We start from the raw sequence: 72089 nt of genomic DNA, 5'->3' as shown, positions 1-72089 counted from the left end.
TGAAAGGGTAATTTGCAATTACTTGATTATTGTGTTTAGAGTTGTTGAACTTAATTAATCAGAAGTGTTGGAATGAGAAAATATTTAACTTATTGTTTTTTTTTTTTAAGAAATTTCAAGTTGCTTGTTGAATCTAGGATTTATATTCGTTAATTGAACTCAAAATTATTATTGTTGGATTTCTATTTAAAGTTAATGAAAATAAATTTATACAATTGTTTATGCGAATTTACATTTCTATTTTTCAACCATAAAGACTGTTTTATGCTTGAATTGTTAAGTATTAATGCAATAGTTTCTGTTACGTTATCAGTTGAATTGATATCAATTGAGATAAAGGTAAGAAGTATAATTGCTAATTCTTTGGTACGTTTGACCCCTCAGAAAGCCGCCCGCTGTGTTGGATCTGAAATACTTCAGTTTAAATTGTCCCATTATAGATTGGTAAACAGTCGTAATATTGCGGATTCCAAATAGGTGTGGTAGCGTTGCTACAAACTGAAAAGATGTCTGCTATATATGTTTTTGGAATGTCGGAGACAGTTTATAAGAATAGATTTAAGAATATATGTAATAATGAAAATATATAAAGAACACCGTAAAAAAGCATTGCATTTCTTCGTCTGTCCGCTTTGGGTGATTTTTGGATATATTGTAGCTGAGGACCATCCGGTTAATTGTTTATATGGGGCCAACTCCCTATCGCAAACTCTGTGACCTCCAGAGATCACCAAAAGTCACACCGTTATGTGGACTATCCTTATTTGCCGTAGCCCAGTATAACACATAACTATTTGTATGCCAAGTTTGAACTAGTGTGACCTTTGGTGATTTCTGGGAGGCACAGGGTTTGTCATAGGGAGTTGACCCCATATAAACAATTTCCCGGGAGCTCCTCAACTACAACATATCTAAAAATCTCTCAATTTGGACAGACGAGGAAATACAATGTTGTTTGTATGGTGTGACCTTTGGTGACCTCTGAAGATCACAAGGTTGGTCATAGGGAGTTGGTCTCATATTAACAATTGACCGGGAAAGGGGGTTCTCAGCTACAACATATCCAAAAATCACCCAAATCGGACAGACGATTAGATGCAATACTTTTTCTACGGTGTGACCTTTGGTGACCTCTGGAGGTCACAGAGTTTGTCATAGGAAGTTGACCCAATATAAACAATTTCCCGGGAGGTCCTCAGCTACAACATATCCAAAAATCACTCAAATCGGACAGTCGAGGAAATGCAATACTTTTTGTAGTGTCCTTGTTAAAAATATGACTATGGGTAAATGTATTTAAAAGAACACTACTGCAACTGTACCTAGTGCCTGCTGTGTTGAATAAATAAGTAAATAATTAAGAGTGAACAGTTGTGAAATTAAATTTTATGAGTTCTTTCACCGTGAACCAAACCCAGGACCACCTGCACCAAAAGCGCACGCACTGGCTACTAGACCGGCGGGGAGTGTTGGTATTTTCAAGAGAAATAGTATTGATCAATAAAAAAGGGACGCAAACTAAGACGAAAGTGTTCATGAGTTTTAAACTTTATTGCAACATGAGGGGTGGCAGAGCGTGATAAGAATTTATGGAAGAGTGTAACATTTTCCCAAGAAGAGAAAAAAGAAGCACTTTCTGTTATCACGAGCCTCAGACTTGCAAAGAAGATAAGAATGAAAAGCTGTTAAATCCATATTTGGTGCACAAAGATAACACCAACCATTAATGTTGTACTTTCGACACTAACTCTATCTACAGACTCTCATTAGTGCTCTATCCTTTCTTAAAAACTGCTAAGAGTTCTTTTCGCTGGTCTAGTAGGTAACGAGCGTATCATTCATCCATGGAGGTCCAGGTTTCATTTCCGATCGAATAGCCTTGAAATTTAAACTCAATATAGTATTTCTGATAAATGTTGGGATATATGACATATTTTTAAAGCTATTTTAGCTTAAAATAATTAAGTATCTCAAGTAACCCGATTTGACGGTATCTGTTTAATAACGTTGAAGATTTCCAAAGGACTATAACATTGAGTCGTCGGCCATGGCATACCATAAGCAACTTGTAAGTGTCATTCCCGTGTTTGTTGGATGGCACCACTCACTATCGATGTATTTTAATAATAAACAGTTAAAATTCTAGATATTTATTTTTGGTTTTATAATGTAGTCATTTTCGGCGTAGTATACTTTGAGGAGAAAACTGTTTGGCACCCTGGCATAAATCATTAACATTTAGCTGATATAATCTAAGTTTTGCTTTCATTCAGCAAGCAACAACAAAAACATTGCGTATTATGCATTACCTGCTGCATATTAATATCAATAATTACATACAAATGTTAGTTTATCTTTTGTTTTATTTGGAGATGAAAGAAAAAAAGGAGTACTTTTCTTTTAGGTTCCTTGCATAGTTATATTTTGTCGTTTGTAGAATACTCATTATGAACATTCTTACAAAAATACTCAAAAACAAATTAGTAAAATCTAAAGGCCCTAATGCTACTTCATGTTATTTTATTGGTAACCAAATGGTAGCCTTGGTGTGAAGATGACACAAAAGTGCAATCACCTTTTTCTAATTGTATCCCCTTTAAAGCGGAGGATGTGATTCCCTTTAAGATAGACAAAGGGGTGATAAAACTGAGAGAAATGTCATTGCCTGATATAACCTTTCAAGTTCACTTTTCAGAATCGTTTAAGAGTGTTTATTTATTAACGAAAATCTTCAACAGTTATACCGAACGGATTTTGCTCTTTAGGTTAGAGATCAAGAAAGAAAATCAATGAAAATAATGAAACGATTTATTAAATGACAAAAGTGCTTAGAACACATGTCCGGATAAACGTATCTGTTGCAAGAAAACTCCTGCTATCGCCAACCAAATGGTTTGGACCATTCTTTCCTAATTGATGATCCACAAATCCCTATGGATACGTCGAACAAATTTATGAGGTCCATGGAATTATTTACAGCTCTTAATTTATATAAGATATAAATAATGTTAAATAAGGTCGGTGCAGGTAAATACGCTATGTTAAGGGCGTTGTATTTTTTATGGCCTTAATTTTCATGAAACGCAAAAAAAGATATGGACGTTGCAGAGTAGCCTTTTGCGCGTGTAGGAAAAAATGACAATGATGCGACTCACTTCTATTTTGTACTCAAGGTAAAAGAAAAAAAGTGTTACAAAGTGGTGTATTTACCAACACGTGCAAGTAACTACGCCAAGTCTAGAATACTACTAGAAACCTGTAATAAATCTTGCAACTGCATCGTCTGTATTATACCAACTCAAATATTACTACACAACATAGCTGAAGCAAAAAATAGAATAACCAAAGTGCAAGATGAAGATAAAAAGACAAAATGTAAAAGCGATACTCTCCAAAGTTGAAATGAAGTTCCAAACTGAAAAGGTTTAGTCAATAAGAAGATAAGCAAACAGTGTACTGTGACTTTAAAAAAATACACCGATATTACATGGAACATGTGGGACAAATGAAAACATCTTTGCCTTCTGCAATCAGTCCTGACAAGCCCTGGCGTATTTTGCTGCACCATGCTTGGTATTGATTTAGTAGCCATGGAATCTTGGTTGAAATTACATTTACTAACCAAAGTGTTCCTAGACGGACACGATGTAAGGCGTGCATTGCTTTAAACAATTGGCAGTATTCTGAGTTAGTACGGTACTATTAACGGATTCTTACCTCTATTGAAATAATGACGTCCTTCCACGGAACCTTCTCGAAGCAAACAACACTGCATGGCTTGGCGGTCTCAGCGCTGTCTCCCGGAGTATTCGTCAAATGGACTTGTCCAAGACCGTGGCACATGTTGGAGGCGCATTTTATCGGATTTCGTCCGAAACGTCCCACCACTGAACACTTGGCGTATTTAGCTGCACTGGCGTATATACGCGCAGTCACCTTATATATATACAGATGGTGATCAGAAAAATGGAAACACCTGTAGTTGGCATCACGTCACATATATGGGTTGGCAGTGGTGTCATGGCGCCCGCAGCGCCGGACCGCTGGTGGTGGTGTGTTAGGTCGGTCTCCATATTACGTCGGGCGCAGTGCAACAGCAGTGTCCAGTGGCTGCAGCAGACGGAGGTAGTGTAAAATGGGAGACCTCTCAGATTTTCAAAGAGGGCAAATTGTTGGTGCGCGGTTATGTGGAGTTAATGTGACGGCAGTGGCTACTATGTTAGGTGTGTCGCGTGGAACAGTGTCGAAGGTTATGACGGCCTACACAACACACGGGAAAGCCACATCGGGGAAGCGGAACAGTGGGCGGAAGAAAATCATGAGTGACAGATCACGCCGGGTATTAAAGCGCATTGTCACGCAGAACCGTCGTGCCACTGCGGAGCAAGTGACGGAGGAACTCAATCAGCACCTCTCCCACCATGTTTCGACAATCACAGTCCGCCGCGAATCACATGGCATGAACTTACGGGGTCGTGTTGCACGGGCCAAACCGCTCATCAGGTACCATAACGCTTTCGCACGCCGCAAATGGTGCCGCGACCATGGAACTTGGACCGTTGAGGACTGGAAACGTGTGATATGGTCGGATGAGTCATCCTTCACCCTATTCCAACCACGGGCCGTGTTTATGTGTGGAGAACGCCCAAAGAAGCTTATGATCTGCAGTGTCTCCGCCCAACTGTGAAACATGGCGGCGGCTCGTTGATGCTGTGGGCGCCATATCATGGTTTTCATTGGATCCTGGTTTCACACTTAGCGGATGAATCACTGCCAACGATTATGTCGCAATTTTAGGAGACCACTTGCATCCTATGGTCCGGATGTTGTTCCCGGACAATGACGCCATCTTCCAGGATGATAATGCACCCATTCACACAGCTGGTGTTGTTGCAGCGTGGTTTGAGGAACATCGGGATGAAGTTCAACACCTCCCCTGGCCCACCCAATCCCCAGATCTCAACATAATTGAACTCTGTGGTCCGTCTTGGAAACACGACTCCGTCGACGATTTCCACCTCCATCCTCTCTCACAGAACTGGCCGATGCCCTGCACGAAGAATGGTGTAAAATTCCACTTGCTACCATTCAAGGCCTCTATGCCTCCATCCCACGTCGCATCAAGACTGTTCTGAAGGCGAAAGGTGGCCGAACACCATATTAATCTGGTAAGTTGCAATTTCGTTCAGGTGTTTCCATTTTTCTGATCACATCTGTATATATATATATATATATATATATATATATATATATATATATATATATATATATATACTCTACATTATAAAATAAATAAAGGTTTGTAATTTAATTGTTAATTTTGTTACCTACTCTCAACTAGCCACTACAACTATGCAGATGCTAAAATTAAAGGTGTGGGGTCTGTCTCTTACATTAAAAATATAAAGAGAGTCAACTACTCTGAAGTAATTGGAAACAACTGGCTTGGACAGCCCGAGCACATCAACTAGATAACTATAGCACCATACTAACTTTAATGTCTACTTAGACAGTTTTTAACATAAGGTGTAAACACTTACAGTTTCCAACATATGAAGTACTGTACTATGTGATATTGCTTCTCAATGGCTTGCAATTGTTAGTATTCGTCTGATCAGTCTTTTAATTTTGGCATTTTATAGTTAAATCTATCCATTTATACTTGCTGGTTAACTAGAAAAGATATGGTTTATCTATTACCTACAATTTTGCTCAGCTCTTTGTTTATGGTTGTAAATTTCTAGCTACTTGTTCTTAGTATAGTTGAATTTTTTTCCACCAGAATTTCCATTTGAATAATATGAATTGAAATGAACTGTAGGTTAGCTATCTCCATAGATTTAGGGTCATGTTATCGCAGCGGTGAAAAGCAGCCTTGCGGAGTATGCTGTGGCCTGTTTTACGACATATCACATCTCTAAAAGTTATATTTTCTTCGTCAGTTTAATGGTAGTGAATCGAGTTAATAGATTAAGTGTGAAGTAATGTACACTCATGTCCAAAGTGATTGTCACATATCTATAAATATTCTGTTGTAGGAACATAATTTGATAATAATTTCTCCCGCTATTTCTTATAATGGTAGTATATATATAATAGACAAAGACATGTGTGCGGTAAATTTCATGTCCAAAGCGCAATAAATAAGAACAGTATAATGAAAAAATCATTTCTTGTTCATTTAGCAACATTTTGTTTTACTTATTCTAATTTTCGTATTTATAATTCTTTTCCCATGAAATTTACCACAAATATACGTGTCCTGACTATACACATACTAACAGTGTTAGAAGTACCGTGTAAAATCACTATCAAATTATATTTCCACAACAAGGCAGTTATAGATCATTTTGGACAATCATTTTGGACAATCATTTTGGACATGAGTGTACCTAATCGTCCAATTACTTATCCATTACATTATATTCAACAATTGGAAATTAACAAATGACTAAGTTGTGAGTAATGAACTCGATCACCGACGTTGTGTGTTTATTACGTTAATATCCCAGGTATTATGTGAACAGATCATTCGGGATACTATTTGCGATATACTGAGCAAAGAGGAGTAAATGTGAAACTTGAAAATGAACATCTTATATCAGCCGAATTGTACCTAGTGTCTAGCGAAATGGATGATGAAAAACTTAAATGTGCAAAAATATAAAGGTTAAATTTTGTAACACGAGTCATCGATACCGAGTACATATGGGCCGAAAACTCGTTTACATACACTCAGATAAAGCATTTTTTTCCTTTCATTGATTAAGAAAGTAAGATATATGTTCTCTTATTTTGTGAAGAATATGCATTATTTGTAATAGCCCTGAACATTGATATGATATATGTGATCGACGTAATATAAATATCAAACCTTTAGTGCAAACTGCATTCAAAGTTGGAAATGAATCCACACTTAATCAGACTAAAAATTTTCCTCCTCTTGTTTCATTCCTCAATTTATTCAGTGGATCAAATTCATTTATTAAGACGCTGTGAGAAATATTAATGGTCATCTCATCATTCCAGTGCAGTTTGTAGTAATCGTCAAGGAGATCTTATGAGTTTAAAATTAATTGGGTTAGATATTGCTCCATTATTTTAAGATTGGGATAGTAAGATTCAAGGTATTGATGTTAGTAAACAGTATTTACATATCCGTCAGCATGCTAATGATGTCATTGTGATTCTATATTCTATTCATAATTGTTACAAAGTGATACAGAGTTTTTTTTAAACTATCACAAGTATCTAGAGCTGTTCTTAATAAAAATAAATTCAAACGTCTCTCTGTATATAATTCTGTTGTGTTAGGTATAGTGTTAGGTATTAATGTAAATGTTCCTATCAGAGCGCAATAAAATTATGATCTTGTCATTAATAAAATAAGACATTTATGCCTTCTGCATAAATGTACGTTTACTAGTTGTTGTCTCGAGCGCGCCTTCTTAATGTTTATATTTCGAGCAGATTGTGACTTGCAGCTAACGTTTTTCTCATCCTCCTTAGCAGGTAAATGGCTACAGTATTTGAGGTTGTTTTCTGTAGAACAATGGTGTGTTCACATTTTGATATAACTATCTTTGTGTGAAAGTATCTAGTAGTGTTGTTAACATGACTGATATGCAGTACAAAGCTGAGAGTTTGTTTATACGCTTACCTTGTCTGCTCCTGCTGATGGCTTATCATCTCCTACCTAATATATGTAATCTGTAGTATGTACTTAGTTGTACAGGCTTAACCTACCTAATGAGCACCTTGATAAGGTAACAACATTGTGCCTGCGAAGTTTTATCAACTTTTTATCAGGTCTTCGTATCCTGACATGTAAATGAATTCAAGAAAGTTCTGTCGCTTTCTGTCGAGGTCTGTGTTCAACTGGCCCTCACACCGTGAGTTGAATGTGAATGGAGATACGGCGAAGATCAGTTGTTTGTGTGGGTATATCCAAAATACGACATGGTTGTGGCAGTTCAGTTACACCGTGTAAGGACAGAGTGAACATGGAACCTCCACAGAGCGTCATAAAGGCTTCTATGCTGCACGAGTTTAAACTGGCGTCAAACGCAGCTGCAGCGGGACGGAAGATAGGAGAGGCCTTTGGTGAAGATGTCGTGGCTACGCGGACAGTGCAACGGTGGTTTAACAAGTTTAAGGACGGTGGTGAAACACTAGAAGACGCACCACGTGCCAGAAGACTAACACATATACAAAATGAAGATCTTCAGGCAGCAATTGAGGCGAACAGTGGCAAGACATGTGAGAAACTGGGACTACAATTCAGTGTGAGTGGAGAAACCATTCGTCAGCACCTCCATCAACTTGAGAAGCACTACAAATTGGATCGGTGGATCCCACATAATTTGACTCCGGACCAGAAGGCAATGCGAGCAAACACCTGTGTTTCTTTGCTGTCTCGTCGGAGGAAGGAGTCATTTCTGGACAGAATATTGCCATGTGATGAGAAGTAGATCCTGTAGAAAGCTTCACAGCGCCGTTGTCATTGGTTAACATTCCATGAACCGGTTCCAAAACAGCCGATACCAGCACTTCACCATGACATGGTTCTCCTGTGTATTTGGTGGACTGCTCGCGGTATCGTGAATTAGTAAATGTTACCAGCTGGTAAGAGCATCAATGGAACTGTGTACTGTTAGCAGTTGAGTTGTGTTCCAGAAAAACTCAAAACTCTGGAGGACAATGCTAAGCCTCGATTGGCTAGGATGATCCGGGACACCATTCTACACCTTAGATAGGAAACACTATTTCATCCACCATACTCCCCGGATATTGCACCGTCCGAGAATCACCTATTCCATTCCTTGGATAATCACATTAGAGGACGCCAATTCAAATGGAAGCTAGTAGAGGTGCGAAATGCACTTGAAACCTTCTTCGCTTCACGGCCCAACAAGTTCTACCGCGATGGTATCCATGGCTTTCCAGAACGATGACAGAAGGTAGTCGATGCTGATGGTAACTAATTTTGATCTTTCTGGGTGACATATCGATATTCGGAAGTGGTTTGTGAAAAAGTGACACAACTTTCTTGGTTACCTTTATAACTAATGCGTATAACGAAAGATATGCAGGTTTCATTTGAGTTTTATCTTGAATATATTAAAGTAATATAAAATTTTTTGTATTGATATTTGTAAGTGGTGAGTCTTCCATTTCAAAAGTGATGGGAAAATTGAGGTAGGAGTTCCACCAGAAGCAAAATATTGGTGCTACTTTGCTTCTTTGTGTTTTTTTTTTCTTTTCATGTAAGCAATAGAGCGTTTGTTTGAGTTAATAGTGTAACAATAGCACCCGAAAATACCAATAAATGTTGTATTTATCTTGAAACAGAGTAGGCGTTGCAAGATTTATTTTCAGTGCATTTTGCGTGCTTGATATACATCTTTAAAAAAATACACGAAACTGACTGAAAACTTAAATTTGCGTAGTAATATGTATAAGACCACGAGCAAAAGTATTAAGCTAAGAGAAGGATGAAGTTTGTACGTATTTACAAAAAAGTAAAATGAAAGAAAGTATAAGTGAACTAAAACGAAGTAAAATAAAAAGAAGACTCTTATTGGCTGTCAGACGGATAAGAAAAATGAAAAGAAGACTCTTATTGGTTGTTCTTATATTGTTGTTTGATAAACAAGATTCACCAATTGCATAAGATTCGGAGTATTCATTATTTTCTGCATATACTCTTTGTGTGTAGACGTATAGTATCATAAATTACCTAACGATATTAAACAAAAACTTTGCGAACTCTTGTTGATTCAAACTATAATAAGAGAAGGAGAATTCAGTTTAATATTATCAGGAAGAACACACATAAATTGCTCTTAAGATACATTAATTACAAGTTGGTCGTCTATGTTTGTTTTAATAACGTTATATTCGCTAAAGTTTGTGAGGACGAGGTTTATAATTAAAAGAATGATTGCTTAAAGGAAGCTCATTATTAGCGAAGATAGCAGGTAGAAAGGTTATTTATACAGCTTCCTGCCATAAATTAATAGCGAAACAATGCTTTCTTAATATGACATTGAAAATATTAAATGAAGAACTAATACCTGCCATTATAAAACTCAGGATAATTATACAAACAGGTGCAAACGTTTTGATGGATAAAAAAAGTAGTTTCTTATAATTATAATCTTCCTCGCTGTTAGTAATATTAACTTATACAGTAATTTTTCTTTTTTGTTGAGAATTATAATGCCACAAAACCAACCGTTATAGCAGTCTGAGGTATTTTTAAGTTGAAAGGTTAACTGTTTTTGGCAAATAATGACTTGTGTAATACTATATTAAACAGATGAAGAAGCAATGTTATTTCTTATTTATTATATTATGGATTTGTAAGAAAGAAACTGTTGTAGGAAAAGTAATTCTTATTCAAGAATAGAGGTTCATTCACCATCCTTCATCATCATCCATCAATTTTATCAAAGGGATGCAGCAGGATTATTCTTCCAAGTGAGAGGGTAAAGACTGACACAATCGTAGTGGCAAATATACATACAATGTGATGACCGTAATATAAAGTAACAACTATTTACGCACATATCCTTATTAACTACATCAAGAAAACCACAGTATTATAGTATGGAATATGAATATATGAAGTATTATACTATGTGAGTGCAAATTAGTATGTCTTGGCATGTATTTCCAAGAACTGAGCAACCATGAAATTTTAAGGAGGAGGTAACTTCCCTGTTTCCTTCCTCCAAAGTTCTACTAATTTCGTTTTAATCATAACACTCATTGTTAAAACAAGTTTAACCATAACGCAACTTAATATTAGGAACAATATTTACATATAATGAACATTACTTACTTCCTCTATTTCTTTCTCAAGGAGGATTAATTTATCAATTATACCGAATACTAGAACAATCTCATCTAGAAAAAAAATCGAGTTTATGACTAGTATCATTTTTAAAGCGATCATCAGTAAAAGATTTGAATAACTATTAAGTTACGGCATATTATTGATAAAAAATGTATTAATAACAACTATAAGTAACTAGGTGACATAAGTGACTAATATAGCCTTCTAAGAAATCTATAAAACCTCGATTGAAGCAGTAACAAGAATTTATGTTAAGATAAGTGATGATATTAAAATGAGAGTACCAGATTGTTTTAATTATAATATGGTTGATGATTCCGATATTACCTTGAAGTAAAAAAAATGAATGATTACTAGTGAAGCTACAATAATTGAAAAATATTAGTGGTTTTGCAGTAGTTTGAATGTGACAATATTAGTAATAAAACTTTTCTATGATAATCCGCTCTCTAATACAATTTATGAATTCTAGCAAGCAGATAAAGGAGATAGGAGTAATCTAGGACAGTAGCCTAGCGCAGAATTCCAACTAGAGGGTTCAAGCCGTTCATTTCTGTAATACTTTTATTTTGTGCCTTGTATTTCTTTCTGTAATGTAAATACGCAACAGGAAATGATCGAACCCGAGGGAATACGAGCCATCTCATGAAAGCGTTACTAATAAGAATCTGGTTTGTTAATGAATTCCTTAGTCATTGCAGAATGCATTCAGTAATTTCAATGGACATAAGAATAAAACAGAAAAATGTTTGAAAGCAAGTTCATAAAGTAAAAGCATGTGATTTAGAGCAAAAAGTCAAAACCTGAGCACTTATTTCGATCTGTATGGATAAGTGATCTATCTTTTACTTCGTGCTTGTACTTTGTGTTATCGAAGCAAAGGCTTTAATTTCTGTTACATGGCTACATACTGCAAGCCTCTCAGTTAGTATTGAAGATGAAAGGGCTTGGATAAAATATTGCTTTTTTTTTTGGAAAAATGTTTTTTTTTCATCGCTTTCCCCACTGAAAATCTTAGCTTATTTTTAATTATTTAAATTTTAGTATGTTCCAATTTTGTTTCCCATTATAACATACACCTACAACAAAACACTGCTGCAGTCTGAAGAGGAAGTCCTGAAATTGCCAATAATTAAAGAAATGGATCATTCCATAGGAAAGAAACAGTACAAGCTGGTGGATGCTAACAGTTTGCTAGTTCCAACGATTGTTAATTAGATTAACATCCCAAAACAAAAGTGTTTTAGTAAAAAGTTACCAATAACTATTTTTAAAATTTAGAGATTTCGTGTGACAAAATTATCGTTTAACATTTATGAATAAACTAAACTATAACTAGATATAATATTTATTAAGGCTGATAAAATTCGAGGGAGAGAACGTTTAAAGCTATATTCACAAGTTTCTTATTTCAAAATTTTGATATGATAGAAGAGTAAAGAAAGAAAGAGTTCTGTTAATAATGATGTTAACCTAACATGATACATAAAATCATCCATTTGTGACCTTAACTTTGTATATTAAACTCTCTGAAGCTCAGGATAAAAGTTTTTCGAACGGACAACGAGACGTAAGCAAGACTTTAGAAAAAAAGAAAAATAACTTTCTATCTTTTTTTTCAGGTTTATGTTACATTTTTGCGCCTGTCAAATTGACTTTCGGTAACCAGTAAACCGCACTTAACTTCCAGGTACTTGTCAAGATGCCCAAAATAATGAGATCATGTTCTTAGTAGCACAAAAAAGAACCTTAATGAAAGTATTGGTGAAAGAAATCTTCAGGAATGTAATTACATTTCAGCATCTGGTATGGAAAATCAATATGAAAAGCAGACCAATAAAGAAAACGGGCAGAAACAGAACGAGAAATAAAACTATAGTCATGGGAGTGGACGTTCTACGACTTAGTACAGGAAGACATCAACCCATTTGTCAGTATAAGTATAATATTTTTCCTCATCGGTCACATGATCTTCATAGCGTTTAAGGCATCGTTTGGAGGATTTACTTTGCTTTATTCGTATCATGGTTGGAGCACATACTTGCAAGTAAAAGCAATTACTTCCAATTAAGCAAAAGCGTTTGCTCCAATTTTTATTTATGTACTTAGTGTTAGTAGGATTTGCTTCAAGAACTTGAAGTACAAACATTTGCTGCTTTTTTTTATTTGATCCAACATCTTATGAATATTGGCACTACTCGGTTAAGAACTTAACATTATTCAGCAGGTTTTTCATGAATTTGTTCGACAGGATTTACATCACTTGATTACCTCCAACCTTTTAGTGTTTTTATACAAAGCAACACTAAGAGTTACGAACAAAGCTAAGCCCAAGACACCTGTATGGACTGCTTATTCGAAACAAACAAACTAGTAACAACAAGTATGCCAACCAAAATTTTCTGAAGGATCAGAAGACACACAGCGACTCAAATTATACTTCCGCAATAATAATCTAAATCGAACATTCAACCAAGTTTTATACATTATGAGTAAAAAATTGCTAATTCTCTGTGGTATTCCATATACAAGAAAGAATAATGGTGTCCAACTTCATTATGCTCTTACGAAACATACAAATTAGCTTTTTTGGATCACAAGATTACGGATCATCCACAATGAAAGGAAATAAGCCAAACAAAATAAACTAAAGATTTTTACATTTGTGTGTGTCATAAAAGGAATTCCTGCATGAATGTATATAGAATAATTAAACATCTCTGTAAACAGAGAGTAAACACCATGAACATAATTAAAATATAACACTATCAAAGGGTTCCACGATTAGTACGAATATTTCGAGTCATCTTGAAGAATAGCAATACATGAACGTTGTAGTTTCATATATTCATTTTGTCTTTCATTTTATTTTTCCAATTAATAAATATAATCATAAATATATGGTGCACGATCGATGAAACTGATTTGTTCTTGTAAATTAACTTTTAAATTAATGTTAAGTACTAATTGTACATTAATTTTGGAAGTTAGTAATTATTGAATATTATTATAGTAATATTATAGTAATAATAGATTATTATAGTAATAATAGATTATTTTGACTTAGGTCAATAGAGAATAGAGAAGATATTCTCCTGCTCGTATGTTCTAAGTAACAAGAATGAGTAGTGTACCCGTGTGTACGCACATGCCTTTGATAGTGTAACCTCCAGGCTAAGACAGCCACTTTTAAATATTGCGTCACGCACAGTCGTTGTTCAAAAGAAATATGCTTGGCCACTATTCATTCTTTATATTTTCGTAGCTGTAAGCATAGAATTTTATCACTTAGAAATTCTAAAAGCGAATTTCATATGTTTTATTCTACTTATGTCTAAGGAAGAAATGTTTTCAAAAAAAGAGGTGGATAACTATATTTCTTGACTGTATATATCGTATAAACCAGAAATAAAACTTGAAATGAAGTTTGGAGTAGATTTAGGCATTTTGTCCAGCCCTAACTCGCCCATGACCTTTAAATTCATAAATGTATCGTCGACCTTGAAGCTCATTCTCGCCCTGCTCTTTATTTGTCCCTACCCTCAAAATTTATTTTTGCCTTCGCCTGTATCCTCAAAATGTGTGATCATACTCGGCCTCAAATATGTCTACTGTAGCCCTCATTTGCTACCGCTCTGAAGGTAGTTCTCACCTACACTCTCATTCTAAAAGCATGTGCACACATGGTTTCAAAAACGATGTGTACGTACTTTTGCGACTTGCTTTCTTCCATGTCTATAAGTAAGATCACATTCATCCATACCAGAAATACCTATAATGGTTGTTTCTGGGAACAGTCGAGTATAAATATGAACTGACTTTTATTAAAATACACGATACCTAAAAGAAACCCGAAACTCATGCGCGAGAGATGTTTCATGTAACAGTAAGAATAAACGACAAAGTTCATATGTTTCAACAGTTCGAACTTCGAAGTGAAGGCTTATAATAGAAACTACTGTCTTATGAAAAATGACTTTCTCTTCGATGGGAAACTTTTCCGAGAAACATTAATTGAGATATATGAGGGACTGGCGTTGGTGGCCGATGTACTTCTTCCTTGTAGTCTGAAGTTCTTGGTATTTGGTCTATTTTTGCTTCCTATCCGTGTCTTGGTTGTTAACGTAACTGATGTTTCTAGAGAATTCTCTAATACTTTGGCTTTGAAATACTTGATATTATAATTACGAATACTGTCTTTAATAACTATCTTTAATACTGTCTTTTAAAATATTATAATAATGGCCTAAGGCCAAAATGAGCACACATGCAACTAGCACTTATTCTTCTAATGCATTTCGATGTCTTCCTGGTGGTTGAGATGCAAAAAGTTCCAGAATCAAGTCTGCAGTTATATTTATAACTTCCGATCAGTTAGGATAGAGTCTGTTCCTACGAATGACGCTTGTCTGTTTGCTTATTAGGCAATGAAAAAAAGTATTAATTACGGAGGTTCCATGAAGCATATTTCTGAGTTTGCTGCGTACAGGGTATTAAGTCTAAAAACGTGATTTTGAGAAAAAATGATTATTTATTTATTTTTTTACTGATACCCGAAAACGAAACTGTCAGATACATATTTACATGCACAATAAGCCAAGATTATTTATTATCCAACAAAAGTAATAGATAAGGAAGTTTCAAACCAATGACAAAGGACTAATATGCAACCAATATTATTATGAATAAAAAATGTTACACTAAACAATGATGCGCTTAGCACGGTTTACACAACAACATTACACATTTCAAGTTGTCGTGTAGATAGAATAATTTGCATAATAAATTGTTTCCACTTTATTTCATTTTGAACAGAAAATAACATGTAAATAAGACAGAGTTCTTCATAAGTTAGATAAAATAGCTTTTGTAATCACAAAAAATTAACAACGTACATTCTTTATCGCAAAGTCTCTAGGTTGCAATTACTTCCAATTCTTTCTCCCCTTTGTCCTGTCGCTAGCTATAGTTTTGACTCAAAGTTATTTTTTCTGCTGGTTCCTTTCTGATTTGTTTTGTTTGTTGCTTCTCCTTTCTCATATTCTTCACAACCAGCATCGACGTCATGGGACGTTTCCAAACTCTTATAGAATTGTTGAAAAACAAGTGAGATGAATTGAAGAAGATCTAGAAGATCAGCCTTCTTCGTGGCTGAAATCAGATTAGCCTTTGTACCTTAATTGTGGGTTCAAATATTCAGCATACTTTCCTCTTGTTTAAAAAAACTGACAGTTCTGCATGGCTTGTCTACAACCAGTGTTGTTTTATAAAATATCATACCAGGCTCTGCCTTCCTATACTGAAACCACTTCACTTGTTTTCAAACAAAAGGATTACCATCTAAATCTTCTTTGTGCTGCTGCAGATCGCTTGTGCAGACGACTTAGAACAACTGAGCCATGATGTTAGAATCTCATCAAAAATATTTCGGACTACAATAATGTTAATCAGAGCTAAACCTTAGTTCAAACTTATTTTGGAATATTTCAGCTTTCGTTCAAAAGAACAATAATTACGACGAAAAAATCTGTATTCTTTGAAAGTGGTTCACACAATAATGTTCTTGGCTTTCAATTACAATACCGATCAGAGTTAAAATTAACTTTACCAAAATAGCAACAATTGCAATCTCTGGGCTGACGAGTGTTAACTATCAAAATTAATTATAGATGTCAGCTGTGGAAAAGGGGTTAAGTCACAGAAAATATAGCTTAACACACTCTACCTGCCGTCTTGGAATTCAAAGAAGTCCGTTTAAAGCGGGATAAGTACCAATGAAGTACTTAACACATTTTACCCTGCAGACTAAGGACTTATTTTTTCTCTATTCCTCGGGCACAATGTTATAACTTGGCTTAGAGATGGAATGTGGCTTACCCTCTTACACGCACATGTAGCTCTTTGAATTTTCAACCTGGCTACAGAGATGACTCGTTTTGTCACTTTTTTGGACTTACACTATACGCAGCAAAGACAGATTTTACGAGAGGTGGCTGAAAAGTTTTAAGCCTTGAGGAAACTATAAGAAGTACAGATTTGGTAATACATTTATTTTTTAACATAATCCTCTTGGACAGCAAAAAACTTGCTCCAATGCTCTTATCTATTATGCTCCAGTGCTCTGATCTCAGTAGAAAAAAATCCTTAGGTTGTGACCACGAAAACTCCTCCACGACAGTCATGACGTCGTTATCGCTTGCAAAACGTCCTGCTAGAGCCTTTGTTAGATTAGAGAACAAGTGGAAGTCTGAGGGGGCCAGATCTGGAGAATAGAGTGGATAAGGAACAATTTCAAAGCAGCATTCGTGAATAGTGGCCATGGCAACTGCTGATGTGTGGCCAGGAGGATTGTCATGATGTTAGAGAACGTCTCTGGACATCATATTTGGCATTTTTTTTAAATTTGCAATCGAAGCTTTTTCATAAGGTCACTATAGTATTGTCCTGTGATGGTATGACCCCTTTGCAGGTAATCAATGAATATCACACCTTGGAAATTTCGAAAAATAGAGGTCATCTCTTTGCCAGCGGAGGATATCACCTTTGCCTTGTTTGGGGTAGGGGAGGGTAGGAGAGAAGTGCTTCCATTGTTTGGATTGTTGTTGTTTTGTTTCTGGCTGGTAATATTGTACCCAACATTCGTCCATAGTGATGAATCGACAGAGAAAATCGTCTACATCACGTTCTAACAGTTTCAAATTGTCCCCGGATAGTAGGTACCGAGTGCGTTTTTAGTCGGGAGTCAGAAGACGTGGGACCCATCGAGCAGAAACTTTTGATAAACCAAACTCATTCTTCAACATATGATCTGCTCGTTCGTGATTCCCAGCCTATCTGCTATCTGTCGAGTTGACAATCGGCGATCTTCCATGATCGTATCAAGTACCAGAACAGCGTTTTCCGTGGTGGTAGCACTTGATGGTCCCCCAGATCTTGGCTCATCTTCAACTCTCTGTCTACCACGCTTGAATTCATGCACCCAGCTTTTGATGGTGGCATATGAACGGGAAGATTCACCTACGGTATTGACTATACCTGGTGAGTCTTAGACGCCGACATTCCTTTTAATTGCAGATACTTGATGACTGTCCTGTACTCGATTTTTTCATTTTCACAACTTCTGCGATCTCACTCACTTCAAGAGCCTGTAAAAGACAAAAGTAATTACTTAGAACCAAGAGCTTGATACACATTAATATCAAAGATTGTAGTATTCTAATATGCATAATTATTTTATTCTATATTCCTATTTTCTATGTTAGGCACAAAACTTTTCAGTCAACCCAAGTACTTGTAAGATGTTTCTTGATCTAAATTTTCTGCGCATATGAAAGAAAGAGCCCATTGGGAATGAATGTAAGGAACCTTTGTAATGCACGCGGGCATGTTCTAGGTTTGTGTTTGTTTCATATCTTTTGTTATGCTTGATGACAAGTCAAATATAGTGAATACAATGCAATTATTTAAAATCCTTTTTCGTAAGTAAATCCTATGTTTAAGGAGAACTGGTGGTACATACAACGGTCACCCACGGGTGAATCTGTAAACGAACGTAAAAGAAAAAATCTTGAGAAAACAATATAGAGTATTATTCTGTCAATAGAATAATAGAAAGTTGGCATATAAACAAAAATATTAGTTCTTTTTATATGTTTATAACTAGCATATATCCTGAAAAGTATGAAAAATACTTGACAGTTTACACGTACGGATATACACTCATGGAAATGGAATTAACAAACGAAAACGAAAAATATATGAGAACGTGAACGCAATGGTGATTTCACTCAAGGAAGGAGAAGGTGGCCATAACACTTTAAGTCTGCAGATACAGAGTGAGTGTTTATTCTATACGCTTATTGGTAATCATGGATCACCTTCAAGTTGTCATTGATGATTATTATGGATACTATGTTGATTTATTGAACAAGATGTTTGAAGGAACTCCAGAAGTCATGCACCAAAGGCCATTAGGTTATAATAGCTTAATTAGACTAAAATCGTATTTCGGAGTGTTGACAGCAAGATAATTATCTCCGGAATGAATGCAGAGAGCTGTCACTATACCTGAAACTAATATTAGAGCAACCATACGAGATGAATTGAATCGTTCCAGTATATTTTTTCTGCTCAGAAATGAAAATTGTTTAGAAATGAAAATTGTCCATGCCATACAACTATAAGGCAAGAATTATTAAGAGTCCTTTGTATTTTATTTTCTCAGCACAAATGTAAAAGTTTCGCATTCAGAAAAACCTTAAGTGAGTAAACGAAAAACAATAGCCAGTTTCTATCCCGCCTCCTAATCATCAGTCACTATACGGAAAATCCTGTCTTAATGCCCTATCTGGGTAGAAATATTAATGAGAATCCAATATGTGTATATGACATTTTGCTAAATTCGTACATATCTGTACGCATCACCAGAATATATATGAATTTATTATTATTATTATTATTAAGTTATCTTTAGGTATAACAAAATCATATATCACCACAATATCCTCTACTTAGGAAAACAACTTTGGCTGGAACCCTAAGTAGATTGCAAGGACCTAAAAAGAATACACACATTATTCATTTAAGGACAAAAAGAATAATAAAAATAATAAAATTAAAAATTACGTATATGTTATGAAAAACAAGTCTATATAAAAATAGGCGAAATTACAAAACATTGCTCGTCATAACATACGTATACTTATATATGGCGTAAATTAAAAGTACAGGATAACTATAATGTCGCTAATATGTACTAAATCGCTGAACGAAGTTCGTAAAGTTCTCATGGGCTATTTTAGTCAATAACAGATAATGTTCGAGAGTGTAGGTCTTGCCACCAGTAAGACATACATAATACTTGGCATTACAATGTCATTTCAATTCTCAAAATAAACTGCTAAGAAATGGAGGAGAATAGTTTTCAAATGTATCTAACTTTGAAATCATAAAATGAAACAGTAGAACATCATTCCGGAAATGGGGAGCGTTTTTTTAAATAGTCTAAAACCTCCGTGAAAAGGAGTAAGAGTCTCAACAAGTCAAATCGAGAAAAAATATAGATACTGTGATCTGAATATACTAGAAAATTATGCAAGTTTTGTTACAAAATTGTTGCTGCTTAGTCTCTATAACAGATATATACGTATAATCTAACTTACAAGTATCTAACTTAAATTAACGTCTCTTTTACGCAGGTATAATGTCTACTCGTTTTTCTAGTTTACAACTAGTAACAAAACACTAATCCATTGATGCAAATAAGCAACAAAATTTTACTAGCCCAAAAGAAAAAGCTACTAGCCCACATTCCACAATAGAAATAATTTACTTACCTTCGGTATGATATCAAATACTCGCCCGGACCGATGAACCACTCGCCCCGGACGAGTGGTTATTTACATCCCTGCACTAATCCCAATGTTTTTATGTACGAGATATAAATAAGATTGCAACGTTTGTTTCATAGTATATCTCTGGATTAACTGCGGTTACAAAAGATTACATACGTACATGTATATTGAAATGTCCCACGTGGCGTTGTGTACTAGTTCTCTGGTGCCCCTCCTATTGTTTGCATCGGAACATTGGGAGTAATCTAACCCCAGGTCTCTAGTCTGCTTCGGCACTACGCCTTTCCTATCTCCTGGCTTAGCCTGCTTCGGGGCTCTGTCGGGAATCCCAACCTCATCCGCTTAACCTGCTTCGGGGCTCTGTGCCCACCTACCAACTCACTTTGTATCGGAGCTTTGGGTCCCTAACGCCACTCTGGTTAGCCTGCTTCGGGTCTCTGTAGAGATCCTGTCTGCGACTTCTCGGTCGAATGCTACCTTTATCTAACCCTGCAAACATAGAGAAATTATCTGTATAGTATTTTGTAAAATACTTTTTTATAGTGGAATTTTATAATAAAAGCCTTTAGTGGGAGTCGATTCCGAACGCTCTTTTTACTAACGCTCTACCTACAACCTACATGGGACAGAGTTTTACAATATGAAGTCCCCTTGATTCATGACATAATTACTGCAAATATTTTTTTCTTAGAGATGAACACTCTAATGAAATCAACATGAACGACCCATATACAAAATCGTGCTTAAAATGAGTAAAAATAGTTTTTTGGTCCAAATGTATTAGTGATTTAGAACATACATATATTTGTGGAAAACGAATAGCTTTATCTTTGATCTGTTAACAGTAATGACTTATCCTAAAATTTTGACTCGCATATGCAAAATGGTGAGTCACCTTGTTGTTGAAATAGCAAATAGCTTTCCATTGACTTGAAAACACTGCACTAAACTAAATTAAATTAGCCTTCACAACTAGTGTGAAATAAATATTCTAAGTTCGGGCCCGTTATGAACATTTATACAACCAGTTTTAATGCCTCTATTTAGCAAAAGAAAAACCAAACACGAAAATTGACATACTGATTACCTAGGCGATGGTTCTGACCTATAGGAGCAGATTGTTCAAATTACGTGAGTTACTCTTTTTATCAAAATATACGTGCACAAATATATGAGGAGAACACTACACTTACAAATATACATGAAATAAAGAAACCTATGTAGAGTTCACAAAACACTCTTTAGAGACGAAAGTGATCCTTGGAACACAAAAGAAAGATCGCCAGTTTTACAGAGGATAATTTAAGAAAATGAGTCTCTCGGAAAAAGTGGGATTTAAGTGGTAATGAACTTTATATAAAATGCTGATTACAAGTACAGGGAATAAATGTAGCAAAATTGTCAATGTCCAAAATCCTAGTCCGAAATGTAATTATGTCAAGACCATAGATAATTATTAATTATTGGTTTAATTTGTTTAGTTTAATTGTAGTATGGTCTTGAGTTTCAGGAGACCTAATTTACTCTTGTTTATCTCTAAAGAGATATGTGCAAAGAATACAGTATGTGTATACTTCAAATTGTATGAATTCTAGTCTATCAACAAGAGCTTGTAATGTTATGTAATAAATTTGTTAACATCCACACTTTTCTTCGGACAATGAGGACATCAAGAAAGTGACATTGTTTCGTGTCATCATGATTGAATTGAGGTTATGAGAATTTGGTTGAATAAGATCTTTTTAGATCTGGGACGCACGTGGACGAAAATCGGCCCGAGTGCTGAAACCGTATTACTGGATTGTCAGCAGTTTGAGTTGTATAAAAACCTTTTATTTTATTCAATGACATCATTATCAGAGGAGCATTATTAGAGGATCACTGTCAGAGGATCAATATTAGAGAAGTAGCATTTAAAGTTCTACAATTCGTCAAGTTAAAACATTATTAACTTCAAATACTAAGAGAACAGTCTAAGAAGTGTCAACGTTAAAATACAACCGACTGCTGTTACTGGTATACGATCATTCAGTGCTTGGTTCGACTAATCATCAACAACAGGTATGTGTCACAACCAAATTCTGTGCTAACCCAATTCGTTATACATGAGTTACACATTAAATTACACTTTCTTAAGTCTTCATTACACAAACAACACTTTACACATAAATGATTACTAGTTCTGTTAAAATACACATGTTTAAGTAGACATTGTTGTTATCATTTTAATGGGGCTCTGGTTGGCCCTCAATCAATGCAACCAGTGGTGGAGTATCCCCAAACTTACCTCTCATATAAATGCAAGTAGATATAGATTTGCTTCATGCAAATTAGATCAATCTGGGGAGCTCAGAGTGCTCTACATATTCAAGTTTTACTAAATTTTATCAAGAGCAACCCAGGTTGGCAATTATAAGAATCGAAGCGGAGAACATTCCAAATGCAAATGCGAAAAATCTTTCAAAATAAATATTTGAAAATTTCTTCAAATATCTTATTCAAGAGCTATCTTTAAGTTTGAAAATAAAAACGAAGAACAACAAGAAAACTAGCACATGAACAAAGTCCATTAAACACTATCTAAAGAAAAAGTCCGTTACCACAATAATATGCACAACGACTGAGGTGCAATAAACTGAAGCAGGATGAGAACGACCTGCTATCAGAGGCTACTGACGAATGTCTTATGCGCTAAATAGCATCTTACGGAGCTAGATACAGCAAACATTATCTCAAAATATCAAAACAAAGTATAACCTCAAGAGAATACTAAAATTGCAACTTTAGAATGTAAATGCTCGAAAGGGAGAAGATGAATCCGAAAAGGGATAATTGCAGATGGCTTATTGTCGATAAATTAATTACAGAACAATCAATAATAATACAGAAGGAAAATACTTTTAAAAATACTCTATTTCTATTCCAAAATGTGGATATGGAGAAGAAATGAGAAATTACTAAGAAAGTAAACACATTTTCTGATGAATTAGGGACTTTAATAAATGAATATGGTAAATAAAAAAAAAACTATCAAAATTGAAGTAGATTCTTTTTGACTGTGGAAAAGATCCGAAAAAGTGCATCCGCAATTCTATACTAAAACAAACACTAATAATTTATCCAATTATAAGTGCCTTCTCAGACCAGTAAACACATTTAAATAGTAACAGTTTGCGATGATTAGTTACAAACTGACTTAAATTACCAATTTTCGTGAAATGGGAAACGATATGATAAATCAATCGACCGGAAAAAGCCAATCAAAAATGACCTAAGAATCGCACTTAGGCATGAAGTGACACGAGAAGTGTATTTGGATATGCCCTAAAGATGCGCGAATGAGGACTAAGTCAGAAAATTCGTCAATACTATAATTTAAAAACAGTGTTGCGAAGCAAGCGCACAAAACAGATGGACGAAAATGTCTGAAAAGACCTCTACATGGCAAAAGGCGTTAAGGTTGAACAAAAACTGTGGGAGAGGTCCTAGAATACCCTGAAAAATGTTACTTCCACCAATAAAAGATAAGAATTCTGCTGAAATCGTTTCATTTGACATCCAGGTCAAAAGCAAGAAGAATAAATTCGTCAAAACTTTGAAAAGTAGACCAAAAGGAAAGAAGTGTGTTGGAACAACGTGAAGACAGATAGAAACGAATCAGACTGAAAAATCACCTGGATCTCCCCCCCCCTCACAAAGAATATTTCCATCATATTAGGAAGACACGTGTGAAAGAAGGCTAGACCTGAAAAATTCTGAAGAAACTGGGAAAACTGTAGTAATGGTTTACGCTATAGTCATAAAAAAGGGGGAGAGAGATGCGTCTACAACACTAGGCAAAAAATGTCTGGAATTGAGAGAGATTTGGTGTATGAAGAGAGAAGAGGTGAACTCGACTTTGCCATGTTATGCGTACAGAATCGAAGGAAAGATCCGAGAAAAAACCAAGGAACTTTCAAAATGGTGCGGGAAACGAGCGGAAAAAACTATTGTTTCATGGGTAGGTGAAAGTTTAAGATAAGCACACAAAGAAGACGGCGACTAGAAGAAAAGCCCTTTAAATTCAACCATATTCGAAAGCGAAGAATTTAGTGGCGGAACGAGAGAACAACCGCAAAGCGCTTCCACAATGTTGCGCAAAGAAGCAAGAAGAAATAGATCGATACTAAGAGGGTCTCGGGATTGAATCTCTGTCAAAAAGAAAGTTTCGGCGAATGATGGAAAGGCATGAAGGGTAAAATTCGAAAAGGCGTAAGCGAAAGGAAACTTATGTTTCTTGTTCACCTGTTCGTTCCAATCATAGGAGAAAATTGAATTAGACCGTAAGCCGCAAAGCACCCGATGTGCCTTCAGCATATTACGCGCACACATGGTTTCGAAAATGATGTATACTCACACTTTTGCGACTTTCCTATCTCTCCTGTCAATAAATGAGATGGTCATATCCATGTACACAAAACTATCTATAATTGTTATCTTTGTTTGCGGAAGGTGTGAATGAACATACATATTAATTGAGTTGTAAAAGATAGCAGATCTAATTAAAACAAACCCGAAACTCTTACGCAAGAGACATTTCATCTAGGAGTTGTCAGTAAAGTTCATATGAGGCATTGGATGGCAAATTGGCGTTTTAGACAGTTTGAGACTTTTATTAGAATCAATATTGAAAAATCGATCAAAAAGTACAAAGTTCTGTTGTGAATCCTTTATGTTGCTAAGGTGTGTTGCCAACTCGAAAAATGCAAAATGTCAGAATATATACACAGAGTTTCTGTATTTTTAGTGAAATAGCACATAATTGAGGGGTTGGAAGGAAAAGTAGTTCTGGTCATTTCTAGATATTGAGATACATGTTTAAGTAAATACAGAAAAGACTCTAGATTGTTATCCCTATATAACTAGACGTTTATCTGTGAAGACTCGTTATGTAGGTACAAGTTCATAAGTTCGTAGACTTACCCCTATTTACTCTATTAAACACATCAGTATTTAAATTAACTAGTAATATTGACTTACGCTACTTTGCCATCAAACCTCTTGTGTAACAGAACAATATGTTCACAGAAACAATGCACAGCAGTAAATGAACGTAAAAATAAGTCATAGAAACAAAATGGCAACATCAATGTAAACAGAAATATGAATAAGGGAGGCACACTGCAACATTAAGCATCATCATTACTGTCACAGTACACGTCATCATCATCATCTCCATACTGGTCACTGACCATTAAAGACGAAAAGTAGTGATGATGGATAGGTGGTATAAATGGTAACAAGTCAGCTACGTCCTTCTTTAGCTTGCTTATGGCTCGAGGCAGTTTGTAAAGTTGTTCTTGGCGAATGTTATCTGACTTACGTCACTTTGCCGTGCAGGGCCAACGTAATTCGAATTTACGACGTTCTTTGTGCTGCCATCTTTTATCCTATTTTTAACTCTGAGATACGCAACTTTGCTATCCAACAGGTTATGGTTTCAAGTCCACGGAAATGACAATCTCACTATTGAAAAACAAAAGATGAGTTACACCACTTTGTCATCAAACGCCTCATATATGGTATTTCAGCTCGAAGCGAAAGCTTATAATACAAGGTACTTCTTTCTCATGAAAGATGACTTTCTCTTAGAAGTGAATATTTTTTCTAGAAATATTGATCCAGATTCTTGAGATTCTGGGCTTGATGGCTAATGTATTTCTTTGTTTTTGTAGTCTGAAGTTCTTAGTATTTGGTATATTTCTGCTTCGTATATGTGTCTTGGTTGTGAACTCAAAGTAATTGATGTTACTACAGAATTATAATTTTTCTTTGAAATACTTAATATTATAATCATGAATACTGCCTTTAATAATAGCTGTCCGAGTGTCCGTCAGTCTAAACGCGAAAGCACTTACGAAACTCTTATTCCTCTAATCCATCTTCGATGTTTCTCTCATTGGGATGTAAAATGCTGCAGAATCAAACATATTATTATATATATATAACTTCCGATTGGCTGGGATAGCGTCTATTTCCACGAGTGACGGTTGCCTTAGTATTTTCTTATTGCTAAAAAGAAAACAAACAGCGGACGTTCCACAAAGCATATTTCACTTGTAAGCAATTTCTCGACCTAAAGATTCTGTACATCAAAAATAGACTCCGTTGGAAATGGTTGTAACCATGTATGCAGGCATGTTCTAGATCTGTGTTTGTGTCTTATCTGGTACTTGAAGACAAGACTAATTCATTGAATACAAGACCAATAATTCAAAATCCTTTTTTATAGGTAAATTGTTTCATAATTTTAGCGAGAACTGATGTTCCATACAACATATGCATTTACCTTCGTCCTTAAAGTATGTTTTCAAACTCACTGCCATTTAATAAAATGGCAGAGTTCGGGGATTATCTCAGGTTTGGGGACACCTGAAATTAGTAGTTGTCGTCTGGTGTGTTTCTTTTCTTATTAAACTGTGACTATATCTGTATTGATCATGAAGTACAAGATATATTGGTAGTATTTTAACCAAGAAAGAATGTTGACGAAAATGACTCAAAGTAGATATCATAGTGTTTAATGTAGTTTCGTTTTTTATACTTACATTAAATGAAATGAAGTATTTCACTTTTTCGTCCTACGATTTTGCCGTGTACAGGGGTAAAAGTGCGGGATAACGCGGGGATACGCTGTTCCCCACCTCCAAAAATATGTACGGCGTCCCCCAGTTCCTAAGAAATTACAATGGGCGGAGATAGGCAGGGGAAAGGCGTGACGTCATGCCGCTGGCTACCGTCCTCCTACCTTTTCAAATCCACTTTTACCCCTGGCTGTGTAGGCTAGAACAAACGAGGATGGTGTAAATAAATGAAATGCTAGAAAGAAGAAAACAGGGGGAAACGAAAGAATCCCAAGAAAACTCACGGACATAATGTTTATCAACCGTAAATCCCACTCACCACGAGCTGGGATCGAACCAGATATAATTAGCTTGATGTAATTTGCGAAAAACAAAAATGCTCGTAACGTAAGTAATAGATAAGTAATTGATTCTAAAATACAAATGAAGTAGAAAAGAAATTTTTAGAAACAACAAAGCTTAAAAGTCAGGTACGAACAGTGGAACAATATGCGGCATGAATGCTCGTGGTCAAGTTAAACTTAACATTGTTAACTTTTAATAATGTTATTCATTAAAACAATTGAATATAAACATAATACTTATTGTTGTTAAAACGCTTTAATATTTGAATATACTTAAACACATTAATTTGAAAATATACTATTTTCATTCCCAGACAGCATGCTTACTTGCCGCAAGCTTGCCTGTCGCTTTTATTTGATTTTATTTCGCTTTCGTTTGTAAAAATTAGCATACTTTTGCTTAGCGCAAGCTGTAGTGAGGACAACCCAAGCTTCACTTGCGAGATGCTTTTCTTTCAATTGAAGTAAAAAGCCAGGGCGCGTTTGATTTTCAGTTGTTCTCAGAAACCACGTGACGCTGACCTCTTAACTTTCGGCGACAAGGTAGTGTTTGCGTTGTTAGTCTTTTTAGCATTCACCTTGAATAAAGGACAAAATTTAATTATTCTTTTGAAAATTGTGTCGTCTAGTACTCTAATGGCACGTACCTTTAATGTTGCTCTTTATTTCCTCATATTTCGGTAACCATGAGGAATAAAGAATTGTGGTATTTATGTATAAAGCATAAATGTGAATATAGATGCAGATTCTAGCAGATTTGAGCCTACTTATTTCACGAAAGAATACAGATATTTTAATGTGACCTTAAAGTTTAACTTACAGTATAAACTTTATCTTAGTGCTGTGTTTAAAGTATAAACATTTTTCTGCGTTTGTATATAAAAAGGTAGAAATTTCAAGTACTCGCGGCTAATATAGCAAGATATTGGATATTGGCAAGAATCAACGTCACGTTGCTTGTCACAACAAAATCGTTATGGTTATTTTGATGTTTTGTACAAGCAGCTTGGAGTTATTGATGTTTTCACGGCTGTGCATTTGCTTAAATAATTGGAAAGGTGAGGGAACGTTTATATGTCATAGATGTTTTTGATGTGCTCAAGGATTGTAGCATGGATTTCTAACAGATTTATGTTTTATCTAAATTCTCTCCCCGCAAGCTTGTATATGGCTTGTTTATCCTGTCTTTCGCTTGCAATAAGCTTAATAAGGCTTGCCATTGATAAGATACGCTTACACTTGGCTTGCGTTAGAGATAATTTGACTCATATTTCACTTGTGAAGACAAGATTACTGCAAGCCTTGCCCTGATGTAACTAGCTTGCCACAAGCTTGCAGCAAGCAAATTTGCTTGCATAGTTGAAAGTAAATTGACCTCCAAAGGCAAGATTGCCGCAACCTTGCAACAAGTTTAAATTGCTGTCTGGGATTATAAATAACTGAAATAGGTGTTTTTCTTACGGGGAGCAAAAGACACATACATACAACATATTTGAAAGAACGAGTTCCTTCGTGGCTAAGCGGTTAGCGTATGCGCCTTTGGCGTGAGAGATCCGGGTTTGTTTCCCGGCCGGAGCTCATGTGGTTCGGATTCCACGTTAATCAGTAGGTTCTGTCTCATATATTCTCGCTGCTGAAAGCGATATTAAAATCAACTCAACTCGAAAGTAAAGAAATAAATAGTGAATTAAGGAAGAGCAACGCCGAAGACCTTTGTCAATGTCGCGAATTATATAAATCGCGACACTTTCGGCTTTGCTCCTTTGAAAAATAAATAAAAAAATAACGAAGAGCGTTACCCCTCTCAATATGAGTGAAATAAATGAGAAATAATGTCGCTTGAATGTCATTAAAACTCTCATCAATCAGCTTAACGGTCCCGAAAGCTAATTTGACACTAATAATTGTCATATCAGACATGTTACTTATTAGCCCACTCACGATGTTGGGAACAAAACCTAAACGATTTCGGTAATGTTACTGTTCACCTCAGCGACTTCGAAAATTTTGAATTTGACACTAATGTGTCGGGAGTTCCCTTGGGTATATGGTTAGCGTATGCATCTTGTGCGGAAGCCCTGGGTTCAATTCCTGCAAGAGATAATGTGGTTCGGATCTCCATTCAGCAGTAGGTCCGCGTCTCATATAGTTTCGGTGCGGAAATAAACACAAAACTCTAATCCACTACCACTAATATTCGTATTCCGATTATTTATTCTTTTGACCCCCGCATAAGCCCTAAACGGTAAATAGAAACGCGTTCGGCGTTGCTTTTAATTCCCAGACGAAATGACATAACTATTCTTGTCCAAACTTAGCCTTAAATGTCATCAGGACTGCCCCCAGGTAGTTTAACTATCCCGAAAGCTATGGAATCGACACTAATATTGGTAATTTTGGACAGTTATTTTTAATCCCCTCCTCTTATGTCAATGGAAGACTAAACTTGATCCTGAATGGCTTAGGGAGTGTCGCTATTTACCAGAGACCGCGAAAACTATGGCTTTGATACTAATATTCGTCGGGAGATCCCTCGTGGCCGTAAGATTAGTATACGCTTTTTCAGCGCGGGAGGATCGGAATGAAGTAACATGATTCGGATCCCCCGTTAGGGATTAGGTTCACATCTCATGCAGTCTCGCTGCTGAAAGGAACGCTAAACTTCAATTCACAACCACTAACATACGTTGTCCCGGGTATTTATCCTCTCCTTTTATGCATATGTTTTCATCCTTCCCCCAAAATCCGACTCACCAAACCCAAAATTGAAAGTAGGCGTTCGTACAAGGTTAGATCTGGTGAAGATATACGTGTGTAAAAATATTGTTGGCTGTAGGTCATTCTTTCCATGCGGAAAGCTGATGATAGATAGACATACAGAGATACGTTGTTTTATTCGATCTATTAATAAAAACAGATGCATATACGTGCATATGTTAACAATTATGAATTACGTTGACAGTCGTGAATATATATGTTGTTGTGTTTATTTTGTCTACAAATAATTTCAATACATATTTGCTGTTCGCCTAGAATTTTAACAATACATAATTTAGTAAGTGATTGTCAATATTTGGACTGAGAAAGTTCCTCCACAATAATCAAAATTAATTAAATCATTAAAAATGTGAAAATGAAACATTATGAAACTGCACGTCGTATTGTAATTGTACACACGACTCCGAAAGTGCATTACCTCTGCAATTCTCCTTTTCTTGGAATAGTAGGCAACCCAAAAAGCATGGTCGTTGGATTGGTTGAGAATTAGAAAGAGGTTAACCAACCCTTAATTTTGTTACAAATATATCAGTGTGGCAAACTGCAAATAACACAATAATATAAATTGCTAAGAATGAGGTTTTATTATTGCGAGGGAAATGGATGATATAAAAAGTTACAAAATGATCTTACTTAAGCAGTTCAAAGAAGATGAATGGCAAGAAATAGATATCAGAGGAAACCAGTTACTTTCCTTTATCAAAAAACTCCTATAAAATAAGATTACTAATATAAAGTTTAATATAAACGCTTAACAGCACAACAAAAACATCCACAGGAAACGGGAAGAGAGACAAACACAGACTAAGGGACACCATTCGCGTAGCAGAGTTGAGGGACTCCCATGCAAGATAAAGAGATGGGACTCTAGTTGTCAAGCCAGTTATTATTATTATTATTATTATTATTATTATTATTATTATTATTATTATTATTATTATTATTATTATTATTATTATTATTATTATTATTATTATTAATGGAAGACTCGCTTCCTTTCCAAATGTCTGGTTCTGCTAAAGAGCATGTCTGCATATAGCGGTCATGTGTGCACTTTTTGTCAATGAGCGGTCTCAAAAGCCAAAAGGGATGGAAATCTCCGAGAGAGAGGAACAAAAAACTTTCTTATGACAAATTCTAGGTCAAAGTTCGAAACACTTCCTTTTGACAGGTGCTTTTTTCTTTCATTTTTTCGGGAACAGAAAAGTTTCGGAGCCTAAAAAATTACAGTATATAATATTGCAAATTTACAAGTGAATTTATTTACATTGGAATTTGTGGTAAGAAGGAAATTGTCATTGGAAGACATTATTGTAAAAATTAAGTTTCATCATCCATCGCAAGTCTTAGGGGTCTCTTATGCCTCGCCTCTCCCCGAAGATCGATGTTGAAAATTTAGTTAAGTTGAGTTAATTTTGAGTTTAACGTCCTTTTCAGCAGCGAGACTATATGAAAGGGGACTTACTGATTAACGTAGAACCACATGAGCTCCCGTCGGGAATCGAACCCGGGACTCGCAAGCCGAAGGAGTCGTACGCTAACCGCAAAGCCACGAAGGAGCTCTATTGAAAATTTAGAATAAGGATATATCGATGTTGATATATTTGCGATTTCGAGAATTGATGTGTGTCAATATCGATATAGAGGATATAAATATATCGACATATCAGCCAGGCCTAGATCCGAGGTTTCATGCTTGAAATATACTCTAATCAATAATAAAATCTAGATATATTCTTTCATTCCGTACCCAAGGTTGAAGGGGAAGGGGGTGATAGTTTTCATTTTAAGTCAGATAGAAAATTGTTAAAAAAAGGTAGTTATACTTTCTCCTTAATAGAAAACTATTACTATTTATCTTTTATTTTGTTTCTGAATGTTATCAGAAATCAGCGACAGTACATGTATTTTACATTGTATATCAATATAGTCTATATAATTTTTCACAACTAAGCAAATCGGAAAATGAAATTCCTGTGATATTAAAGTGGAATGTTCTACAGCAGAATTCCAATTAAAGTCAGCAACAATATGAGCAGAATTCTAATTTCATGTATTAGTGTCAATAAATTGAAATGATAAAAATAAAAAAACGAGATTCATAAGTTGACGTAGAGACAAACTTAAACATATCTCAATGAAAAATTAAAACCAATAGCTATCTGTTACAGATAAGGAAGTGAGACAAACAGAGAAAAGGAGATAGCAGAAGAAAAAGAAAAGGGATCACATATAAAAATATTGGATTTAAATGGAGTAAAAGAGAACCTACCATTATAAAGTTCCGTTTCCAGAAATTCAACAGTAATGTAGAAATAACGTTTGTTTTGTTTTTTTTATTTTTGTCAGAACTCTTCGAATATACACGTAGAGGATGCTTGAAAAATTTATTAAGGTACTTTCAAAATGAATACCGAACTTGGTGGTCGAATTAAATACTCAATTTCCAGTGTAAATGAAAAGTTCCGAGAAATATCTAGGATCATACCAAAAGTTTAACACACATCCTGTCTTTCCGCGTACTTGGGTTGCAAATTCGGTAGTGTTCATTAAATGACAGATGTGAAATACATTAACGTAGCGTAGATCATACTTTTCATTAAAAGTCCAAATTGTATCATAATGAAAAGTTAGAAATGTTTAAAAGGAAAATTGGGTGTCGGTTCCTTATAGAAGTAGCAAATCTTGCATATTTCTCATTTCATACGTGGATAAAACAAATTGAATTATAGGATGGAAACCATTTTTTGTGTGAAATTAATATAAATAACATTTCTCTTGAAATGACCAGAAAGGGGGCATTTTCTAGTCATTTCTGAACATTTGTCTGTTCCGAACATCCACTCTCCATTTCACCTGTTGCGGATATAATGTTTTAATTCGCAACAATAGATTGAACACGCTAAATCTGAAACGGGTCATAGCAATGACACGGTGGCTCAACTGAGGCTCGGTAACCCATAGGAAAAAATACTTATTTCCTTGACATAGATTGTGTATTTGTGTGTGAGAGAGTGAAGATGCAAGACGTGATAAAGAAATGTCAAGAAAGATGGATAGAGAGAAAGAGAGAAGAATATAAATACGAAAACTACTTATCATGACTCTATGATGACGAACGCACACTCTGTTTATTTAAATTCTCGCCAGTGATGCTTTGTAACTTCAACCAACCTTTGTAGCGTTTTTTTTTAAAATTATACTACTTTATGGGGATTCGAACCGATATTTTTCATTTGGAAGTCTAGGACGGTACCAACACACCAACGCTTAGTCTACTCGAAAAGTATTTAACAAAGGGTATAGTGTTTCTTTCTAAGAACAATAACCTGAAAAGTGGATACTACAGACAAATTGTTTCGAATTGCCCTTTTAGGTTCTAATAATGTTAGGTTCTTCTCTTACTCTGTTTAAATCCAATATTTTTATATGTGCACCCTTTTCTTTTTCTTCCGCTACTTCCTTTCCTCTCTCTGTCTCACTTCTTTATCTCTAACGGATAGCTATTGGTTTTAATTTTTCATTGAGATATATTTTTCTCTCTACATCAACTTATGAATCTCGTTTTGTCTCACTTTTATCATTTCACTTTGTTGATACTAATATATGTATATTTTGAAATTGGAATTCTGCTCATATTGTTGCTGATTTCAATATGGGAAAGAGAAAAGGAAGAGAGAGAGGGGATCTCTTTACCAGACACGATTATGGGATAAGAAACTTTATATTAAATATCCTAGCTGCAAGGTGTTAATTGTTGCTTTTTTTAATGCGGGGTGTATAATTTCAGTAACTTACTATAAACAGAGTCAATCAGAAGTGTTTCTGTAACGAAGAAATAAAAACATAAAATGTGAAATCTCTTTTAACAAACTGCCGATATTTGCGAGTCGACAAAATTTACTATTTCCGAATCGACTAAGTCGAGATCCTGGTAGCCAGAATTAGCCCAGGATAGGGGATTTATATTTTTTAAAAAACGACCATCACAGGAAAATGCAGAAATATTTTAGGGAGAGAGGAAAAAATTAAATCTCTCATTTCTACTTCTATTAGTCTTGTAGTTCTGAATCTATGAAAATTACTGAAAGAAAAAGAACAATGAATTATGATTAATTTGTAGAACATTCCACTTTAATATCAGAGGGATTTTATCCTTCAATTTTCTTAGTTCTGAAAATTACAGAGTATAGTGCCATACCATGTAAAGTATGTGTACTGTCGCTGATTTCTGATAACAATCAGGAACAGAGGTAAAAGATAAATTATAGTAATAGTTTTATATTAAGGGGGAACTATATCTACTTTTATTTTAACAAATATTTTTGGCTTAAAATGTTTGTTCGGGTTCACCCCTTCCCCCTCAGCTTAAGTACGGAAATAAAAAAAAACACATTTAGATATTGATTGTTGATTCAAATATATTGCATATCCTAAATTTTCGATATCAATCTTCGGAGGGGGAGCTTGTATTAGGGTACCCTAAGACTTGCGACAAATGAAGTAATAAAACTTAATTTGCACAATAATGTCTTCCAATGACAACTTTTTTAAAATACAATTCGCAATGGAAATATATTACATGCAAATTAGCAATATTATATAATGTAATTTCATAAGCGCCAAAACTTTTCTGTTTCCGAAAAAAAGAAAGAAAAAAGCAGATGTCAAAAGGAAGTGTTTCGAACTTTGACCTAGAATTTATCATAAGGAAGTTTTTTTGTTCCTCTCTCTCAGAAATTTTCATTCCTTTTGACTTTTGTGACCGCAGTTCACACATGACCGCTATATGAAGACATGCTCTAAGAGAGAGTCAGAGATTTTGAAATGGAAACAAAAAATGAAAATGAAATGAAATCTTTGAGTTTTACGTCCCACGGTTATGCCGGTTAGGCTAATGGAGACGGTGATTATGAGAAATGAATGAAATGGTGGAATGAAGAAAGTGGGAGGAAACGGGAGAACCCCGAGAAAAGCCACGCACACGGTGTTTGTCCACCACAAAGTTCACTTGGCGGGAGCAGGGTTTGAACCCGGGACCTCATGCACCAGAGGGAAATGGAAACAAGTTTTCAATAATAATAATAATAATAATAATAATAATAATAATAATAATAATAATAATAATAATAATAATAATAATAATAATAATAATTATTATTATTATTATTATTATTATTATTATTATTATTATTATTATTATTATAACAATTGGATTTGCAACTAGGGTTGCATCTCTTTATCTTGCATGGGAGGCCCGAAAATCTGCTACGTCAATGGTGTCCCTTAGTCCGTTTTTGCCTCTCTGTTTCTTGTAAATGTTTCTTGTAAATGTTTATATTAGACCTTTACATTATACAACGTTTTCTTCTTTTTTACAAGTTTTGTTTAAAAGGAAAAAAACTGCTTTCCTCTGATATCTATTTCTTACCACTCATCTTGTTTGAACTGCTTAAGTAAGATCATTTTGTAGCTTTTCATGTCATCCATTTCCCTCACAATAATAAAACCGTCATTCTTAACAACTAATTTTATTGTGCTATTCACAGTCTGCCACACTGATATATTTGTCACAAAATTGAGGTTTCGTCCAACGTCTTACAATTCTCAACCAACCCGTGCTTTTTGGGTTGCTTACTATTGCAGGAAAAGGAGAAGTGCAGGTGATAATGCACTTTTGGAGTCGTCCATACAAGAGTCAAAAGAGTGTAATGTGACTTTGCGCATATATTGTGTTAATGTTAAGTGCATTATTTTGAGATCTCAAGGGGGGATTGTGCTGCCTCTTAAGTTTAAGAAACAACCTGTGCTTTGGTGCATATTTTCGATCGTTCCGCTATCAAAAAATTCGAAAGAACAGATGTGTGCATGTTTAAATTATCTTTGTTTCTTTAATGTTATTCGTTTATTCGTGCTGTAGTTTGAAGTAGTAGTTTTCTGTGAGAAGTAGTACTTTATCATGAACAGTTTTGGTTAATGGTATTTTAAGATTTCTAGTGTAGTTCTAGTCTAGTGTAGTCTAATAATAAAAAGAAATTACCAAATGAGAAATTACTATTTTATTTGGCTTTTCAGGATGAAGCACTATCCAATAAAACTGTGTACGATTGGTTTTTCGAATTCCAGTTTTGTAGGACATTAGTAGGGTGGGGACACTTGGGGCTGTTTTTTTTCCTACTGCGCATGCGCAAACCCTGGACGCTGATTGGCTGGCGCAGGTCACGTGACCCGGCCACGCCCCTTGACGCTGATTGGCTGGCCACGCCCCCCGACCACGCCCCTTCACGCTGATTGGTCGGTGCAGGCCACGCCCCCGGCCACGCCCCTTGACGCTGATTGGTCGGCGCAGGCCACGCCCCCTGACGCTGATTGGCTGACACCGACCACGACCCCGGTCACGCTCTTTTACGACCTCCTATCTACTGCGCTGACTGGCCGGCAGCGGACCCGCCCCGTTCACACTGATTGGCTGGCGCGGGACCCCCGCCGATTGGCTGGCACCGGACCCTCCCTCTTTACGCTGATTGGTCGGCCACGCGCACGGTCTGCGCAGATCGGCCGGCGCCGCACACCACACACCTGCCACATGCCATATAAGATCCGTTCCCTTTTATGAGCACTTTACGAACACATAGCAGAGCAAATATAGCATTCTTCATCCACCTATTTAACATAGCACATATTACATAGAGACTCGTTCCCTTTTATGAACACTTTACAACCACATAGCAGAGCAGATATCACATTCTTCATCCTAGCGCATAGCAGAGTATGGATTATTTTCTTTTACGGGGTAGCAACACCCCCAACCCTCCTCCTTTCTCATCCAGGGCTTGGGACCGGCAATGGCGGAGTTTAAAAAAAATAATACCATCATACTCTCATAAATGAATAAAGCATAATATCATTAGCATCAATATTGGTGAGTGAGAATTTGTTTAAGAAATCGTGCAGTGAATAACCAGATGCACGACATGCTAGATATAGAAAACAGTAATGTCCACAAAATCGAGATAAATCACCTTGAATACGTCTATTATTCCATGTATAATACAGACAGTTTCGTTTTAAAAACCTTATATGATGTTGTATATAGGGAGGTATACCATAGCTATCGAAATACTCTCCCACACGCATATTAGATATATAAACAGCAACCCAATGTTCACCAGGCTTATCACTAGAATCAGTATTTATAATTATGGCGGCTGGAAATGTATGAATAAACAAAGGTAACTCATCGGCGGCATACACCCCAATAAAATGATCTTTAGGCAAATTTTGTTGTAATGCTTCATAAAGCTCAATTGTATTTAACATCTTTAATTAATATATACTTTTCTCTGGAAATCAATTTCTAATTCTGAAGAGAATTCAGCATAAATAATTGCTGTTACAGGAGATGACAGTGCTTCTTTAAAATGAACCTCTACGCGTACACTTCCTTGCCGTTGTGGGCTAGTATGAAATCCGGCACTAGCACTAGAATCGGGAGTTAAATCAAACACCAGTAGAGTATAACCATTAGGATATTCGGCTAGTGAAATATTATTACCTTGATTAGAATAATAAATACCTGAACCTGTAAATAACGTGGAATATGCTTGTATATATAGCTTATTATCAAAATCAGGTTGTAGTGGTTTGGAAGGCACAGGCGTTCCATCAACATACAGTGTAAAAAATGACATATTAAAATGCTGAAAATTGAACGGATTTGTCTGATAAGTACCATTAAAAGCAGTATTAGTAACAAAACCAATAATAATACGTTTAGGCACTAGGCCTGAAAATAGATCTGGAAGTGTACTATCCATAATTCCTTGTGGCAGCGTTTCAGTCTTCACTTGCACTTTTGTTATAGGATATTTTACTCTAAATTTAGGATTTTGTAATACTTTATTATGCGCTATTTTAACTGCCGGTGATACATCAACCTTTTTCACAAGCAATGTTGCATCTGTAATTACAACTTTTCCATCAGCGTCTGCGTCACCCATTAGACAGAATGTAGGTTTAGCTGGAATTAGTTTAATGCGTAGTTGTACACCATTCAGTAAAAATTTCTCCTGATTAAATATATCAGCATGAATATAACCCAATAATTCAAATGACTGACTTAAAGTAGTGAGAAGAAAACGTTGTTTAAATCCTACATTAGCATCGGCCACACTGTCCATATGTCCTGCAGTATCTTTAAACCACATTGATGTTTGAAGATGCGTTGATTTAGCTTCAGCATTATAATTTAGTAGTTTTTCAATATACGATCGATATGGATATGTGTGTGAAGAGTAGGAAATAAGTTGATTATTTAAATATAATTGCAATTCACTGAACATTGCATTGAGAAAATCATTTACAGGGCCGATTTTCTTATCGGCAGAAGTTAAATTAGAACCATCTGATTTAGTAATTTTACCTTTAATATAAAACATTGTGTGCGATAAGTCAATATAGTCATCCCCATGACCGGGGACAACAAATTCTATTGGTGCATTATCAGCTATCGAAGCCACAGGCTTATATGGAACTATTTTATTACCTATAATACTGGTTTGAGTGGGTAAACCAGCAAATAAATCTAATTCTGATTTCATACACTCACACTGCATTTTCTCTCTTTTCTCTCTATTAATATTCACACATGGTAAAATTTATAATACCGTATTACGTTTGCGAAAATGTAATTTTACACATACACTGCCATGTTGGAAAGGAAGCGGATTACCTGTACTATCTCTTAAATCAATAATAATTTGATCAAATTGTTTACGTTGCACGGGGACATAGTGAGGATTGTCAAAAATATGTACATTATTAATACCATACTCTGTAATATTTGTATTTATAATACGTAACAATGGAGCTACTGTGTCACCCACCATTTGTGGTTCTACAATATCACTGTAAATATACATAAGTGTAGGTAGCGATTTCTGTAAATCAGGTGGATAACGAGCATGATGCACAACTGCAATATCTTCTTGTTGTATGTGATCAAAACCTAGTATTCTGGCTAGTTCAGGAGATAGACGTACTTCTATACGCCTCTCTTGATCTTTTATTACTCTACTGACTTCAATTCGTTTTACTGATGCTTTAACTTTTAATTGTAAATTTAATATATCACTTTTATGATTAATTTGAGATAGAATATCATCGACATTATAATAGTGTCCTGGTAAGATTTTAGTTATGTTCCAGCTTTCTGTATTCATGAGGCGGTAATAAATATTATTAGTATATTTGGAAACATTCTGAAATGAATTTGTATAATGTACTTCAACAACTGCCGTCTCCCACTCACCTTTCTCTAGCACCAATGGATGATATAATTTGGTAGTATAACATGACAAAGTATTTTGTGGAAAATACTCCATAGAACTGTTACTCGGTAGTGTAAGATAAAAGCTAGTCTGTCCCATATTAATCAAAAATATCACTCTTCCTTTTCTTTGTACCACCAGTCGTCTTTGCAAAATGAACTTTTCTCCGTTTTCTTCTTCCAGATCCTACCAACACTTGATTTATTTTATTTTGAGCTTTAGTTTTTAAATTATTTTTAGCTTCTTGCCAACGTGATGTTAAAGCTTCGTCAATAGGTCTATTATCACCTAATACATCTCCTGCTACATTAATTCCTGTACGTAACAATTCTTTACCAACAGTTTTTGCTCCTTGTTTAATTAACGGAAATACGCTTCGAAATAAACCACCTAAAAAACTTCCAATACCATAACCTTCTTGATATGGTGCACCTCTATACACGTTATAACCACCTCCTGCTTGGTGAGTATAGTATTTAAAGTATGGATCATTCATTATTATTATTTTTTCCTATATACACAAATATAACAGTCGTTTATAATATTGTATTGCGGCTAAATGTTTTTTAAATATGACACAGGAATCCATGAATTAAAGGAAGGGGGATATCCCCGCCAACGAACAAGTACACGTTTAGCTTTAACTTCTAAAATTTCGTCTATTTCATAAACTTTAGGCAGAGGCACTCCTTGTAATTCCTCCTCGTAAAATGTACCTTCAATTACTTCACCATTTAAGTCCTCCAACACATAAACCACTTTCTTTTCCTTATGTATCACCTGTTTTATTTTAAATATTTCTACAGTCCACTTTTCCTTGTACCCTTTTTCAAAATGCCGTTTTGCTTTAGTAATGCGCACAGTATCACCTTTTTTATATTTTGCAATGTTAGTATGTGGCATTGGTTTTATTAATTTATTCCAAACTTGTTGAAAAGTGTCCTGGTTCACACTGGCGGGTGGTAATTGATGAGCTCTATGTGGTCTAGAATTATATGCCTGAACAAGTTTCGATAGCACATCTATGTATCGGTAAGTCTTCTTGGCTGTAAAATATTTCCACATTCGTTCTTTAAGAGTTCGATTAAAACGTTCCACCACACTTGCTTTAATATCGGCGTTTTGTGTTGTGAAGAATTTAATATTTTGCTTTTTTAAGTATAACTGAAATGGTCTATTAACAAACTCTGTACCTTTATCTGTTTGTAGACGTAAGGGTCTACGACGTGTAGATGCAAATATTTGCTTAAATGCTTTTATAATGTTTTCACCAGTTTTTGTACGTACAGGCACAGCCCAGGCATAACGACTAAACAAATCAATCACTGTTAAAATATACCTATTACCATCATTATACTTCTGCAGACTGTGCATATCGTTTAAATCAGCTTGCCACTGATCGTCGATATTGAACACTAAATAGGGATTACGTGGAAACTTTTTACGTACTGACTTATGCAGAGTATAAGCCGACTGTTCTTTTACCCACTGTTGCACTTTGTGTAAAGGAATAGATTTCTTCACAGCTCTCCATAATGACGTTGCAGTTGAAAACGAGGCAGGGTGTGAAGGGTTATAATAAATAGCGGCCAGCTTCTTCATATTTTATAATCACACCATCTGTTGACAACTTTACGTTTACGTGGTGGCTCCTCCTCCTCCTCCTCTTCTTCTTCCTGTTTTGGATCAGCAGCAGCAGCAGATGATGATGATGTCAGCTTACGAATATATTCTATACGTTGTGGGTTGCCTATATACTCTAAAGGTATATTGGATTTTGCTAACAGTACAGCAAAGGGTTCCCAACCTGTAGGGGGAATATTTTTCTTGCGATACCTGACAAAATCTGCTATTAGATCTACTATATTAGCTCCAGGAATTAATTTATTATAAATATTAACATTACCACTGTCATCCCAATGAATGTTGGAATTTTGTTTTAATCTACGTAATAAAGGTCTTGCTTTACGCAGACAATTTTCGGGAAGAGTAGATAGTATTTCATCGTCCTCATCCTCCTCCTCCTCCTTCTTAGTACCAACACTAGTTGATGTTGTTGCAGTAGGTTTTTGCACAATGTGTAAATATTTTTGTAACACCTCTTTATAGCGTATCCATTTTTCTTCAACACTCATATTTTTATTATTTAAAATATTTTTCATCTCATCATCTAAATTAGATATAGTTTGATATTGGTGCAATTTTTCTGGTGCAATTAAAACAAGCTTTTGTGCATGCTGCATAATTATTTAATTAAAGTAGATAGTATACCTCCAATAATAGGTGCAAGCAAAGCAGTAAGAAACCCACCTTTTTGTACAATTATTCGTTTTTTCTTTTGTTTTAATGATGGACCTTTTTTCGCTAAATACCTCAATTCCTTTCTATACCTTTTTAATCTATTTTTCTCTTTTTTATTTAACGGAACATTTCCTTGTAATACGTTATAGGAACATTCACAAATAGAGCGAATTAATTCGGGATCAGCATTTTGTAAAATTGCTTGGCGTACTTTGGGTTTTGCCTTTGCTAAAAGTTTTAGTAAATGTGCACTCTCTTTGCTAATCATTTTTTTCTTTTTGTAGCTATTATATTAAAATTGAGTATTAAAACATATCAGTTATTGAGATTATTTTTTTTACCGGTACATAAACATAATTGTAAGAATCTGAGGGGAAAATTTTTGTTCGAACACGATGTTCGTCGGGAGTGCCCTGTTTTAAATCAAAAACCAAATAACTATGAGGATCTTGTGTTGCGTCCTGATAGGCTTCCTGTACAAATTTTGTGTTACCAGGATATAATTGGCGTGCTAGATAATTAATTTGAGCCTGGTCTCTGGGGTTTTTAAAACATATTATATAATGGCAATTTAATGATATGTCTCGCATACCTTTAGCTTGATGAAACAAATTTTGTGTTATAAAAATAACACTTAAATCTCGGTGGTGGCTACCTTTAGTAAAAAAGTCAACAATTCGTGTATCACATTCTCGCATTAAATCGTCAATAATTACCAGATGGGGGCCAGCTTGTGCTGGAAAATCATCTATTTTGGGGAGCCCTTCTTTAAATGTACAACCTGAGGATAGAGTTTCATACAGAGGTTGCCACTCACCATAACACCATACTATATTTTTCCATTTTTCGGCATAATGTTTTAAAAACTCTTTTACAAAATATGATTTACCACACCCCGTGGGGCCAGCTATAATACAAGTAAATGGGTGTTGAAACTCCATATTCTGATACACCTCAAAATAATTATGAATATAATAACATATTATTATTACGATTCAGACGGTAGATTGGTAGCAGTAGTAGTAGTAGTAAATTCAGGCATGTTTACAACTTTACATAATTGAGAACTAGTAATTATGGTCCGCTGAATGCACGGCAAATGAAGCTGGAGTTTTCGCCATGTACAAACACTGAAATTTACCTGACCATTACTATCGTCATCTGACGATTGAATAAAACACTGACGAATACCGTTAAGAGTATCTGACAATGATATTTTATAATTTTCACTAATGAAAAATTGTGTAGGCAATGAAGAATTTGTATCAGCATTAAAGTAGTTTTCAATATATGAATAATATGATAGAAAAGTATACCACTCATCAGGTGAAAGACGAATACGATCATAGTAATTATGTAAAATGATAATAACAGAAAATTCTCCCTCACCATCGTATGCTAGACCAACACATACCTCGATTTCATCGAAATAATTATAATAACGATTTAAAATTTGATTATCCATTTTTTTTTACTCTCTACTTAATTAAAAACTATCGTTTCTACTAATACTGTATTTACCCTATTCGATTTCTTTTATAACCGTAGGGAAGTGTATCAAAATTTTCTATTCGTATCCTTTTACTAGCAGTAACCTGATAGATTTTATGCGCCTCCGGCTTAGTAATCAATTTATAATCTTTAGTACGTACAATTTGTCGACCGAGAGGAACGCTAATAGAAGGCGAATTATTTAAAATCATATCTTTCATTTGTTCAAAGTTAACATATTTTAATGTTTTATTATTCAGTGTGATTCCCTTGATTTTACATACTGTCTTTGTTTTACCATTAAGAGTGTTAACAACAGAATAGCCGTAACATTTGGGACCACCAGCACAAAATTCTTCGATATATGCATCCGGACCATATTCCACCAACTCATTCTTCCATTCCCCTAAATGCACTCCTATTTTTAACTGTGGCTCACCAGGCGATTGAGTGTAAATAATACTATCGGTATCATAATATAACGCACGCTCGCCAAGTAAATCCAAATAACGAAATAACTCGAGGCGCGCGTGTGTCGTGGTGTATGCGGCGATTATCACGTTAATGTTTTTAGCAGGAGCAATAACGCTCTCATTAACACTCCAGTTGAGCACACGGAATTTGTCGCCGATTGGAATACACGAATTAACCTCAATATTCGGATTTGTTAATTTATCGAAATACTCCTCGGGAGTTTTAATGATAGCGATTTGCTCCATGTTTTCTCTTTGTGCGAACTTACCCCACAGGCTGTTTACTCCTAGCTTTGAAATTCGTTTCTTAGGTTTGTTGCGCATAATCTTTTCCCGGTCTAATCGGATACCCTCTTTCTCATAATACTCCTGTATGAACTGGTCTTTTTGTTGTTCGGTGACGCATCCTGCAGGCCAACCGTTACACTCAGTCTTGATCTTCATAAACAGGTTAATGTATTCCGTGAAAAGACCGCCCTCTTTCTTTTCAGCGTCATACATTACAACCTCATAGCTCCATACCTCATGTTTTTCTAGCACTCTATATCCTTTCTCGACAGCTACCCGCACTTCGTCTACAACCCACACTCCAGTCAAAGCTCTTTCCCATTCCGAATGGGTGCATTCTTCTTCTCCATTCAGAGTGTCCGCGCACGTTCGGCATAAGGGGAACAATAATTTTCCACCACTCCGATAGGGCAGCACCGGGTGGTAGAGATTGGTCGGGGGTAAAACCGAACATTTTATTATTCCCTCAAACGCTGAAATATCGGGACACTCGTCATCGCCCACATAAACTTTCGGATGACCCACAGGATATTTTTTCACCTTACAACAGTAAGGATAGAGGGAGATTATATCTGTATACATGATACGTTCTCCCTCTTTCGCCTTTCTGTAGAGTTTCACGTTGTCGACTCTACCGCCATACAGGGCATCCCGCGGGTGAATTGGGGCCTTTTTAGTCATGATGTGGTTTTTTACAAATATACTCACCGGTGGGTGTTCTTTTAAAAACTCGCTCCACCGGCATTCCCATATTTCATGGACTATATACCCCAGCTCTTTTAAACGATTAATTTTGTTTACACTACTTTCATAACGCATATTGAAAGTAGTGTACGCGTCATTATATATGGGGTTGTCACGGCCTGTGGGGTAACACTCCCGGCATCCGTGAAATAGACACCCTTGGTACTCCCAAACGTGTTCTTCACCATTATAGTGTGCATATCCATCCACTTTATAACCTCCTCTCACCACAACCTCTCGCCCGTTACCAGAATGCTGGATTCGTGTTTTCAATCTGTCGGCCTCGTACACGAGCCACTGAACGGCGCCGACAGATTGATTATCACGCCACCTGTAGCCACTATGTGGGATAATACCAATGGTGTCTTGTCGCAGGAACTTTTTTCGATACATTAAGTTGCACGCGCTGGCAATGCTTATAGTCTCGAGGAACGGGTTGACGCCCGATATAGCCTCAAACTCGTTCATGAATTTTACGCAAGCATTGCGCAGCACGTCCACATCGTTCATACAGTATTTTATAAGTTGTTCTTTTAAAATGAAACCCGTCTCTCCAAGTGTTCCCTTTTCCTCATTGTACCAACGCAAAAACTTCTCTTTCTGTTTCTTTTTCAAACCTCCCACATCGTAATACTCGATACCCGGTAAAGCACCCCTATACTCCTGATTAGCTTTTGCATTGAACAAATGAGGGAAATAACCCTTCGAGACGGGCAAATCGAACGCGTCGCCTAATTTGGCCAAAGGCATCGGCAGGAAATTTAGACTATCGATAAATTTTAAACATAAATACTCCATCGATAAAATTTTGCACCCCCGCATAATAATTCGCGGCGTCCACTCTTTATGAAGCATCATTGCGCGTAAAATAAAATGGGCGTCGTAGCCCTTTGCGTTATGGGCTACAACGACTATTTTATTTATTTCAGAACGCCTTTGTGCTAAATAGTCTAAAAATTCGCCGATGCATTTGTCCCCGTAAAATACATGTGTTCTATCACCGCATACACCACACCGTTCAGTCTCACTGTTTTTACAACAGTAGCACACCTGTTGGCTGACTAACAGGTTGGGCTCATGCTCAAAAATACCTCCGGCTATCTCTTTATCTTGGCGGCACTCAATGTCGTAAAACACTAATAGCCATTTCTGTGGGGTACGCATTCGACATGGTTGTATATAACATAAATGGCCTGACGGCATCATATTATTACACCCTGTGCAGAATACCTCCCCACAGACATGTGGATTCCGCCCTTTTTTCACGACGTAGGCTTTACGACATTGAGGACACACCTTCAGAATAGCGCACAATGAAGCCTTATGGTTTTTGAGGCACTGAGGCCCATAAAAACATCTATTGCATTCCCGGCAGTATACTACACTTTCCGTAATTGTGCATGGTGGTCTGTTCCGGCATTTATTGCATAAAGCTTTACACTTCCCTACGTGCCTGTCTTTGGTCTGAAATTTTTTGTGACATTCTTCGCAGAAGTATCCGCATGAAAAGGCTGCTGTTAGGCTAGTGATGACATTATAATGGTTGTTAATATATAACAAATTAATCTGTTTGCCATGACCGTGACCCTCAAAAAATATTTTTTCTCCCGATAACCCATCATACACGGTGATTTTATAGTCCGCTAAATATGCCTGAAATTTTTTTAATTCCGGTATCCCCCCGCCATTCTCTAGGCTAACACCAGCCTTTTCACTTAGTTCGGATACCTTTTGAAACATATGTTTTGCGTATTGATGGCGATATCTATCTCTTTCTTTTGTATCATTTTTATGTTCAATAAGTCCTATAGCCACCACCAGAGCTTGACCCAAACAATAGTATTCAGGGTTTTTAATAACTATAATACCTCTGTTATGTTTTATGTACTCGTTTATGTCAGAAAAATTCTGTTTCACTCGTCCCATACCAATAGGTAATTCGACGTGGTGAAAATAGAGAATAAAGCGATCTTGATATAAGAATGAAGTATTGGATTGAATTACTTTTTCTAACGCACTCCACACATTTTCAGCAGTCATATTTTCAGCAGTTCGAAACGACAAATAGAATGGTTTATCTGGGTGATTTTGGTTTATAAAAGTCAACCCTACACGATGATGAGGGAGCACACCTCTCATTACATACCGTACCAAATCATTAATACCATTTTCTACCCATTCAAGGGGGTTTTCTCCCTCTTGGGGAGGAGTTAATTCAATTGTCAGTAAATTCCCATTATCTTTAAACTGTCTATAATATTGCTGAGATTCGGATATTATATTAAATCGCTCCATTTTTTGCTGTTTATCTAACTTTTAGAATATTGTAAAATCGTTAATGCTTGCTGTTTTATCTTAATTGTAGTCTTCCAACTATAGAACACCAATTAGTGTTTTTCTAATAACCTATTATTCTTAACGTTCAACAATTATTCACTGTAAAGCTATATTTTTTTTGCAAAATTCTTCTCGGAAAAATCAGGTGTTTGCAAGAAAAAAGTAATTGGGACTGTTCCAACTATAGAACACCAATTAGTGTTTTTTCTAATAACCTATTATTCTTAACGTTCAACAATTATTCACTGTAACGCTATATTTTTTTTGCAAAATTCTTCTCGGAAAAATCAGGTATTTGCAAGAAAAAAGTAATTGGGACTGTTCCAACTATAGAACACCAATTAGTGTTTTTCCCAATAACGTATTCTTTCTAAACCTGTAAATAGAAAAAAACGGAATTTTACTTTGCAAAACCACCACCGAAAATTTTGACAAAGTTGAAAAATAAAATGCTTATTCTTAAAAAATCTATATTCGGCTTATTTTCGGTTGCTGTGACACGTGGTTTTCACGATCGTATTCAGCATAACGTATTCTTCAAAAAATAATCTATCATGGGTGAGGTTATGAGGAACACTTAAAAATATGCACCGAAAATTTTGACAAAGTACAAAAAATACCCAAAAAGGCACATAAATTCTGAGGTAGATGAAATGGCATTTCTCGTTGATAGAAAATTGAGTAGGTTCCCTCAGTTTCTTTAAATTCTCAGCTAGCTAAAATGGCATATCTTTGCTAAGTATGTTGACCTTTGACCTCGATGATCAATGTTTTGGATCTTGTAGTACCTGATGAATAATTACTAGATTTGGAAACAGCATCTCAATATGTGGCTCCGTTTTCGAGTTTGACCTTTGACCTCGATGGTTGATACTTTTGAGACATGTGGTCTTTGGTGACCGATTACTAAATGTGGAAACAGCACCTCAATATGTGGCTCCGTTTTCGAGTGATTAGGTTTTAAGTGTGTTGACCTTTGACCTCGATGATCGGTATTTTGGAACTTGTAGTACCTGATGACCAATTACCAGACTTGGAAACACCATCTCAATATGTGGCTCAGTTTTCATGTTATTAGGTTTTAAGTATGTCGACCTTTGACCTCGATGGTCAATGTTTTGGATCTTGTAGTACCTGATGACCAATTACTAGATTTGGAAACAGCATCTCAATATATGGGTCCGTTTTCGAGATATTAGGTTTTAAGTAGGTTGACCTTTGACCCCGATGATCATTATTTTGGAACTTGTAGTACCTGATGACCAATTACTAGATTTGGAAACAGCATCTCAATATGTTGCTCCGTTTTCGAGTGATTAGGTTTTAAGTATGTTGACCTTTGACCTCGATGATCGGTATTTTGGAACTTGTAGTACCTGATGACCAATTACCAGACTTGGAAACACCATCTCAATATGTGGCTCAGTTTTCGTGATATTAGGTTTTAAGTATGTTGACCTTTGACCTCGATGATCGGTATTTTGAAACTTGTAGTACCTGATGACCTATTACTAGATTTGGAAACACCATCTCAATATATGGCTCAGTTTTCGTGTTATTAGGTTTTAAGTAGGTTGACCTTTGACCTCTATGGTCAATGTTTTGGATCTTGTAGTACCTGATGACCAATTACCAGACTTGGAAACACCATCTCAATATATGGTTCCGTTTTCGAGTTATTAGGTTTTAAGTAGGTTGACCTTTGACCTCGATGGTCAATGTTTTGGATCTTGTAGTACCTGATGACCAATTACTAGATTTGGAAACAGCATCTCAATATGTGGCTCCGTTTTCGAGTGATTAGGTTTTAAGTATGTTGACCTTTGACCTCGATGATCAATGTTTTGGATCTTGTAGTACCTGATGACCAATTACCAGACTTGGAAACAGCATCTCAATATGTGGCTCCGTTTTCGAGTGATTAGGTTTTAAGTATGTTGACCTTTGACCTCGATGGTCAATGTTTTGGATCTTGTAGTACCTGATGACCGATTACTAGATTTGGAAACACCATCTCAATATATGGATCCGTTTTCGAGTTATTAGGTTTTAAGTAGGTTGACCTTTGACCTCGATGGTCAATGTTTTGGATCTTGTAATACCTGATGACCAATTACCAGACTTGGAAACACCATCTCAATATGTGGCTCAGTTTTCGTGTTATTAGGTTTTAAGTATGTTGACCTTTGACCTCGGTGGTCATTATTTTGGAACTTGTGGTTGCTGGTGACCAGTTACTAAATGTGGAAACACGACCTCAATATGTGGACCCGTTTTTGAGTTATTAGGTTTTAAGTGTCACACAAACGACGTCCAGGTAAAAGTAGGTGTGGTATTGGTAATCAGCATGGTCGAAAACCCCATATGCCGAGTTTCATCCAAATCAGTTAAAATTGTCATAGAAAGGGCGTATCCCACATAAACTATAAGACCCAGGTAGAAATAAGTGTGGTATTCTTTACCAGCATGGTCGAATCGGAAATATAAACGTTTCTGCGCATGCGTGTTATTTCCCAGTATGGGTGTATACTATGTTATTTAGGGGATGAAAAATAGGTCATAGTCTTTTATGACCTGCTTGTTGCACGTAGTCTGCTCTATTGAACCGGAACCAGCACTGCAACTGGAACAGGTTGTAGTCTAGTGTAATTTTTCTGCGCATGAGTGCAATGTGTATTTAATTGGAAATTTAATTTTACTGCGCATAAGCAATCAAGTGTGTGTGTGTGTGTGTGTGTGTGTGTGTGTGTGTGTGTGTGTGTGGTTGTTATTTTTTTATTCTCTGCTCTATTATGCTGCTATAAAGTGCTCGTAAAAGGGAACGGGGGTGTTATGTCTTATTTTATGTTTCTGCGCATATGCGCAGTAGGTCAAAAATTGGTCTCCATTCTCTGCCATGTTGAAAAAAAGTGGTCATAAAAGGGGACGAATACATCCCCTGCTATGCTATATGTTCTATGTTAAATAGGTGAATGAAGAATGTGATATCTGCTCTGCTATGTGTTCGTAAAGTGCTCGTAAAAGGGAACGAATACACCCCTGCTATGCTATACATGCTATGTTAAATAGGCGAATGGAGAATGTGTTATCAATCTGCTATGTGTTCGTAAAGTGCTCATAAAAGGGAACGAATCTTATGTGGGATGTGGCAGGTGCAGTGATCCGGCGTCGACCGATCTGCGCAGACCGTGCGCGTGGCCGGCCAATCAGCGTCAAGGGGGCGAGGTCCCACTGTCAGCCAATCGGCGTGAACGGGGCGGGGTCCGGTGCCAGCCAATCAGCGGGGGTCCCGCGCCAGCCAATCGGAGTGAACGGAGCGGGGGTCCGCCGCCAGCCAGTCAGCGCGGTAGATAGGAGGTCGTAAAAGAGCGTGGCCGGCACCGACCAATCAGCGTCAGGGGGCGTGGCCTGCGCCGACCAATCAGCGTCAAGGGGCGTGGCCTGCACCGACCAATCAGCGTGAAGGGGCGTGGTCGGGGGCGTGGCCAGCCAATCAGCGTCAAGGGGCGTGGCCGGGTCACGTGACCTGCGCCAGCCAATCAGCGTCCAGGGTTTGCGCATGCGCAGTAGGAAAAAAAACAGCCCCAAGTGTCCCCACCCTACTGACATTTCTCAGGGATGAATTTCAAGAAGATCAACATCTGTTGTTATCAGTAATGCTAGTGCTGTGTATGAAATGATCGACATACGGCATGCGACAAATATGAGATTTAGGTAGCTGACATGAAAGTATACATATGATTTTACATGGTCACCTAAATGTACGGAAACTTTCAAGCTGTTGAATCCCACACAATTTGATCGAAGGTCAAAATCAGGGTCGTGTTAACTTGTCTAAAGAAATTATGAAAAAAAAAATCAACCGAAGTAGGTCAAGTTTTGTGTACAACAGGGAAAAAACCTTGAATCTATTCGTACGCACCAGGAACCAAATAGCAATCCAATGTTTGGGTGTTCCAACGTGAGGAGAAACCAGCAAAAGTTGTTCGTTCGAACCATATCTTTAGAAGATCGAAGAACTGTAAATATTGACTGGATACACAATTAGTTTGCGAAAGGTAATCCATGATTTGTATAGAACAAACGCAAATCATAGTATCTCTTTTCACTACGACGTCAGTTCCCACTGAGTACACTTGAAAGTTTTTGTTCAGTAAACATTTCGAATTAATGACTCATTGTTTGTACTCACTTAATTTAGTACCTGATAACTTCTTTCAATTGCAGCATATGAGAAATAAGACAAGTGGTGAGCAATTTCTGTCATTTGAAACAGCTATTGACGCATTCTGAACAGCGGTTTTCGAGGTAACAGTCTCAGATTGGAAAACATACCTTCAAAATAGATTTGTACGTATGCAGAAGTGAACCGACTTAAGGCGAATACTTTGAAAACCAGGGAAACCATTTCTAAAATTTTATATTCTTTTTTCATATTCATTGTAGAAGCGTTTCCAGAATTCCACGTATTACCTAAATGTATATATTAAATATCAATGTAAAAAATGAAATGAAATCTTTAAGTTTTACTCCTTACGAATATGCCGGTTAGGCTAAAGGAGACGCTGATGATGAGAGTTGAGTGAAATTGTGGTATGAAGAAAGTGGGAGGAAACGGGAAAACCCCGAGAAAACCCACGAGCACGGTGTTTGTCCACCACAAAGTCCACACGGGGAGAGCTGGGATCGAACCAGGGTCCCCAAGCACCGGAGGTGAACATTCCACCACTGAGCCACCGCGCCCCCAAATATCAATGTAGTACGCGCCTTTGGCGTGGGAGACCCGGGTTCGATTCCCGGCGGGAGCTCATGTGGTTCGGATTCCACGTTAATCAGTAGGTCCACGTCTCATATAGCCTCGCTGCTGAAAGGGACGCTAAACTAAAATCAACTCAACTCAAATATCAATGTATTCCACGCTAACAAGATTATTAGCATTTAGTGATGGAAAAAACTGTCCATATTTGAGGCATATAAAAATCGCTAGATCTCAATAATCTGAACAAAAAGATAATAGGAGTATAAATTATCATGCGCAGTTTTCGAGAAAATTGATCATCTTTATAAACCTATCAATTAATTCTGTACGATAACGACACAACCTATTAATATGAAATGGATACTGGAGTGTATCGTCACCAAGTTCTACGTTATATATTTATCAAGATGTCAACACACGATATGGTTAATAAGATAAAGCCCAATATGAACAACTCTTCAATCTTAATTTTTGTTTAACTATGATACGTTTTGTGCAAGGACGAAATACACATGTATGAATTAATAGAGGACATTGTAAGCTCTGTAAAATAAAATAAAAAATATGAGACTATATTCTCACGTGTAATTTCCGAGAAATTAGAAAAGAAAAATGAATTTTTATGGCACTGATATTTATGTTATTGTTGCAGTAAATCCAAGTCTCTTATAGCCTCGTTGCTGAAAGGGACGCTAAACTCCAATTCAACCAACCAATGAGTATTTGACTTTTAAGGAGGACTCTTTTATATATTTACTCTATCCGAGCCGAGAGATACGAAATCATAAGAATTGAGGCTCCTAGTATCAAAACCCGCCAAATCTATTTGTTTTTTACCGTAATACTGTTACATACCGCTTGCTATGTTTTATCTAAAGGAAATCCGTGGAAACAGAATTTTTCTTGAAAGCTTAATATTTCATTAAAAAAAAAAAAAAACTAGTTAAATTATGGGAATTCGTAGATGTGTATATGGAGATTCATTGCTCGTTTTGCTAGATTACTCGAAACTAAGGGAAATGGATGTGGCGGATTTTGACACTAAGCATCTCAATTATTTGATGGAACACCAATTTGGTCGGAATATGTAATAAAAGTTAGAGATGAAATTCGTTGATTGAGGCAGGGGCGCATCCAGGACGGACTTCTGGGGGGGGGGCGGTGGGTTATAAACTGGTACTTAGAGCTACTTTTAAGAGCGTCAAACTCGGGGATGAGTTTTATTTATATATAAAATTTTAAAAAGTTTCATCTTCTGGGGGAAGGGGGCGATTGCCCTGATCGTCCCCCTCTGGATCCGCCCCTGGATTGAGGTGATCCAACCACCGGAAGTGGTAGAAATAAACCATCTTCGGTTTTCATTTTGTTCATTTTGGAGCAAAAACGGTAATGTATAGCCAGAAGCAGTTTCCTGCAATCGTTTAATTATCCCAGGAATAAATTTAATCTCCATCCTTGTAAGTGATAGAAATCCATCACAACTTCCGGTTTCAAAAGTGACCTACACAGTGGAACAACCAAACGAGATGGAGAGATGCCGTTTCCTGGAAATTCATTTAACGTTCTAAGAATAGATACAACCTTTTCTTTAAACCTTCTATTCAAACTGAAAGTAGTAGAAATCAGCTACTTCCGGTTTTAACGCTGATTCCATTAGAGTAAAAACAGTAATATGTAGCGATAAGTAGTTTTCTGCAATCAATTAAGTGTCCCAAGGATATATTCCATTTTATACTCGAGTTTCTCTACTAAAACCAGAAGTGAGAGAAATCTGCTACAACTTTCATTATTGATTGAGGAAACTTCACGCCATTAGTAAATCTTAAATACAATAAAAATACATCGTCATTGGAACACTAAAGCTTTTCAGTGATGAATGGCAGGTGTGGGGAAATCCGTTGTTGAGATCAGACTGGAGGCGGGATGAAATTTATAATGCCACCTGCAGGTCTCCTCTCAAGCATATCATTTTTTTTTTCTGCGTTGGTTGCGATGGATAGGAAAATATGCAAAGAATTATTGACAAACAGACGGCGGCAGTTTCCGTTGCTATTATTGTTAACGGTACTTTAATAACCGTCAAGGATATAAAGGAAATTTCCTTCTATTCCCAATTCTTCCTCATAATATATTACTTGCTCTGTTTTCCTGGAACAGAAAATGTAATAAACATGTTAAAAGACTATATAAAGATATTAAAATATGTTTGGAGGAAATTGGAAACGTTCTAACTCGAAGATATATATACAGGCCTGTATCCAAGGGCTCTACGGGGGGGCGGGCTCCCCCTACATTTTGGCTGCCCCCTAAAATTTTCACGGTAGGCTGGCAAACGAACTATAATATGGTAATGAACTATAATATGGTTGGATCGGGCCCTCCTAGCTTCAGCCGCCCCCCCCCCCTAAATTTTTAGGCTGGCTACAGGCCTGTATATATACACAAAGTGTTTCGAAACAACACCGACAAAGTTTGGGAGGTGATTCCTGACACCAAGATAAGACAAAAAGTATAGACCAACCTAAGTGCACAAATACTTCCTTTCGGAGTTATAGGCTGCCCAAAACATGAGAAAAATGAACTTCAAATGTCCATAACTCCAAAACTATGTTACCTACCGTAGTCGAGTCAAGACTTCACTTAAGAACTATTGTGTGTTTTAGATGTAAAGCATCACGAGTAGTAGCCAATGCTGCGCGGTGTTGCCGGATTGCGGCTACCCTTTCCCTTCTCGTTCTTCCTCCAACTGAGATCAAAATACATAAAATGGCAACATTATTTACAATGTAAAATTTATTTTTCCAGCAAAATCTAGACTATGCATCCTAGAAGGAAATATGGCAACTAAATTACTTACCTGTTAACTTATTCTACTGGAACCGCTAAAGGCTCGTTTTCCGCACTACTTTCACTATCATCTACGTATGTCAGTTAATATTTCGTCATTGTCTGATTCTGAGTCTTGTAAATTTATTACTATGGGTTCCAAAAACTGTAAACACAAAAAAATAATTCTTTGAGCTTGACTTCGTTCTTATATATATATATATATATATATATATATATATATATATATATATATATATATATATATATATATATATATATAGTAAACTCTGCACTTGTACTCGGTTTGCTTAAAGACATTGTCACTATAATTTTGGAGAACATACCAGCTAGCACGAAAGAAAGCAGCCAAGATACTGACGTATCTGTTTATGGTAAAAGAGAAGTTACGTTCCTATACAGCAAGTCCTTTTGTTTCCTAACCGTTTTTATAACAAATAAGTCTTGGACTTGATCTAGGTCTCAAAAAAAGCCATCTGATTCCTAAGCAACTCGGTAAGATCGAGTTTCTTTCGAGTTAGGTAGTTCATAACATCACTCAAACGCCTGATGATTTTGAATCCCTGGTAGAGGAGAAAAGAGGGAATAAGTGGTCGCACATACATAAGTTAGTGAAATGAAGAAAAAATATACTTAAGTGAATCCGACTTAAGTGAATTTAAAAATAATATTACGAACTTGCTATACTTTCTATCCTTACGATGCTAGGCATTATATATATATATCGGGTGTTTCAAAACAACACCGACAACGTTTCGGAGGTGATTCCTGACACGAAGTATAGACCAACCTGGGTGCACAAATGCTTTCTTTCTGAGTTATAGGCGGCCGAAAACATGAAAAATTCAACTTTAAGAACTAGTTCGCGCCTTATTCAAATGTCCAGGTTTCAGAATCCTGCGGTACTCACGCAACAACTTTGTATGGATGGAGTTTGGCTACAAAACTATGGAACCTATGCGGTATCTCCGTAACAATTTTTATAGAAGTACTGTAGTTGTTGAGCACTTCAATTTATATGCCGGTATCCAAACTCCCTCCATAAAAAAAATTGTTGCGTGAGTGCCGCAGGATTCTGAAACCTGGACATTTGAATAGGGTGTGTACTAGTTCCTAATTAAAGTTTTGACCCGACTACGATAAGCCCTATAGTTTTAGAATTATGGACCTTGGAAGTTGAATTTTTCATGTTTTCGGCAGCCTATAACTCCGAAAAAAAGCATTTGTGCACCCAGGTTGGTCTATACATTTTGTCTTATCTTGGTGTCAGGAATCACCTCCCAAACATTGTTGGTATTCTCAGGAGTGGTGGTCACGGGGAAAAGAGAGTCTTGTCTTTCCAAACTATTTAAAACCCCGAAATGAGGTTCGTCTGGCATATGTTTAATAAACTTATTGAATAGTTAATGCAAATGAGGGATGTTCATAATAAAATTTGAACATTTAAAAATATCAAACATCATCAATACTAGTGATGAGCAAATGCAAGACCAGGACAAAGACCCGAATGGTCTTGGTCTTGCACTGGAACCCTTGGTCTTCGTTTTGCCTGTAAGAGTCTTGCAAGTCTTGCTTTTAAGAAATCTTAGACTTTGTTAGGCAACTTTTACTCTGGATATAAAAGCTAATAAATTCTATAATGTGCCAATAGTAACGGAAATACAATGTATGTTTCTAAATGAAATATAGTTTACCTTCGTGTAAGTATGATGATAATGTTCAACATAGATGATGACCTTTATTTCTTTTTAATGCATGCCCACGCTACATTATTTATAAGATAAGTCACAATGTTTTGTAATCTTTTTATATTCTTTAACCGAACCAATACTCCACTGGTTCCCAAACTAGGGAGGCTACCCCTGAGACGCATGAAAGAAAATCAAGACAGCACAAATTACTGAAATGGCATTAACTGCAGAATTATTTTTACACTCTAAAGGTGTCAGATTTTTTTTCTTTTCAACCACGATTAGCCAATCTTTGTATTGTACAAATTTCTAATTAAATGTTGAAATTTTATTTTACTGATTCCTATATGTACTCTATGAGCCACAAACATGGACATTATGCAAAAGCGATGAAAAAAGTTGGAGGATTTCGAAACATGGGCATGGAGAAAAAAATGAGACAATAGGATGGGTTTGACGGAAAACTAATAGGTGTTAGAAATAGTAGCAGTAGGAAAGAACTTTAGATGTACTTAAGAGGAGGAAGAGGAACTGGTTGGGACGTAGCCTGAGGAGGAACTGTATTATGAGGGACGTGCTAGAAGGTACGATGGAAGGAAAGAGACGGAGGGGGCGAAGGAGACTATAGTTGAAGAAAGGTATTAAAACAGAAAATTGCTACGTCAAAAAAAGACTAGCTGAGAACCACCGTACATCGAAGCTTCTCAGCTGCAGCAAGAGAAATGCCAATAATTGCAGAATAGCAATGATGATGATGATGATGATGATGATGATGATGATGATGATGATGAAATGTTTAGCAATATTGGTAAAAAAAAGACAGAAAAATCAAATAATAATGATTATAATCAAACCTCTTAATATTTTAGAATAATTTGAGTGAAAACTGAAAACTACTCAACTGTCTGTCTTTTATGACAAATCAATATATAAATACTTTTGACCCACATTAGGAATACAAAATAACGGTATCAGACTCGAAGTTAGTTGAAATAACTGTGCAAAATCAATCTTACTTGTGAATGTCAATTATTAATTGTTGTATAATGTTATATCGCTCAATTATCGATATGCCGTATACCTAAGGAGGCTAAAAGTTATATTGATAAACAATTATTCAAAGTATAAGCATCACCAATAAAATCGAACTAGCGGTCCCATGTACTAAGTTTTTGTTAATATCATGAAAATGTTATTTTGATATTAATTTTATGAGCACACATTAAAAATTTGCAACGAATGCTTGTCTCGAAGTCAAGGCCATGCGTATGTAGTCGGCACCTATAGTATACGTAACTACCGATGTTTAATACTACATTTCTCTTTAGTTTTTGAAGAACACCACTAATATGTTTTGAAATGAAATGAAATATCTACCTTAACAACCTACGCTTATGCACCGAGTCTAAGCGAGACGGTGATGATGAGAAATGAATAAAATGGTGAAACGAAGAAAATAGAAGGAAACGGGAAAACCCAACGTCGCCGATCCTGGGGGGCCCAGAGGGCCCGGCCTCCCAAAACCTCATTCGGGCCCCCTATTGTATTTATCAAATTACAATATTTGGCATAATTTGAGTGCAATTTGTCTTAAAATCTTCATATATATATATATATATATATATATATATATATATATATATATATATATATATATATAGACCTATACCTTCTGCATATGAATGGCCCCCAAATTTACAAAAAAAACAAGAAAAACCCTGCACACGGTGTTTGTCCACCAGAAAAGCTCACATGAGGCAATACATATTTCTTTGTGCTTTCATTAAACTGACACCTTAGTGATTTGGAAACGAGTAATAACTACAGAAAACGCGAATAACCGATTCAGAAAACGACTAGGCTACAGGGACAGATCGACTCATACATATTGCATAAACTACTAATATAGCCAAATTAGGGTTGGAGACGGAAAAGAATATCAGAAAGCAAATGTTCATTTCGACACGTTCTATGGACTCCCCTGATACTCCACAGAAAAATCCCCAAAAATCCCACCTGGGCAACCACCTGAAATGGCGGGCATGGGAATACATTCATTTATGTTTATACGATAATATCTCATCACAGAACTCAGGTAAGAACGTTGCTTTAGTGCCAAGTTAAAAGGTACATGATTCAAATGAATTCAGTCAATATGTTTTTTTTATGTGCTACCACCATTTTTAAATATGTCGAGTATTATCTTAAAAATTAATTTACCCCGTTTCGTTTTATTTGTTTCAAATTAGATTACTATGAAACTACCAAATACATACATACGAAGTACTGTATTTTCAGTATTTTAAAGTAATATTGATATCGCTAATTTACTTGGCTTTTATAATGACAAAGAGTTTCCATTTTACAATATGATATCGAACAAAATTATTATTTAAATTAGCATATATTAAACATTTTACCGTTACAAAATAACACATATTTAAAATTTTGTTTAACAACATAACAGATATCATACTTAATCAAAATTTAGAAATCATTTACTGCATTACAAATTACATAACCTAGCTCTCTACAATTGCCTTTCAATTGTTTCATTCATTAATGTTTCTAAATCGTTTAGGAGATAGTTTTGAAGTTTCTTCAATATCATCACAAAGATAATCGTCGTCTTCTAATGAATTAATACTAGTTTCTTTGTGTATGATTCACCACATTCTTCACACATTGATGTGTAGTGGAGTTCTCCTTTCCGGAACTCAATTTCTGGAACAGTCACTATTGCACCCACACCGTACAAGATCCAGTGTATTATCTTGCGCTGGTGGCAAAGTCGATGCCACGGGTACGTACTGTCCCGCTAATATTAATGCAGGCTCCAGCCATAAGACCTGTAGGAACGGCGTTCTCTTCTAATTTGAAGTTTATATGTAAAACTAATCAAAAAATCCTGGGGAGACAGTTTGAAAACCGGCGGTTCGGTTACAGTGTTGCCATATCTTATTTCGCATTTTTCCTTCTTGTCGGATATTACAGGACGAACTTTCCTTGCTATGTTCATGAATAATCTCCTCTAATCTGGAGTTCGCGCTTCGAAACCAATAAAAATAACCGTAGGTAAACATGTTGAGAAAACAGTTTGTTTGCAGTGTTTGTATCACGTTTTTTTTATATCACCAGATGCCATCGGGAAAGTGTTCCTTGTTTTGTACCTTACTGTACTCTTGTGATCTAAAGTTTAAGCCTCAAAACTAATGAAAAATCATGAATAAACATTTGGAGAACCGATGGTTTGTTTGCAGGGTTGCCAATTCTGATTTCACATTTTTACTTGTTGTCGGATGCTGTAAAAAGAAGTTTCCTTGCTTTGCACATTGACTCTATCTCTTTTGATCTGGAAATCCTGCTTCAAAACTAATGATATAACCATGCATAAATAACTAACTAACTCCATGGCCTATGGAACCCGGAGGTTCAATACCGCGTTCACAAAAGCTCTCCACTGACTTCTATCCTTAGCCAATTGGATCCAATTTCTACTTCGTATTCCTATCTGTGCGAGATCCATCTTAATATTGTCCTCCCATCTGCGCCTAGGCCTTCCTAGTGGTCGTTTTCCGATTGGTCTTCCAGTCAAGATTTTAAAAGCGTTTCTACTTTCTCCATTCTATCTACAAACCTGCCCACCTAAGCCTCCTAGACTTGACGACCCTAACAATGTTGGGTAAACCGTATAAATTATGTAGTTACTCGTTATGAAGTGTCTGCCATTCCCCATTCCCGTTCCTCTTGGGTCCAAATATTCGTCTCAGGATCTTGTTCTCAAATACTTTCAGTCAATGTTCTTCCCTCACCTAAGTGACCATGTTTCGCAACCATTCAGAAGAACAGGCATGACTATCGTTTTATATATTTTAAGCTTCAAATTCCTCAACAGAATTCGCGACAACAAGAGATTTTGAACCAAATAGTAGCACGAATTCCCTGCTTTTAGTCGACATTTAATTTCTTCGTGAATATGATTTTCATATGTTAATATTGATCCTAAATATTTGAAAGTATCCACTGATCCTAAATATTAGAAAATATTTTAACGCACCCATAATTTGCCGTATTACGAAGCCGACGCACTTCCATGTATTTAGTTTTCTCTGCATTTACTTCTAAACCCATGTCCCTGGAAGCGTTTAATAAGATCTCTGCATTTCTTTCTATTGTTCTCCTATCATCCCCTAATAAATTTACCCCATCATCCCCTAGTTCAGCATATGCCATAACTGGTGAATACCCTTCAACTCTAGGCCCTGGTTGCAATCTTTGATAACCATGGATAAATATTCTGGGAAAGCGGTTAGTTTCTTTGCAGAGTTGCTATCTCTTATATCACGCTTTTTACTCATATATTGCAGAAAGCATTTTCCTTGTTTTGTACTGGTTGCTCTCTTCTGAATTGAAGTTTGTTCTTCAAAACTAATGAAAAGGTTCTGATTAAATATTTGAGAAACCAGTGGTTTGTTTGCAGGTTTGCCACCTCTCATCTCGCATTTCTTCTCCTTCTTGTTGGATGCTGCAGAATGAAAGTTCCTTGTTTTGTGCATAGACACGATCTTCTGAACTGGAATTCGTGCTTCGTAACTGAGGTTACCATGGGTTAATTTTTTGAGATAACAGTTTTTGTTTTCAGTGTTGCCTTTTTAATCATCATGTGCTGCCGAGAGAATTTTCTTTGTTTTGTAGGTAGCTTTTCTTATGTTCAATACAACTGGTATGTATAAGGGCTGTATTTTAAATAATGTACAATAAAACAATAAACAGATCCCATAAGTCTCCAGGTAGCACAGTTGGAAAAAGAAGACAGAAGGGTTATGCATCTGACTGGGAAATTGTTTATCATGAAGTTCTTGCTATTGCCAACACGTTCAAGGAAATGCTAGGAGTATCGAATGAAGATTATCAGCTTCAATTACACCACGATATACGTGGTTCCCGTGCAGGGAAGTTTGCGAAAATGTTGAACGCATATACCACTTCATATCCATACAGTGATAGTTCAGAAACAATGTTTCACGGTGTCTTGACTAATGAGCTTGCCAGAAGGATGCGCACAGAAGCCACTCAGTTACATCACTGATGCAAACGCAGAGTACTTAAAATTCAGGGAAGAAAGATTCATCACTAGAAAGAAGCCGCCTTCAGCTGTGATACATAAGCAGATGTTTCCAACATTTTCAACAACAGGTAGTGCCTAGAACAGAAGCTCAGGAACCAAAGTACATTGTTCGGGAGGTAACGAGCCTAGAAAGGTGTATTTCCATTGCTAAAGAGAGAGGTCTGTCAATAGGAGATATTCTTTCATATGACTTGACATCCTACACTATCCTTATCAACAGTAAAGGTACGACTACTAGGCTGTGAAATCTGCTCTCATAATCGAATTACGAAAGATACTTCCGCCTTATAGTAATGTCAAACGATACGGATGCCCTTGTTCTACTGCTTCATTTCCTTCGAATGTTCTAAGAATATGGCTTGTCTGCCTTGTGGTTCCGTAAGTCACAAACGGATATTATTCCCAGCCATACCCTGGCGACTTCAAGTGGCGAATTATGTGATGTCATCCTTGCGACACACATACTAACAGGTTGTGATGTGACTAGTAAGGTAGGAACAAAAGCAGCAGCTCTGAGGGTTTCTCCTGAGAGATGTTTTTAGATATGTTGGTTCCCGTATGCCACCAACAGACGAGGATTATAAGCTCGCGGCGGTGTACTTGGTCCAAGTAATGAAACTAGGCACAGTGTGTATAAATCCGGTGATGAATTACGTGTCCACACATATCAAAACAGTAATCTGTTGATACTACCACCTACTTCATCTACATTGCATGGCCGCATCAAGCGTTCGTTTTACCAAGTGTATACGTGTGTATCAGGTATATGGCCATTTGTAGGATTGAATCCGAAAGATTTCGGATGGAATTCTGTAAATGGAACTCTTACCCGATTCAAACCTAAATATCATGCCTGACGATTTGACAATAACGTATGGTTGTAAACAATGCAATACAAGATGATGTCGATGCCAGAACGTCAACAACCTGTGTATCCTACTGCAAGTGTAACTCTTCCTGTGAAAATAACTAGCCTTACATATTTGCATCTATCGGCTCAAATGGAATATTAATAGTACTTTTCCCACCGCTGTGTAGGTTTTGTAATATACAATAATACGTGTAAGTTTTCTAGGCTGATGTAAGTGTTACACACAAGTATCACAAACTTTAATATTACTCTTTCTTCGTGATTTTGTTACTATTCTCTATCTCGAACAGATTATTAGGTGTTACATTTATACTATTTCTTTGGGTAGGTTCTGTAAGAGTCACTACAAGTGTCACACACTTTTATTAGTATTATTTTGTTTTCTGAAGTTTCTCAAGTCCAACATATAAAAGTAAAAAAAAAAAAAAAAAAAAAAAATTACACCTCTACAATCTCATTTGTGTTATAAATTTAATATAGCATACATATTACTACTATATTAGTTATTATTATTATTATTATTATTATTATCTTTATTTCTTAATTAATTTAAATTACGTAAAAATGTCAGAATTGTTACATCTATATTTCTGTTTTGAATAACGTGCCAAATTTTCAATAACGTGTGACAAAATGCCAAATTTTCCTACTGTAGAATTCAAATTGTATTGTGGACACACACAACAAATGAAAGATTTAAATGAGTATAAATAATTATTTTCATTTTTATAATAGTTTATACAGTGAAACCTCTGAATAACGGACACCAACGGGACATGAATTTTTGTCCGCTATTGAGAGGTGTCCGTTACAGAGAGGTTACAGAAATTTAATTTCTCACAATGGTAATTGTATGTAGTAATATATAGTAAATGCATTATGTATGAGCGTAGATACGGAAAATTCAATATGAAAATATTCTATTTAGTACGCATTTGAGAGATGAAGGAGAAATTAATTTCTGTTAAATATTATTATTACTGGGGAATGTGCTAATATATTCGTTATTTGGCGGAATGGATGAAAAGGCAAGTTATTGGAAGTGCTTATTTTATTGACCCAGTCCCAATCACGAATAACATCCTCTTAGTAAAAGTGAAAATGAAGGTGGGAAAACCCCAAACCCAGACTTTTTCCAGTATCATACGTAAAAGAAAAATGTTGCTTTTCCCAAAAAAAAAAAAAAAAAAAAGTAAGAGAGGAATAATTGCTTGTTGAAAATGTTATTGTAAAACAAACAATATTTTGTTGTTTAAAAAATTGTCGGGAAAGATGCAAGGCCCAAATGAAGAAGGACTAAATTTGTTAGGGAAGGGAAGATCTTTTGCATAGAATTCTGGGCCTTACGACTGACCCTGCATGAGTGTTATTACTTATTGAAGTTTTTCTAGGATTTCTATCAGAAAACATTTTATTGCGGGCATAAACAAAGAAGAATTTCAAGTTCAGGTTGAAGCTGTTCTGTTTGATGGTTCACCAGGTCTTGACTCATGATAGATACCTTGTGGGGAGAAGACTTTTCTGTTTCCTGTAATATATCGCAGAACCGAGAAAAATTCCTGTCCGTTATGAAGAGGTTATTGAAACGTTTGGGGGAAAAAGGACTGTCCGCGACCCTATCTGAGAGTGTCCGTTTTGTTCCGTAAGAGAACATACAATTTTGCCGGGACAAAAAACTCTGTCCGTATTATAGAGATGTCCGTTATTGAGAGGTGTCCGTTAAGGGAGGTTTCACTGTACTAGTACAGCATATACTTTTCAACCGCTCAACCTACTAAGGACATGTTAGAAAGACGTTTCTCAACAGAATAATAGTTTCACAAAGAAAGTACGCTACTTAACGGCAGCAATGCACAAAATGATAGATTTTCTTGCAATATCCGATAAGGAGAAAATGCCAAATGAGAAATGGCAACCCTGCAAAAAAATCATCTGTTCCGTAAATGTTTTCTAATCTTTTCATTATTTTTGAGGCATAAACTTGACATCAGAAGAGTACAGTAAAGCACAAAGCAAGGAACATTTTCCCGGTAGCATCTGATTAGTAAAAAACGTGATACGAGAGATGGCAACACTGCAAACAAATTAACTGCTTTCTCAAAATGTTTACCAATGGTTATATTTATTGGTTTTGAAGCGCGAATTCCAAATTAGAAAAGAATATTCGTGAACATAGCAAGGAAATTTCATTCTGTAATATCCGACAAGAAGGGAAAATGCAAGATGAGAGATGGCAACACTGCAACTAAACCGCCGGTTTTCAAAATGTCTACCCACGATATTCTTCATTAGTTTTTAAGTATAAACTTCAAATTAGAATAGAACAGCCGTCAGACACGCCGTTCCTACGGGTCTTATGGCTGGAGCATGAACTATTTTTTCCATCTCTATTTCTCAGGCGAAAGAAGATTTTCCTTCCACTCTTGTATCTGATGGTACACTCGAAAACTGTGCTGGCGTGCTGCAGCTGAACTTGGAGGGAGGCTTGCGAGGTTCATGATATAATTCGGCTGTTTTTTCGCAACTTTTCGGATACATTTCTTAAGTCAAGTATATTAGCGATACCAATTTTACTTTAAAATACTGAAAATACTTCGTGTGTATGTATTTGGTACTCTCATAGTAATCTGATTTGAAACAAATAAAATGAAACGCGGTAAATTAATTTTTAAGATAATACCCGGCATATGTAAAAATGGTAGTAACACATAAAAACGATATTAACTGAAATCATTTAAATCATGTACTTTTTAACTTGGCACTAGAACAACGTTCTTATCTCAGTTCTGTGATGGGATATTATCGTATAAACAAAAAAGAATCTATTCCCATGGCCACCATATTGACGACGTCATTTCAGATATTTGCCCATGTGCTATTTTTGACAATTTTCTCAGGAGTCCTAGGAATTTAGAAAAAAAAGCATTAAAAGTTTGTTTTCCAAACGTTTTTCTGCCTTTAATTGTAAAAATATTCTCACATGTTTAGCGTAATATAAGTGCTGAAAATTCAACACTTTGCGCTACATAAAATGGACTAGTTCGCTTAATTCTTAAGATATAGAAATAATAGTGATATCTTTAAAAAGGTGAGACGTTGTCCTATATCGTTTACTTCGAGGTGGTTTACCATATATCTGATAGTTTCATAGTAATCTACTTAAAACAAATAAAATAAAACGGACAAAATTAATTTTTAAGATAATAACCGCCATATTTAAAAACAGCTGCAACACTTAAGAACGACATTAGGTGAAATCACTTAAACAACGCTTTATCTTTAATTTGGAACCACAGCGAAGTTTGTATCTCAGTTCTGTGATGAGATATTACCGCATAAGCATAAGTAGTCGTAGTTGCATGGCCGCCATATTGATGACGTCATTTCAGATGGTTGCCCACGTTGGATTTTTGGGGATTTTTCTGTCGAATATCAGGGGAGTCCATAGAACGTGTTAAAATGAAAATTTGCTTTCTAATATTTTATTCCCGTTTCGAGCCATTTTTGGTTTAATTTTCCTATGCTATACTGGAAACACATTCACTCCAGCGGCATTTTCACTGAAGCCAAGAAATTCCAGTGAATGATGTAATGATTTTACCCCTTCATTTTTACATTCTATTAAAAAAGTCATGTATTTCTGGTATTTGTGCCAGGGTCTTACATGCAAGATCAAGGCCAAGGGGTGCAAGACGAGGACGAAGACCATATCGCAAGACCAAGACCAAGACTCTTGCGCTCATCACTTATCAATACGGTTTCTATACCTAATTAAAACAACTAAAATTAATCATACGCTTTATATTCTTATTTCTCTAATTGGGCGCACACAGTGTGAATTCACTACTATAGTATTCCATAATAATATCTGAGTTCATATTTTTTTCGATTTTTTTTTTTTTTTTTTTTTTTTTTTTTTTTACTATTCTAACCCACGTAAATACCGTCACATAAACAAACTGCCGTAAACACCATTTGTTTTCTTATAAATAGCTTATTGATTCACATCTTACAATCCTGTTTTTAACTTCAGTACTGTCAAGATCCGTCTTTTGATAAGGTAGCATCATGAAAATATGTGTATAGTATGTATGTATGTATGTATGGTGAGTTAAAATGATTTCATATTCTGAAAGATGTAATTTGTTCTACTTTTAATATGTGAAAATATTGCTTCCCCCCGAAAGTAATGTTCCCCTGGAACAACATGCTGGCTACACCCCTGATTACCCTATAATAAAAGTTGTGAGGTCTATTTCCAATCGAAACAAAATCCACTGTTAATTAGACGCGGGACTCAACGCTCATTATGGAAACCTTTAAAAGCGTGTATCATGACAACCAGTTGACATAAAACGATGTAGTTTCCACGAATGTTTTCATAATTCTTTTCTCTATTTCCTAAAGTGAGCAGTTAATATGCTATTACAATATTTCTAAGTAACGCCTCTGGTGTTGTCAGCGCCTCTGATAAGACTAACAGTAGCGCGAGAGGTCAGCGTGCAGAGCCAGTGGCGAAGCGTACTATGAGGCTCTGAGGTCGGGCCTACCCTCTTTTCTACGTATATTTTCTTTATCTTTGATTTCTTATAAAATAAAGTCAATTCTTCAACATTTCGGTTTTGTGGTAAAAAAAAATAGTAAGTTGGAAACAATTGAAGAACCCTCCGTATGAGCCTAACCAGCTCGCTAGACAGGCTTACGGGCTATGCTGCTCATGGAGCGAAGCTATTTTCGCTCGGGATGGCACGCATTCTTGGGAAGGTGTGAAGGCTCGCCTCTGGGAGTTAGTTTTAACGTTGAAGGCATCTTTCAATGCTAACATGTTATTAAATGATTCCTTTAACATACAGTAAGAAGTTTCTGTGTTGAATTATGTATCTGTATTAGTGATAACTTGTTTAATTTAGGTATATACTCTAAGGTTGTATTCACATTAGCTGCTTTTTACCCTACATGAGGCCTGGTCCATAATAGCTTGTAAACTGTAAGTCTGATACATTAAATATATGTAGAAATTTACCAAACGCTACCATACAGGATAAAATAGTAATACTTGTGTGTAATTTCAGTTGGGTTTTCCATTTCATAGAATCATTTGGGTATTTACGATTTTGTTTCGAAGGGCTTTGCTTATTTTGGGAGGGTCTTTGCTAACTTTATTCCTAGAAATGCGAAAATTCTGCAATATATATAAAACAATAAAAAATACAATAAAATTTCTGTGAGTGCTTAAGCCCTGAAGCCACCCCCTTAAATATGCCACTGCATAGAATACAATATTAAATATCTTGCGTTGATTCAAATGAAGTTCCTTCTGAGCATTAACATTTCTTGTGAATTTATTATCACGTGATGCATTAATTAAATCATGGATGCAAATAAGCAACAAAACTTTACTCGCCAGAGAATAAAGCTACTAACCCAAATCTCACAATAGAAATCATTTACTTACCTTGAGTATGATATTAAATACTCGCACTCACCGATGAACTACTCGCACTGGGCGAGTGGTTATTTGCATCCCTGAATTAAATGCAGTATTGTACACTAAAGTGGGAGATGCAAATATCAAAAGCTTATCCGAGAAATTTGACAGCTAAGAGTAAGAATGTACTTTCATTTCCTCTTCCTCCATTTTCAAATATGCGGGAAATGAAACAGCAAATGAGGAGAAAATTCCTCATTCCCCCTGTAAATGCCAAACAGAAGAAAATATGAACTACACTTTAACCCATTTAAACCCAAATTATTTTTTGTCGAATTTAATCTTGGTTCCTGTCAGATTGGTAAAAATAAATGTAAAGAACATATTTAAATACATTATGGTTCACGAAAATGTCATGGACCCCTAATTTGGTAATCTCCCATTTTTGGAACAACGGGCCTGAAAGGGTACAGGTTTCTGGAATAAAATATTTCAATTTAGCCAGGCTAAAGTATTATTTCGTTTAAGTTTTGGGATACAAATTTTACAATAATTTGCAATATCCATTAGATACAAAGTATAATATTGAAAGATGTTAATATTATGCATATTCACATAATAACAGATTTTTTACATTATACTTATTTTCCAATACATCACATTCGTACCACTGATGGAAGTAAATGAAGCACTTCCATGTTGTGATATATTCACTATCCAGATCTTGACTGTCTTTCTGATTTTACAATGAAATGTAATTCTTTGTCATATCCCACTTCATTTATTGCTCGTCTCGTTTGTTGACCGGTCGCAATTGTTTCGAAATAGGTCTCCCAAGAACTGCACGTTGTTGGGATTATATTTCTTATGTGACTTTGCAGAAGGCTGACTTTCATTAGATGTACTAGGTTTCATTAGATGCACTCCTCCCTTAGCGAGCAACTGATTCCTAGATAGCCTCTCTATATCTGCTTCATCTCCTTCCGAGAACTCTTCATTTTCTGGTGGTGTAATGACAATATCTGCATCAAGAATATCTTCCCCGTTAGCAAGTATATTGATAATTTCGTCAACAGTCCATCTGAAATAGGGAGGGAGGATTTAGATTTCTGGGTTTTCGGCATCTGTGGCCATGTTAGCCCGTCACGTTTGATGGATGACGTCCCTCGGCGAGAACACTCTCCAGGGAAAGGGAAGGAAGCAAGTGTTGGGAAAGGAAGGAAGCGACCTGGGACATATATGTTAGGTACCACCCCGACATTTGCTTGGTGAGAACGAGGAAAACCCAGGAAATCCTCATTCAGGAAGGCTGGCCTAAAAAGCTTCTTACACTTTTCGACCGAGAGCACGTACCCGGGACCACTTGCACTCAATCTGAAGTAAAACAGTATTTCTTGAAATAAATAAAATCCAGATAAAGTTGTGAAATGCACATTTAAAATACAGAACAACATAAAATATTAATTTATTTGCAAGCTACCAGATACAGCTCTGAATCCATTTTACACTGGAGCAATCAACATAATGATAACACTGGGGAAGAAACTGAAAGGAATGCGGCCAGGGCCTGTAAAATTGTGTAGGCTGCTAATGATTCCCCTACAGTACCTATAAAATATAACTATATACTATGCCTTTATTTATGTCCAAAATTTACTGTTTTTATCTCACTGCAGTAAAGTGAACTCAATAATAAATGTTACAAAATGTAATCACTCCTATATACAGGTAAATAAATGTACGATCCAGTGAATGAGCGATCAAGACACCTGCAACTCTATTTGGCTGTCGTCTCTCAACTGAAAAAGAGCTCCTTCGTGGCTAAGCGGTTAGCGTACACGCCTTTGGCATGGGAGACCGGCTTCGATCCCCGGCGAGCGTTCATGTTCGGATTCCACTTTAATGAGTAGGTCACGTCTCATATAGTCTTGCTGCTGAAAGAACGTTAAATTCACAATCAACTCAACTCAAATGAAAAGCGTACCGCGTGGGTGTAACAATTAAATCAATTTTTTGTGTATAAATTTCCCCTCCTCCATGAGACCAATAAATTCCGAATGCAAGCGCCAAATGCCCTCAAAAGCGGCACAAATAGCATCAAATAAAAATACGCTCATAAAATGTACGAAACAATTACTAATGCATCCAATAAAATTACCATATTATATAGTTTTATGGGTACATTTACGCCTGTTGTTCCAATAATGGAACAAACAAAATGCAAACTTCATGTACCCGTTCGAGCCCGTTGTTCCAATATTGGAACATTCAAAATTATAACCCTATTTTATTAATAACAATCATAATCAATTGTTACATTTCACATGCACTAAAAACTTAATACTTCTCCTACCCAAAGAGAATTATATAGGTAGAAAATTCATAAACGAACATAAAATTTACTTACCTTGTTTGAGACACCATAATTTGTTCTTATTCAACGCAACTAATATCGACAGCGCACATCGTTCGCGCCAATTCAAGACAAAGATACGTCATTTGCTAAACCATTGGTACCAAATGAAGAGGTCCATACAAAAATTGTTACCTTTATTCACGTTATATGAAAAATAAAAGTAAAGTAAAAAATGTTCCAATTTTGGAACAACGGGTTCAAAAAGTATCTGTAGTGGAGCTGAATGGGAATATTGTTTATTAGGCCTACCCTATTTGTAAGATTACGCCTCGCCACTGTACAGAACTAGTACTTGTCGCGAATTGTCAACACTGCTCAAAGCCAATTTGACACCTTGTGAAACCAACTCAAGGCCATGTCGTTTTACATCTGAAACACATACTAGTATGTGTCCTATCCAAAAATCCATGTTTCAGAATCCTAAGATACTGACGCAATATTTTTTTTTAGAGGCAGCTTGGCTACGGGCATATAATTTGAAGTATTTACCAATTAACACACACACACACACACACACACACACACACACACACACACACACATATATATATATATATATATATATATATAACAGCTCAGAAGAAATCATGGTAAGCGCCAATTCCCTGGAAATTGAGTTGTTGCGCAGAATAAAAGGCAGGGAAAGCTAGTTTGCTATGTGTCAGAGTTGAATTTCGTGGAAACGGTCAACATTCTTTTCCACTTTACTCAAAAGTTAGAAAATGTGACGTATCATTACAATCGCCCTAGTTCCTCACATCCACAAACACACATATTATGTATGTGAAAGTTACTCTTTGAAAGAGATTTTATTTCTCTCCTCTCCTTCCATCAAAAATTGGATGGTATTTACACGGTTACATCTTTGTTTAGTCAGCGATGTAAAGGGAGTCACCAAATGTAAAGGATGTCAACGACATAGAGAGTGTGAATGATATAGAGGATATCAACGGTGTAGTGTTAAAGAAACTTTTTTCTGTTTAATCTTTTTCGGTCAAAAACATGGTATTTTTCACGTGTTTTTAAAAAGATTTTTTAACTACAATAATCCATTTATTTGTTTTGAAATAACGCTTAGCCTAAACACTTTTTGAAGCTTGTTTGGTCGAGTAGAAAGTACTACGTCCTAAGTATATCGTTCACAACACAGTGAAACACTTCTATATTAGTAACATTGGTTCCATTAAAAAGTGGCATACTTAGGCAGGTGGCCATCTTATAGTGCTATTAGCAATTACTATCTAAGTCTTAGGTTGTATATTATATAGGATGTTAATGAACTAACCCGACAAATAGGTGGTTCCTTAATCAAATAAGTGAAAAACGTTCATAAGGACCTGTGGGGAAAAGTGCATTGTTTCAGAACTAGGGTTGTCCAAAATTATGGAGAAGCTAAATTTCAACATACACTATTTCGAATTCAAGAAAGCATGAAGTGGTGGTAAATATCAGTTGAAAGAAAGTCATACATTTGCAACCCAAAAATGTATATTTCATCAATGTGCAATGGGTATGCAAGAGATTCATTACAGGTCATAATTCCAAAACATACTTTCAACAAAATTCCCAAATATTCTCTATTTTCAAGGTGGGTCCAAAGAGGCAAAAGGTAAGCGTTGATGGTAGTGAACAGGGAATTTTTTGGTGGGAAATTGGAAATGTTAAGGACTGCCACCAACAGGGTCCCTCATATTCGGAATAAGGCATGCTGCGTTGTATTTTGTCACGTTTTTTTCACGTGTAAGAATGAAACAAATTGTACAATTTTAATGTGCTTTATTTTGTTAATCTATATTATTCGCTAATCGTACTACACTCTAAGCACCGTTTAGTTTTATATTTATTTTTACAGACTTTTCTTACATTTGTCTAAAAAAATGTTTTAGAAATAGAACGGCGACTCGTGAAATTTTACCTTAAGAAACATTTCTTTTTTAATATTTGCCGTTTTCTTTTTCTAACTCTCTAGTGATGTAAAGAATGATCGCATGAACAAGTTAGAAACAGCCTTTGAAACAATGAAGATG

General features: G+C 36.1%; 1 protein-coding gene across 1 annotated transcript; it reads right to left on the bottom strand.

Moving 5' to 3' along the window:
* Nucleotides 1–17925: 17925 nt before the first annotated feature.
* On the bottom strand, nt 17926–45749 carry LOC145678940 (uncharacterized). Its single transcript, XM_081749548.1, has 4 exons — nt 44053–45749; nt 25177–25187; nt 20597–20703; nt 17926–18006 (listed from the first exon to the last, which is right to left on the bottom strand). Exons 1-4 carry the CDS (start codon nt 45747–45749, stop codon nt 17926–17928), a joined length of 1896 nt encoding a protein of 631 aa, XP_081605674.1.
* Nucleotides 45750–72089: the final 26340 nt, after the last annotated feature.

The sequence above is a fragment of the Thermobia domestica genome, chromosome 1 (assembly GCF_964235325.1).
Source record: "Thermobia domestica chromosome 1, izTheDome1.hap1.1, whole genome shotgun sequence".
Taxonomy (NCBI): Eukaryota; Metazoa; Arthropoda; class Insecta; order Zygentoma; family Lepismatidae; genus Thermobia; species Thermobia domestica.
This window is presented reverse-complemented; position numbering and strand designations above follow the sequence as displayed.

Excerpts from the sequence above, each read along its gene's own strand:
- LOC145678940 (XM_081749548.1), bottom strand. The coding sequence starts at position 45,749 with ATGCGTACCCCACAGAAATGGCTATTAGTGTTTTACGACATTGAGTGC. Across the intron at positions 18,007-20,596 it reads ACCCAAAGCTCCGATACAAA|GCTCTTGAAGTGAGTGAGAT; the intron begins GTGAGTTGGTAG and ends TGTCTTTTACAG.